Here is a 53,222-nt window from a genome sequence, read left to right as displayed (position 1 = left end):
CTTGAGAGATTACTACAAGCAACTATATGCCAATAAAGTGGACAACCTGGAAGAAATGGACAAATTCTTAGAAAAGCACAACCTTCTGAGACTGAACCTGGAAGAAATAGAAAATATAAACAGACCAATCACAAGCACTGAAATTGAGACTGTGATTAAAAATCTTCCAACAAACAAAAGTCCAGGACCAGATGGCTTCACAGATGAAATCTGTCAAACATTTAGAGAAGAGCTAACACCTATCCTTCTCAAGCTCTTCCAAAATATAGCAGAGGGAGGAACACTCCCAAACTCATTCTATGAGGCCACCATCACCCTGATACCAAAACCAAAGATGTCACAAAAACGGAAAACTACAGGCCAATATCACTGATGAACATAGATGCAAAAATCCTCAACAAAATCTAGCAAACAGAATCCAACAGCACATTAAAAGGATCATACACCATGATCAAGTGGGGTTTATATCAGCAATGCAAGGATTCTTCACTATATGCAAAGCAATCAGTGTGATACACCATATTAACAAATTGAAGAATAAAAAACATGTGATAATCTCAATAGATGCAGAAAAAGCTTTTGACAAAATTCAACACCCATTTATGATAAAAACCCTCCAGAAAGTAGGCATAGAGGGAACTTACCTGAACATAATAAAAGCCATATATGACAAACCCACAGCCAACATCATTCTCAATGGTGAAAACCAGAAACCATTTCCTCTAAGATCAGGAACATGACAAGTTTACCCACACTCACCACTATTATTCAACATAGTTTTGGAAGTTTTAGCCACAGCAATCAGAGAAGAAAAAGAAATATAAGGAATCAAAATTGGAAAAGAAGAAGTAAAACTGTCACTGTTTGCAGATGACATGATACTATACATAGAGAATCCTAAAGATGCTACCAGAAAACTACTAGAGCTAATCAATGAATTTGGTAAAGTAGCAGGATACAAAATTAATGTACAGAAATCTCTTGCATTCCTATACACTAATGATGAAAATTCTGAAAGAGAAATTAAGGAAACAATCCCATTTACCATTGCAACAAAAAGAATAAAATACCTAGGAATAAACCTATCTAAGGAGACAAAAGACCTGTATGCAGAAAACTATAAGACACTGAGGAAAGAAATTAAAGATGATACAAACAGATGGAGAAATATACCATGTTCTTGGAATTGAAGAATCAATATTGTGAAAATGACTCTACTACCCAAAGCAACCTACAGATTCAATGCCATCTCTATCAAATTACCAATGGCATTTTTCACATAACTGAAACAAAAAATTCCACAATTTTTATGGAAACACAAAAGACCCCGAATACCCAAAACAATCTTGAGAAAGAAAAACAGAGCTGGAGGAATCAGGCTCCCTGACCTCAGACTATACTATAAAACTACAGTAATCAAGACAGTACGGTACTGGCACAGAAACAGAAATATAGCTCAGTGGAACAGGATAGAAAGCCCAGAGATAAACCCACGGACATATGGTCACCTTATATATATATATATATATATTTTTTTTTGGTCACCTTATCTTTGATAAAAGAGGCAAGACTATACAATGGAGAAAAGACAGCCTCTTTTTTTCCTCTTCTTCTTTTGGTGCTGGGAAAATTGGACAGCTACATGTAAAAGAATGAAATTAGAACACTCCCTAACACCATACACAAAAATAAACTCAAAATAGATTAAAGACCTAAATGTAAGGCCAGGCAGTGTAAAACTCTTAGAGGAAAACATAAGCAGAACACCCTATGACATAAATCACAGCAAAATCCTTTTTGACCCACCTCCTAGAGAAATGGAAATAAAAACAAAAATAAACAAATGCGACCTGATGAAACTTCAAAGCTTTTGCACAGCAAAGAAACCATAAACAAGATGAAAAGACAGCCCTCAAAATGGGAGAAAATTTTTGGTAACAAAGCAACTGACAAAGGATTAATCTCCAAAATATACAAGCAGCTCATGCAGCTCAATATCAAAAAAACAAACAACCCAATTGAAAAATGGGCAGAAGACCTAAATAGGTATTTCTCCAATGAAGATATACAGATTGCCAACAAACACATGAAAGGATGCTCAACATCACTAATCATTAGAGAAATGCAAATCAAAAGCACAATGAAGTATCACCTCACACCAGTCAGAATGGCCATGATCAAAAAATCTACAAACAGTAAATGCTGGAGAGGGTGTGGAGAAAAGGGAACCCTCTTGCACTGTTGGTGGGAATGTAAATTGATACAGCCACTATGGAGAACAGTATGGAGGTTCCTTAAAAAACTAAAAATTGAACTACCATATGATGCAGCAATCCCACTCCTGGGCGTTTACTCTTAGAAAACCATAATTCAAAAAGAGTCACGTACCACTATGTTCATTGCAGCACTGTTTACAATAGCCAGGTCATGGAAGCAACCTAAGTGTCCATTGACAGATGAATGGATAAAGAAGATGTGGCACATATATACAATGGAATATTACTCAGCCATAAAAAGAAATGAAATTGAGTTATTTGTAGTGAGATGGATGGACATAGAGACTGTCATACAGAGTGAAGTAAGTCAAAAAGAGAAAAATAAATACCGTATACTAACACATATATATGGAATCTAAAAAAAAAAAAAAGAAAAAATTGGTTCTGAAGAACCTAAGGGCAGGACAGGAATAAAGACGCAGATGTAGAGAATGGACTTGAGGATACGGGGAGGGGGAAGGGTAAGCTGGGACGAAGTGAGAGAGTGGCATGGACTTTTATATACTACCAAATGTAAAATAGATAGCTAGTGGGAAGCAGCTGCATAGCACAGGGAGATCGGCTCGGTGCTTTGTGACCACCTAGAGGGGTGGGATAGGGAGGGTGGGAGGGAGATGCAAGAGGGAGGGGATATGGGGATATATGTATATGCATAGCTGATTCACTTTGTTATAAAGCAGAAACTAACACCATTGTAAAGCAATTATACTCCAATAAAGATGTTAAAAAATTTTTATTTATTTTTGGCTGCATTGGGTCTTCCTTGCTGCGTGCAAGCTTTCTCTCTTTGGGGCGAGCGCGAGCTACTCTTTGTTGCGGTACACAGGATTCTCATTGCGGTGGCTTCTCTTGTTGCAGAGCACAGGCTCTAGACGCACGGGCTTCAGTAGTTGTGGTACATGGGCTTAGTTGCTCCATGGCATGTGGGATCTTCCCGGACCAGGGCTTGAACCCGTGTCGCCTGCATTGGCAGGCGGATTCTTAACCACTGCACCACCAGGGAAGCCCACTATACTTCTTTTTAAAAAGGTAACATTACAACTTCATACGAATATAAAAATGAATAGATGTTAAAGATTTAATTTAACTCATTAATGAGGAAATTGGTGAGGTATTACAAGTTTAAGGGAAAATTAAAAAAAAAGAAATTTGCAAATCAGGAATATTGAAATAAATGTGCAAATCGAAGTAATACTGGGCTCAGGGGTGGCGGGTGGGAAGGAAGAAAAGTTAATTGACTCTCTACCAAGCAGAACTTACACATTTATAGACAATAATTAGTGTGCATTGTTATCAGTTACAACTTACAGAACTGTAAAGTAACTCAAGAATAATGAAAGAGTAGAATCAGATACTTGGAAAGGTGTGATCTAAATAATACATATTCTTTTACATTGAAGCATAATTTTTTCCCTACAATGCACTTGACTGGCTTAATAGTGGGAAAGAGGCAGGGCAGATTTGCGAACTGCTTTAGGCTTAAAAACTGTGCAACTGTTAGTTGTTCAGATGTCGTGAGTGGGAAGGAGAGGTCAAAGGTCATTGATTACCCGTGTGGCGTTTGCCATAGTGTTTAGTGGTTGCTTCATGTGGGCCAGGATAATAACCTGCAGGGTGTTGGGGGCAATGAAGGGAAAAGTGAGGAAATATTTTAAGAAGGGATCATTTTAGAAACTCAAGCTTTGTGATGGTAAAGGGGTCTTTTGATGGTGAGGGGGAGGGTTGCCATACACTGCATTATCACTAGACCCCCCTTTTAAGGTCACATCAAATAATCATGCAACCTAAGTGAAAATGGTGTGCTTGCTCTGCGTGGAAGCTCCTGGCTAAGTCCTTTGGTTTCCTCTTTTGGGATTAGAGTATATTGCCTTTTTTGGTGCACTTGATCAGGAATCATTTGTGGACCTACAGAAAAGCTTCAAGAGGGAATTTAGGAAAGTCCTAAAGGGAACCATGGGAGACATTGCTCAGTACTTTTCTTTTTCCCCAGCGTGAATTTGATAAGAGAATATTCTGACTAAGGAAAAAAAAGTGGGAGGAGGAACTGAAGAAATATTACCCTTTCTTCTAAAAGTTTGTGGGAAAAGGCAATTATATGACCAGGAATCTTTTTCATATTTAAAACATGAAGAACACTAGGTTCTTTGTTTATAGCTATATTACTGTTTGCTTAGCTTAAGGTCCTTTGAAACTCAGTTTTGTATCCAAGATCTGCTCTAAACTAGTCAACTTGCTGTTCTGGTTTCCCAACATTTCAACATTTCACCTTAAATTAATATATCTTTTCTGTTTACCCTATGTATGAATATGAGGTACTACATATTTTTGTTCCGTGTTTAAGGAAGGAAGGAAGGGAGGGAGGGAGCAAGGACAGTAGTGGAGGAAGAAGGGAAGAAAGAGAGAGAGAGAAAAAAAGGAAAAGTTGGGGGGAACCCTGATTCTCATTGCAGTTTGATCACTAGCTTGTTACAGTAGAGTTAGTCTGGTCACTATTGTAGATCTAGGATCTCCTTTTCTTGTTTTGAGCACTGGGAAGTAGTAAAACGCCCCAACCACAACTTTCCTTAAACTTCATTATTTTTGCATTTATACCATCAATCAATCAATATTATTCAGTGCCTCATACGTACCAAGTCATATACTGGAGGCTGGGGATATGGTAGTGAATTACGGCATCCTTGCCCTGTTTAGAGTTTTGCTCTCATGGGAGATACTAAAAAATAAGCACACATAAGTAAAATAAAGTTTAATACAGGATGCTAAGTAAAAGAGACCTTTTTTTGTTACTCGTATATTGATGACTTAGGAGCTAAATCTGAGGTTAAAAAATGTGTTGAGTGCTTCAGATTCTAAAGACAACAGCAAAGAACTGGGGACAAACATCCCATCGAGGCTTGGCCAGCTCCCCTTTCTTCATTTCCATTCAGTCTCTCTTAGAGGGGAGTAGAGAGGGATGGAGAGAGAAAGAGAGAAGCAGCTCTCTAAAGTGAGAGTGCTTGGCATTTTCTCCTCTTCTACTTGGTGGAGTTGAGGAGGTGTCTCCTAAAAGTCAAGTGAGTGTTTGTTAACTCCAAAAGCTAAGTGAGAGAAGCTGCAAGAAAGCCACCCATAGAGGTTGGGGGTATCTGCAAGAAAGTGAGACTGCATCTTATTTTCTATTGGATCATCAGCTTATGCATGTACTTGCTGATCAGCCTCTATGCCATTTTAACATAGAGGAAAAAAACCCTGAAAACAAATGACAGAACAGAGAGAGGAAGTGGCCTATCCTTGAAACTTTGCACGGCAAGGATATGAGAGTTCTGCAGTTCAAGTAGACACTGTAAACTGTAGATGGACTCGAGCTGACCTTCTCTTACCTCACCTGGTGAGTAGGTTTTGACACTAAGAGCTTTGTGGTGTACCACTAGGGCAGCTGCTGTGGGAAGGTTGGAAGACATGAGGCAGGGTGAGACTGTCTAAGTGAAGGATCTCTCTGGGTTTTCTGAAGAATCAGCAGTTGGAGGCTTGCTGCAAGAGGAACATGAAAGGCCGTGGGGGTCTTACCCACAGAAGGCTCAGTGACCAAGAGAGAACCACTGACAGGCACCTGGTTATATAAGATCTTGGCTATTTTTCCTATTTTTTCCCTTTTCATCCCCAGTTCCAGAAGCCCTAATATTGGTAGGAATGGAGAGGAATTGAGAAGGAACATGCTGAGAAAGAGAATGAGACTGAGGTTTAAAAATGAACTAGACTAATTTTTAATAACTGAAAGTGACTGAACATCTTTGAGAGCTGCCTGAGTTATTGTTAAGAGGCAGGAGAGGAAAATTGAACTGTGCAAGGTTGAAGCCAGTGATTGGAAAAAAATAAAACTATTTCATGCTCATTCCTCCATAGATTTCGAACTATAAATAAACTGATTACAAATAAGTGGGATAATTTTATTTGGTATTAGTGCTGTGAAGAGAATAGAGTAATAAGTAGAAAGTAATTATGAAGATGGGAGTGGATAGGAGGCTACTTTAGCTGTGGTGGTCTAGGAAGCCTCTTTGGGTTGAGAATTTCCATGATGAGAGAGAGCCACTCATTCCAAACTCTGGGGCAAAAGTGTAAAATGACCCAAGGTAAGATCAAGAAAAATGGTCGGTATGGCTGAAGTTTAGTTAGTTAGGCAGGCAGTGATAGAAGATACTTCTGGTAAAACGGGCAGAAAGCCAAGTAACAGAAGGCCTTGTAGGCCATGGTAAAATATTTTGATGGCAATTTTGCTTTCCTCAAAAAATTTTCAAACAGTTTCTTGGCCCTACCCTCTTTGTAGAAGACTCTAAATTTGTTAATATAATTTTATTTAATGGGTCACACATATTATATAATTCTAAATACTTCTGGTCTCAGAGGTGAGAAACTATTGAGATATCTTACATTTGTTCTCTTATGACCACAATGCTACTCCTATATCAAGCTAGTTATACAAAATTCATTTATGCTATTTGATTTTTCATCTCACTCAACTCTACATTCCTGAGGATTAAATTCTTGCCCATCACGGGGGTGCACATACTTAAGTAGTTATAACGGACTTCTAGATTCTAGATGATATATCTGTTTGCTCTAAGACTGAAATGATGGGTCCAAGTGTTGTTGTAAATAATTCATATTAATCATGCCCAAAGAAAGAAGAACAAACTATTAATTTACTAGCAAATAGAAAATGTGTGGAAAATTATGAAAGCATGGCAGCTAAAAGTTCTGCTCTTTGATATTTATGATTTAACTCCCAGAAGAGTAAACCTTTCCTCTTGGACTTAGCTATAAACTCCAGAGATGGAAATCTCTGGCCGGAGCAGTGCGTGTTGTCTCTCATTAGAGCCAGTTCTTCCATAACCACGTTAAAGAATGCATAGACTGCAAGGGACGTGTGCTCAGCCCTGTAGCAGCAATGTTCCTGACTTCTTCTTTAATATGAATTACACCATCTCTCAGTATAATCCTTAAACTTCTATCTCCTACACTTGTGCAAATAGTCACTCTGAATCCAATATGATACCTTTTAGTTAATCCTGGAACATTAAGTATTGCAGCTGTTTCATGGAAGAAACTGAGAGAAAAATTTCTGTTCAGTATGGAAATAACTCTATAAAGCTCATGACAAATGAAGACTTGTGAATAGTATATCAGTTATTGCAGTCATCATTATAGCAGTATATTTCCTTGGGTTCTTATGGGAAATGACTTTCTTTGGCACATTCTTGGGAATTATTTCCTGTGTTCCGTTAGCTCCATGGGACGATGTCCTAAAATGACGGATGCAGTTCTATTGTTTTGTTAGAATGCTCTATAACTGCTCTTAGGGCATATTATATTCTCTTTGACTATTATCTGAGAATATGATTCATGGTTTAGTATTAATGTTTTCCCAAAAAAACCACTTAATGAACAAGAAGGAAGCTTGTTCTGGTGGAAAGAGTAATAAACAGCAGAGCAGGTAATCCTTGTTCTAGTTGGTGATTCCACTGCTAAGTATATGACCTGTGGCAAGTTACTTTAGCTGCAGTGTCTGTTTCTTTATCTGTAACTTATTTAAAAAATCTTCTTTAGTTTATGTTTTCTATTATTGTAAGATTTTTCAGCATTTAGTAAATATTAACTCTGTAACTAAAAATCCTGTTGGGGAGACAAAATTGAAGTACAGAAATTATGGAAAATATATAATCAATTACTGACATGTATGTTAATAAGGGATATTGGTTGCAAGCAACAGAAGTCCACTGACTAAGCAAAAACTGAAGTTGTTTCAAAAGCTTTTGGAGACTCTCACAATCAGTTGGAGGCTAGGTAGGAGACCAGGCTTGGGAATGGGGAGGATTTCAGGTAGCTCTGAAGAGCAAAGAAGCAGGAAGTACAGTCTTGTCAGGATGCTGCTGTTATGTTGACACCCTGTATATGATTATCAACCATTTGTTTTGTTCTTGCCTCACTTGTTCATAGTGTAGGATGAAAGCATTCAATGGGCTGATGTGCCCTCCCACAGGCGGTATTTAGAGATGGGAGCCTGACAGGCCCCAACAGTTATTCTCCAACTGTGATAATACACAAAGAAGAGAAATCATTTCCTAAAAGGATGTTAGAGTGCTATTAGGAAGTAGAATGGCTAATGACAAATGTCCCCTATGTATTAAATTGCAGAGGCTAGAGAAACTAGTTCAGTTTACACTGGTGTGACTGAGAGACTTTGTGAAAAAGGCTGGATAAATAGAAGTTGAGATGAAGGCCATGAAGGGAGATTAAAAATTCTTCACCAAAGAAAGCAACAAACAAACAAACAAAACAAAGAAAAACGTATAAAAACCACCAAAATTCAGTCTGTGAGACTTTCAGTATTGTTTCTAGTCAACTACATTGCATCTTTTAGTTCTCAGAGGGGCTTTATGGTTGGTCACTCATGGGAAACAGAACAGTGTAACTGTTTGCATAGTCTATTCTCTAAACCTAGCAAAACTGTATCTTCACATCAGAGATCACTCTCACTCATTTTCCAAAGCTATCCTAAAAATGCGTAGTTAAATTCCCCAGGGCACTGAGGAATTTATGGTTCCTCAGTCTCCTCATCCATTCAGAGGATATGTCATCCCCTACATTATTAAAACAATAAGCACAAAAGTATATTTAAAAAGAGCTAATACAAGAGGTAAGAAATCATACACATTTGTTGTGGTTATCACTTATTATTCTGTAACATTTTCTTCTCCCTTTTTACGAAGACTTTGTTGATTAATTGGAATAGGGTGGTTTATATCATAATATTGCTTGTCGTTTCCGGTGACAGAAGCATACATACTCTTTCCACAAGACTCCATCGTTGTGCATGGCAGCAGCCATCCCTTGGTTAACCAGTCTCAAAGACTATTAATGACCAATAGGACTACACCTAAGACTTCTGTGGCTAAGGTGTTTAAGTTAAATTTTAACTCTCCTTTGATCGTAATATGGTTAGATCTTATTTCATTTTTCACAGAGAAAAATGAAATTTTTTATGGTAGCAACATGAGAACAAGTGAAGACCCCGCTCGTCTCTGTCTCCTAAAACCTATTTCAAATATAACATTTTCATGGCTATAAACTTGGAGATTCCTCTGTGCTGAGCACGCAATTAGGGACTCAATAAGTATCAGTTGATTTAATTCAAATTTACACCTGGAAACCGATAGAGAAGTGCTTCTTCCTGTTGGCTGTCATGAAATTACATTACGGTTGTTTGTGATAGTCCCTTAAAGCAGAGCTCTCACTTTTCCCCAGAAATAGTCAGAAAAGCAAATAACTCTCTAGATAACATGGGTAAACATGAATAAAATATATTCACAGTATCCTACCTTGATGATGGATGTGCAAATCTGTCTGCTCTTAGATGTTCAAGAAAGAGAAAAAAAAAACCCTTGTAATTTCCTTATCAAAACTGGTGAAAGTAAACAAGCACCCATGTAAATTGGAAAAAGTCTGTAAGTCTGGAATATTTAAAAAAATATCTTTTATGTATTAGCTTGTTGTTCTTGGTGGCAAAAGGAGAGCAGTGATTATTGACTTTTCCTTGTTTAATTTCGTTTTTCTTGCTGAAAGTGATAATTGACAGTTGACACAAGTGGATGAGAAAACAGCGAAAGTGCATTTTCCCCCAATTAGATGTGAAGAATATGTGCTGTTTGTGGTAAATTTCTGCCCATAAGGCTGGCTAGGATGCCAGTAGTTAGTGGGCTGCTATGGTTAACACTGGTGCACAGAAGGAACAGAAATGTGAAGACAGACCCAGTCTGTGAGAGGTGTGTTGTCAGGGCCAAGCCAGCAGCTGGCTTTGTAGACACCTCACAGAACCCTGTGAGGGGGCTTTATTTTGGTGAATTTATCACAGTAAGTGATTTGGCCCTGACTTGTCTAGGCTTGAAGCCCTGAAGCTTTAGTCAGCTCATGAAATGGATGCATTTCTCAGTGATGGTTTCATGTAAACCACATTTACAAGGTTGATACCCAAAACTTAGTGCCAATTTATTAATTTTTAATGAGAAGTACAGTTGTCACAATAGTCAGAAAACCATAGTCTGTGATCGGTTCATTCTCTTTCTGTAGATAATTGAACATGAGATGTAAAATTATAACCTGAAACTTACTTGATGAATGTGAAATCAGAACTAAGGGAATTGGTTAGATAAACATTTCTTAGCTGTTAATGCATTCAGGACACAGTCAACTTAACTGACCTGAGAGCTTTTCTTCTCTCTTTTATACCTCTTGTTATCAGTCATTGTGTCCTAAGCTTAACCATTTAAGGTTCATATTCCCTCATTTCCCAGTCTCAGGGAAAAACTAATCCTTCATGTACTGACTTCAGGGGAATTTTACTTTAAACTTTTACTGTAACTGGTTATCATTTATAAAGTATAAATTAAGATTGCAAGTGCAGTTTTAAAAATGTGTATATGGGCAGCACATAGAAATCACAAGTATTCTCAGAATACCTGAGAGTTTAACAAAGTTGAGTAATACTGAACTTCTGAGAAAATGAGTTGACTGTTATCCACTGTTAAAGAAAGCTAGGAAGGGATTTGTCCAATTGCAGACTAGAGGAGAAACAGCAGATCTGAAGGACAGAAAAAATTCTGGTTTCTAAAGAAGTGTTCTGTGGTGAGAATACCTTGTCATGCCTTTTCATGACCTGGACAAAATAGCCATTACACCGTCCATGTAACTCTCCTTGGAGTCTACCTCCCCACCCCCCCGTCCTGCCATATACATTATTTTGGCCTCAAAACTGTTAGGAAAGTCATGTTTAATATGCAGTTTCAAACCTTTTATCCCACACTCACCTTAATTTTCCCTTACCTGTTCAGTAAGGTCTGGTATGAAGACAAAGAAAGTAAAGGAAAGAACTTGAGGATTGCTCAATGTCCATTTCCACATTTCCCATCCCCGGATTCAGAGATCCTTGTGGGACAGAATCCCCTGAAGAGGTCTGTAGTCTAGGCCATCACTAGCACTTGGGTACACAAGTATCATTTTGAGGGGTGATCTAGAATAGACCTGAACCCAATTGCTCATTTGTATTACAAACAAAAACAATGTCCATTCCTTCCATTTCAAAAAGCACATTTTGAAAGGATTTTGTCCTTTTGTCCTGACTTTGCTGGTTCCCAGACCACTGTGTTTTTGTAAATGGGATTTCCTAAAGATGTTCAAGGTAAAACGGTTGATTAAAGAGGAGACTCTGTTTGAGGGGAGGCAACGATGGTCTAGTTGGAAGGAGAATTCTTGCCTCAGGTAAGGAGGAGGGAATGAGTTTATATTTCTGCGAAGAGAAGCAAGAAGGAGGGAACCTGCTTGTTGGGAGGGAAAGTTTTCCAATAGCAGCGGGAAGGGCACATATTTTGAAGTCACACAGCCTTACGTTTGAATCCCGTCTTATCCCTTACCAATAGAGTAATGGTGGACAAGTTACCCAGCTTTTCTGCTTTAGTCTCATCAGTATAATGAGGGAAGAAGACATCTAGGTTACAGAATTTATTATGACATCAAACGAGATCACATGAACAAAGTGCCTAGACCACTGTGGTGTTCAAATGCTAGTTTCCTTCTTCTTCTTAACCCATGATGTTTAATTGTAACCACGTAAAAAAAGAGGACTTCTGGGATAATAACCTTTTCGTTCTAGTTGATTGAAAGTTTCTCTTCCCTTAATGTGATTGCCCTGGTAAAACCTAGAGAAGAGCTCTTTCACGCCTTGTCTGCAGACATCCCTGCCGGCAATCTCTTTCCCTGATTCGTTTAGTGTACTTACCCTCGCTATGATCACCCATAAGAGAGGAGATTGGTTCAATTTGGCAATGAGGAGGATATTTCACTGTCCCTCAGTGGCAGTAATGACCCTTCTGCCCTTGGGGAGAGAGATAATAGGGGCTACTGAGTTGTTTGAAAGTTTCATCTATATAGTTTTGTCCTTTTCCACTTTTGCCCATTTGATCTAAAGCTTCTTTTTTTCTTTCTTTTTTAATACTTGATGACATCCAAGGCTGGGGTCTGGAGGTGGTTCATTTCATATACTGTTATATTCTCATTTGTTTTTTGGATCTTTCAAGATGGGTCCAGTTATCGTAGCTTTTTCATTTTTTTTTAGAATTAAGCAACTTGTGGACCCTTTGGTTCTTAGACTTCTTCACCTTCTGTGTGTACTCTAAACACCATAAATGCGATATTATAGTGAATCAACATTTTCACCAAGGAGAACCAAATCTAATCTCACTAAAATTGTTATTCAAATGTGAGAGCCAACACTATGATTACCTGCGGGCCCGGGGCATGAAATGAGAATAGGAAAACAAGAGTATAAAATAAGGCAGATTGTTTTCCAACAGGAATATAGACATATAATTAAAATGGTTTTCAACTTGCAGACACAGCCTAGATTTGACTATATCCGGGTTGGCAAGGGACACAACGAATGCCTTGTTTCTTTGACGAACAATGAAAACATTTCATTAAAAAAGTACATTTTCAACAGTGATGTCCTAGACTGCAAATCCAATCACCTAAACAGAAGATATTTGGACAGAATATGGTTACTAGGTACCTATAAAGAAATCTAATTTGGAAAATGCTGATTACTTGATTTTCTACAGTTACTAAGGAGACCTCAAAGAATATATGTTTGTAGTTGAATTTAAGTTGTAGAAAATTCTGGTAAAGTTTTTCAAGTTGTTTTTAATACATCGAGTGAATCAGAGGTGAGAAATGTTCTAAATCAATAACCAGCATTCGAATGTGACTTTTATGTAATTTCTCAAGAGGAGATCTAGGAGACCGAAGGCATTGTAACTTCTAGTCAAGCCCAGACAACTTGCCACCTTGTTCTCTTAAGAGATGGGCTGAACACATGGGAATGACAAAAGGCTACCCGCTTGGGAGTCTATTGATTTTCACATGTTATTTTCCCTTCTGCTTGCTTCTCCCACTAATTTCTCATTCCCTGCTATTTCTTTCACTGCCAGCATGGCAGAGAAAAAGAAAATGTGGTTATTGGTACACACTGGTGGGTATTGTACATATTGGAACTTTGAGTAAGATTTTCTATTTCCATTTACAATGCAAGAGTGCATACAGAGCAAGGGCGTTCTTCTACAGTCCTAATGGTCTCTGGCCAGAAAATGACTGATATCCAGGTGAATTTTGAAATTGTTGTTTAGAATGACCTTTAAATGTGTTGCTTTACAGGTAATTAGAACTTAAATTAGATTTCAGAAAGCCAGCAAAGCGAGGTGGTAAAGGAATAAGCTCTGGAACAGAATCTTGATTCTACATCTTATTAGTTATGTAACTCCGGGTAAACTACTTAACTTCTTTGTGCCTTAGTTTCTTCATTTGTATAATGAAGCTAATCCTAATATCTACCAGGTAGGCTTGTTGTGGATCAAATATATTGATATATAAAGCATTTAGAACATGCTTGGATCATGATAAATACAGTTTAAGTGTTTGCTATCACAGGTCCACAATTCCTTATTTGCAATTCTAAAATTGAAAACCTGAAAAAAATTGGCGCATATTGTAGCGAACTCATTAAGTGGTTAAGATCTGACTGAAAATTATCTGTGGCTATTTATAGGCTCACTTTACCCCACTTTGTGTAAATACAGTTGTCACTTGGTATCTGCAGGGTATTGGTTTCAGGCCCCCCTGCAGATACCAAAATTCCTAGATGCTTAAGTCTCTAATATAAAATGGTGTAGTACTGGCATATAACCTACACATATCCTCCCATATACTTAAAATCGTCTCTAGATTACTCATAGTACCTAACACAATGTAAATGCTATGTAAATAGTTACCAGCCTGTGGCAAATTCAAGTTTATTTTTTGGAACTTTCTGGAATTTTCTTTTTTTACGAATATTTTTAGTCCATGGTTGGTTGAATCCCCAGATGCAGAACCCGTGGATATGGAGGGCCTATGTATTAATGACTGAGGAATTATTAATATGTTTGATTAAAAGCAACTGCCAGCCTCCCCTAAGGTTGTTACATAAGATAGTCATGACTTTCTAAAATCCAAGACATTCTGAATTCCAAAAGACATCACGTCCCAAGGGTTTTGCAGCGGGATAGTGGATCTGTGTTGCTACTATTTCAAGTGATAGGATAGTAGATCCAATCTTGTTTTTTATTTGTTGGAAACAAAACAAATGATTTGAAAATGTGGAAGCTTTCTTTTTTAAAAAATTTTATTTTATTGAAGTATAGTTGATTTACAATGTTGTGTTAATATCTGCTGTACAGCAAGGTGATTCAGTTATACATACATATACATTCTTTTTCATATTCTTTTGCATTATGGTTTATCACAGGATATTGAATATAGTTCCCTGTGCTATACAGTAGGACCTTGTTGTTTATCCATTCTATATATAATAGTTTGCATCTGCTAACCCCAAACTCTCAATCCATCTCTCCCCCACCCCCCCTCCCCCTTGGCAACCACAAGTCTGTCCTCTATGTCTGAGTCTGTTTCTGTTTCATAGATAAGTTCATTTGTGTCGTATTTTAGATTGAAAATGTGGAAGTTTTCATAGCAAGATAGAGTTACATAACACATAACACAGTGATCCGCCAAGATTGGAGAATGGATGTTCTGGTTAATCAGATGTTTTGATTAGTACAGAGTTGACATATATATATATATATATATTTATATATATATATATATGTATATATACGTGATATACATGGATTACAAATTTTTAAAGAGTTTGTATTAGGTATTGTCAACCCAAAAACTTCCTTCAATAAGTGCAGCCTATATTTATTGAGTACTTTCTTTGTCCCAAATACTGTGCTAAACAATTTACATGAATTTTTATTTAATCTTCTCAACAGCCCTATAAAGCAAGTTTGATCACCATCTCACTTTAGACATAAATTAAGAGGTCACCTAGGTGGTTAGTGAGACTCTAACCTAAGTCTTGGCACTCTAAAATCTGTGCCCTTATCTATGAATTGATTATTCTTTGATGATTCAAAATTTGTGACCCATGACATTATTGTGTTTCAAAGGCATCGTTAGGAACACTAATAATAATAATAATAGCATTTATTATGCCTTTACTGTATCCAGTTGTGCTAAAAGTAGAATCATAACTCAGCTGTGAACAAGTGTCAGTTAAAAGGGTCGATTCAAAACATCTCAACAAACTGTTTCACTATATTTATTCAGTCATATGATTCATTACTCAGTGGTTTATCATTCAGGATAAAAGATGAATAAAACACAGGTCTTGCTTTTTAAGAGATTATAATCCCAGGTTAAGTGGTTGCTCTGAAGGTTAATAGATATACTTAACTTTTTATTTCAATTTAGAGTTAATAATGAGCTAGTTCACATAAAATATAGAAAACTTACAACCATAAAGGTCTATTATTCCCCAATCTTTATGCAATAATTTTCATATGTGTTACATCTATATGTATTATAAATCCCACACAAAAATTTTGTAATTTTTGACCTAAACACCTAGCTATATTTTAATATATATAATTTTAAAGCGATTAAGTCGGGAAATAATATTTTACATTAGCTCATGTATTTACGTTTACATCCAAGTATTTTTATTCCTTCTTGAAGATCTGAGTTTTCATTTTCCTTTAGCCTGAAGAATTTTATTTAGCATTTCAGCAGATCTGTTAGGTGACAAATTTTCTTAGTTTTCTTTTTTCTTTTTTTTTTTTTTGTGAGTTTAATTTTTATTTATTTATTTATTTATTTATGGCTGTGTTGGGTCTTCGTTTCTGTGCGAGGGCTTTCTCTAATTGTGGCAAGCAGGGGCCACTCCTCATCGCGGTGCGCGGGCCTCTCATTATCGCGGCCTCTCTTGTTGCAGAGCACAGGCTCCAGACGCGCAGGCCTAGCAATTGTGGCTCACGGGCCTAGTTGCTCCACGGCATGTGGGATCCTCCCAGACCAGGGCTCAAACCTGTGTCCCCTGCATTGGCAGGCAGATTCTCAACCACTGCGCCACCAGGGAAGCCCCTTAGTTTTCTTTTATTTTAAAACATTATTTCACCTTCATTTTTGCAAGATGTATTTGCTGCATATGAAATCCTGGATTGACACAGTTTTTTCTTTCAACACCCTGAAGATATTGTTTCATGAATTTCTGGCCTCCATAGTTTCAGTTGAAAAGACTGTGATCATTTGAACCATTTTCTCCTGTGTAATTGTGTCATTTTTTTCTGACTGCTTGCAAAATTTTATCTTTTTCTTTGATTTTCAGCAGTTAGATGATGATGTGTCTACACATAGCTCCTTTATATTTATCATGTTCTGGGTTCACCAAGCTTCTATGTTTATGTGTTTCACCAAATTTGGGAAAATTTTGGCTATTTCTTCAAATACTTATTCTGCCATAATTCTTTTCATCCGGGCCTCCAATTACACATGTTAGATCTTTTGACATTGAGTTCTCTGAGGCTCTATTAATTTTCTTCTAATTTTTTTGGTTTATTTTTCAGATTGGATATTTTCTATTGTATTCTCAAGCTCACTGACTGTTTTCTCTGTCACCTCTATTTTGTTTTCAAGCCTATCCAAGGATTTTTTTTAATTTCAGAGATTTCATTTTTCAGTTTTAGAATTCATTAGTTTCTTTTGCATAATTTCTATGTCTTTACTGAGCTTCCCTAACTTTCCATTCATTACCAGAATATTTTTCTTTACCACACTGAGTATAGTTATAATAGTTGCTCTAAACATCCTTGACTGTGTTAAAATTAAATACAAAATGGAGCCCAGACTTGAAAACTCCCTGAGCAGACAAAACCACTTAAACCACGTAAGTGTAACTTAATTTAGCTTATTTTGCAAAACAAGTGAAACTTAACTTGGACTGCATCTTGTAAATGCTTCTGATAATCATAAAAGAAACTTAAGTTGTCTTCCTAAAAATGGTATCAGGTAATCCCTTTTAACCAATCCCCTGCAATCCGGAAACCCCCATTATAATAATCAACCATTTTCACTTTATAAACTGTCCTGTAATGTCATCTGCCTGAGCTTCATATTAGTTTTAAATCTGAAAGCTCCCAGTTCACAAACTGTTCTTATATGCACAATAAACTCTTAATAAATACTATATTTTGGTTTGGTGGTTTTAATTTTCTTATTTCTAGATTTTTGACATCTAGTAATTTCAATTTCTGGATCATCCAGGGTTGATATTTATATTGTCTTTTCTCTTGAGAATGGGTAAAATTTTCCTGTTTTTTTAAAAAAATATATGTTTAGGGGGTAGAGCCCAAGATGGCTGCATGCACGTAGTACCCTTGTGAACCCAGCGGGGATAGTTCTTGTTATCTCCTTGAAGCCCACGTCTGGCCCTCCCTCGTGTGCTTATGATGTGAGCTGTTGTAGCGGGGGAGACGAGAGCAATGGCAGGGAGCCTCACTTGGGTGGCAGGCAGGAGCCTATGGGGCCAGGTGCCACTGGCCTGCAGAAGCTTCTCTCTGGGTGTTCCTAGATTGTTCCATGTAAGGGTCACCCTCCCGCCCCACAAAGTGGTTGATCATTGGAATGAGAAGAGCGCCATATTTGGGGTATATGACAACATCGGGATCCTGGGAAACTTTGAAAAGCACCCCAAAGAACTGATCAAGGGCCCCATATGTCTTCGAGGCTGGAAGGGGAATGAATTGCAGCGTTGTATCTGAAAGAAGAGAATGGTTGGAAATCGGATGTTCATTGATGACCTGCACAACCTGAACAAACGCATCACCTATCTCTACAAACGCTTTAACCGGCATGTACAAGTACTGGTAGAAGAGAAAGCTGGGAACTGTGGAAGAGTCATATCTCTCACCCAAGAGAAGGGGAAAGTACTTTTCCTTATGAGGAAAGGGATTTGTATGCTCTCAAGAATAAAATGGGACTTCTTTGTAAAAAAAAAAAAAAAAAAAAAAAAAAAAAAATATATATATATATATATATATATTTAGAAAATTTAGATTATATCGTGGACATTGTCAGTGTTATGTTGTGGATTCTGTTATAGTCTTCCAAAAATTCTGACTTTTTTGTTCATTTTGGTAGGTAATAAACTTAGTTGGACTCAAACTTTAAACTCCGTCTCTTGTGTGGAAACTAAAATCACAGTTAAGTTCTATCATCTTTATCTGAATTTTTCTGACACATGTATGATTTGGGAGCCAGCTAAAGATTAAAAGTATATATTGAGATGTAATTTACAATTTTGTATAGCATAAGTGTACAGTTTGATAAATTTTAGTAAACCTAAGCATTTGTGCAACATCATCACAATTCCACTTTAGAACATTTCCATCACTCCCAAAAGTTTATTCCTGCCCATTTCTAGTCAGTCTCCATTCTTACCTTTAGCCCTAGGCAACCACTGATCTGCTTTCTATCTCTATAGCTTTGCCTTCTCTAGAAATTTCATATAAATGGAATCATACATTATGTAAACATTTGTGTCTGTCTTTTTCACTTAGCATAATATTTATGAGGTCATTTGTGTTGTTGCAAGTTTCAGTAGTTTGTTCTTTTTTATTGCTGAATAATATTTCATCGCATGGATATACCATATTGTGTGCATCCATTCACCAGTTAATGGACATTTGTATTGTTTACAGTTTTTGGCTCTTTTGAATATTGCTGCTATGAACATTCATGTACAAGTCTTTGTGTGGACATGTTTTTTATTACTTATGGATAGATACATGGGGTGGAATTTCTGGGACATATGATAAATTTACACATCCAAGAAACTGCCAAGCTGTTTTTGTCTTTTCACACTCTCTCCAGCAGCATAAAAGTATTTTAGTGTCTCCACATCTTCAGTGATACTTGCTATTGTTAAGTCTTTCTGATTTCAGTCATTCTAGCAGATGTAGTGGTAGCTCATTGTAGTTTAATTTGCCTTTCCCTAATGACTAATAATGTTGAACATCTTTTCATGTGCCATCAAATCTTTTACTCATTTAAAAAATTGAGTTGTATGTCTTCTTATTCTAGAGTTTTAATTGTTCTTTATATTTTGGGGGTATGAGTCCTTTATCAGATATATGTTTTGTAAATATTTTCTCCCAGTCTGTGCTTTGTCTTTTTATTTCCTTAAACAGTGTCTTTTGAAGAATAAAGTTTAAAAGATACTGATAAAATTCAATTTATCATATTTTTCTTATTGATTGTGCTTTGGTATCGTATCTAAAAAATCTTTACCTAACCCAGGGTCACAAAGATCTTCTTCTACATGTTCTCTAAAAGTTTTATATCTTATATTTAGTATTATGATCCATTTTGATTTAATCTTTATATGTGATGTAAGATGTGTCTAAGTTTATTTTTATTTTATTTTTTAACATCTTTATTGGAGTATAATTGCTTTACAATGTTGTGTTAGTTTCTGCTGTATAACAAAGTGAATCAGCTATATGTATACATATATCCCCATATCCCCTCCCTCTTGCGTCTCCCTCCCACCCTCCCTATCCCACCCTTCTAGGTGGTAACAAAACACTGAGCTGATCTCCCTGTGCTATGTGGCTGCTTCCCACTAGCTATCTATTTTACATTTGGTAGTGTATATATGTCCATGCCACTCTCTCACTTCGTCCCAGCTTACCCTTCCCCACACCCGATGTCCTCAAGTCCATTCTCTATGTCTGCATCTTTTAAGTTTATTTTTAACGTGGATATTTTTTCTGTTTTTTTGAAAACATTATTTCTTTCCCATCAAATTATCTTGGTGTCTTTGTCAAAAATCAGTTGGCCGTAAATGTGAGTTCATTTCTGGACTGCCTGTTCTGTTCTATTGATCTGTATGTCTGTCCTTATGCCAAAATCTCATTGTCCAGATTATTGTAGCTTTATAGTATGATTTGAAATCAGGTAGTGTAACTTCTCTAGCTTTTTTCTTCTTGTTTGAAATTGTTTTAGCTACTCTAGATATTTGCATCTCTATATAAATTTTAGAATCACTTGTTAACTTTTTTTGGGGGGGCTGCGTTGGGTCTTTGTTGCTGCACGTGGGCTTTCTCTAGTTGCTGCAGGTGGGGTCTACTCTTCGTTGTGGTGCGCGTGCTTCTCATTGTGGTGGCTTCTCTTGTTGCAGAGCATGGGCTCTAGGTGCATGGGCTTCAGTAGTTCCAGCACGCGGGCTCAGTAGTTGTGGTGCACAGGCTTAGTTGCTCTGCAGCACATGGGATCTTCCCGGACCAGGGATCAAACCCGTGTCCCCTGTATTGGCAGGTGGATTCTTAACCACTGCGCCACCAGGGAAGTCCCCACTTGTTAACTTTTACAAAATAAAACTACTGGGATTTTGATCTTTATTTTGTTGGTTCTGTACCGGTACCGGTAGAAGAGAATATTAGCTCAAACTTGAATTTGTAGCTCAATTTATTATTAAATTTATTTGTAAGTATCCTATTATTTTGAATGTTATTGTGATTGAAATTGTTTTCTTAATTTTATTTTTGGATCGTTTTGCTAGTATAGAGAAATACAATTGAGTTTGTATCTTGTGACCTTGGTAAACTTGTTTATTAGTTCTAGTAATTTCTAAAACATATTCCTTAGGGTTTTCTACACAAAAGATTTTATTGTCTGCAAATAAAGACTTACTTCTTACTTTTTGACCTGTGTGCTAATAGTTTCTTTTTCTTGCCTTGCTATGTTGGAGGTCATAGCTAGTTCAATGTTGAGTAGGAGTAATAAGAGAGGACAGGACATCCTTGTAATGTTGTTGATATTAGGAGGAAAGCTCTCAGACTGTCACCATTAAGTAGATGTTAACTGTAGGTTTTTTATAGATGCCAGTTATTATGAGGTGGAAATTCTTATCTATTGATAGTTTTTAGAGTTTTTATCATGAATGTGTGTTGGATTTTGTCAAATTCAACTAGAGATTTGAGCAGAGTTTACACAGAAAATTTAGAGCTTCGTGCTCTTCTTCTTCCTGAGATCCCCTAGCACTTACCAACAGCTATGATCATTTTGAACTCTCCTCTGGTTCTATAGCCTAAAAATCCTACAGTTTTCTCTTGGAGTTTTAGCTAACCTACATATGGCATGAATGTATCCTCTTACTCTACAAATTATAAAAATGGGAAATTCACCCCATTGCTATCCCTCTTCCAAGTTTAAATTGCCTCCAGAATTGGTTTACTTTTGTTTGTTCTCCAATGCCTATAGTTAGTTATGGTGTTTTGTCCTGTATTGGCAATTTTTATCTCTGGGTGGATTGATCTGGTTGGAGTTTACTCACCAGACTGAAAGTAGATCTCTCATTGATTGAATTTTATGTATTAAATGAACTTTGCATACCTTGAATATATCCCACTTGGTTTGTTGACCATTATAATATCTATTTTGTGAAATGTTTCATATGTCCTTGAAAAGAATATGTATTCTGTTGTGTTGGAAGTACTGTTCTTTATAGGTCAATTAGGTCAAGTTTGCTAATACTTTGTGATTTTTTTTCTGTGTGGGTGTCTTTCTGATTTCATATTTTGCTGGATTCAATTTATTACTATTTTATTTAGGGTTTTTGCACCTACGTTCATAAGATATATTGGCTTATAATTTTCCTTCCTTGTAATATCCTTGACAGATTTTGGTGTCAGGTTACATTGGCCACATAGAAGAACATGGAAGTGTTCCCTCTTTTTCTTTTCTTCAGAAAAATTATTGTTATTATTATTTTTTAGTATTTGCAGTAGTTCACCAGCGGATCCATCTGGACTTGGATTTTTCTTTATGGGAAAGTTTTTCATTACAGATTCAGCTTCTTTAACAGATATGCAACTATTCTAATTTTACATATATATATTCAAATATAAGTTAAGGGAAGGTGTGTTTTTCAACAGTTTTTTTCATTTCGTCTCAGTTCTCAAATTCTGTGACATACATTGTTTATAATATCCTCCTATTATATTTTGAATGACTGTAAAATCTTTAGCAACGTTCACTTCTTAAATTTCTCATAATGGTAATTTGTATTTTCTTTTCTTATATTTTTTTCTGTTTTGTCTTCCTAGAAGTTAATCCATTTTATCACTTTAAAAAAATTTCTCTGTATGTTTGTTTCTGTTTTTATTGATTCTGTTCTCATCTTTATTATTTTCTTTCTTTAACATCCTACTTTTGAGGTAGAAACATAGATAACTGGTTTTTAACTTTTCCTCTTTTCTAATATATACACTTAAGCCTTTAACTTTCCCCACAAGTTTTGATATATTTTTATTATCGTTCAATTAAAATATTTTCTATTGTCAATCATTATTTTTTAACTTATGAGTTACTTAGAGTTATATTGTTTAATTTCTGAAGAATTGGAGGGTTTTCTAGTTATCTTTCTTTGTAATTTCTAGCTTAATTACATATTAAAGAATTTATTCTCTTTGACTCAATTCTTTCAAATTTATTTGAGATAATATGCTTTATTTTGATAAACGACTCATACACACCTGAAAAGAATGTGAATTCTATTGTGTTGGATGGAGTTTTCTATGTAGTTCAATCAGGTCAATTGTGGTAACTGTGCTGTTCAATTCTTCTGTATATCCTTACCGATATCTCTGTCTGCATTGATTGTTACCAAAATTTTGTTAATATCTCCAACCATAATTGTGTATTAACTATTTATCCATTTAGCTCTGTCCAGTTTAGCTCTTAAAGCAGTACATATGTAAAGCAATATGTATTGCTTTACATATTTTGACGTTCTGTTACTAGGTGCATACAAATATAGATTATTATAAAACACTTTGAATTGACTGTTTTTTAAAATCATATTTTCACATCTCTCTTTATTTCTAGTTATTAATTTTTGCCTTAAAGTTTTCTTTATATTATCTATCTATAGTTACAAACCCTCTCTTTTGGTTAGTGTTTGCATATAATCTCTTTTTCCATACATTTCTTTCAACTTTTTTCTAACATTTAAGGTCTTGTAAGCAGTATATAGATTAAAAAAAAAACCTATTTGAATAATTTTGTCCTTCAATTGAAGGATATAGTCAGATATTCGATATAATTACTATTGTATTTGTGTTTAAATTTACTATATTAGGCTTGATTTTATTTTATTTCTCCTTGTGTTTGTTTCTTCCTTTTTCTTTTTTCCTAACTTACTTTGAATTAGTAAGTATATTTTATTATTCTCTTTCTACTTCTATGCCTGATAGTAATGCATCTAAAATATTCCTATGTGGTTAATATAGAGATTACATCATTTATTCTTGAATTATTACTATCTACATTAAATTAGAATCTACCTTGAATTAATGTTTTTGCTCCTTTCTGGACAAAGTAAGGATCTCATAAACATTCTCATTCCATTAACTCTCACTTTTTATGCTGTTGTTGTTTTATGTCTTAGTTTCCATATATTTTAAATCACACAAGTTACTTTAAAAAAATCAACTAATATTAATTTAAATTTACTTACATTTTGAACTTTTGGTGCTTTTCCTTAATTCCTATATCACAAGATTTCCAGCTGGATCATTTTCCTTCTAACTGAAGAACTCTTGCTAGTATGTCTTTTAGCATATATTTTACACATATATTTACATTGAATTCTCTCAGTTTTGTTTTTGTTTTCCAATTTTAACTTAATTTGTAACAGCTTTATTGATATGTAATTTACATACCATAAAATGCATCCTTTTAAAGTATGACAATTCAGTGTTTTTTAAATTACATTTATAGAGTTGTAAATATACTGTCTAATTTTATGTTTACAGAGTTGTAAATATTGTCTAATTTTAGAATATTTTCATCACTCCTGAAGAAGCCCTGTACCCATTATCAGTCCATATTCCATTTTCTCCCTAGCCCTTGGCAGCTGATAATCTACTTTCTGTCTCTATAAGTTTGCCTATTTTGGACATTTCATATAAATAGAATCACAAAAATATCACCTTTGTGTGGCTTCTTTCACTTTGCATAATATTTTCAAGGTTTATCTATATGAGCATGTATAAGTACTTCATTCTTTCTTATGGCCAAGTGCTAGTCTATTGTATGGATATACCACATTCAATATTTTTAAAATAATTTTTATTGGAGTATAGTTTATTTACAAGTTATGTTAGTTTCAGGTGTACAGCAAAGTGAATCAAGTTATACATATACATATATCTACTCTTTTTTAGATTCTTTTCCCATATAGGTCCCACATTTAATACTGATTCATCACTTGATGGACATTTGGGTTGTTTCTGCTTTTTGGCTATTATAAATAATGCTGCTCTGAACATTCATATACACATTTTGCTATGGACATATGTTTTCAATTCTCTTGGGTACATACTTAGGAGTGGAATTGCTGGGTCATGTATTAATACTATGTTTGACTTTTTGAAGAACTGTCAAACATTTTCCCTAAAGTGGCTGGAAGATTTTATAATCCCATCAGAAATGTATGAGGGTTCCAATTTCTCCACAAACTCACCAACACTTGTTATTGTCTTTTTATTTTAGCAATTTTAATGGCTTGGAGCTGGTTTCTCATTGTAGTTTTGTATTTGACTAATGATTTTGAACATTGGGTGCTTATTGGGTATTTGTATGTTTCTTTTGGAGAAATACCTTTTGAAATCCTTTGCCAGTTTTAAAATTGAGGTATTTGTCTTTTTATTGCTGAGTTGTAAGAGTTCTTTATATATTCTTTATATATATCAAATACATGATTGGTTGATATTTTCTTCCATTCTTTGAGGTTTTTTTTTCTTTTTCATTTTCTTGGTGGTGTCTTTTGAAGTGCAGATGTTTTAATTTGATGAAATCCAATTTATTTTTTTTCTTTTTGTAACTTTTTTGTCACTTGTGCTTTTGGTGGCATGCCTAAGAAACCATTGCTAAATCTAGGTCTTGAAGATTTATGTTTTCTTCTAAAAGTTTTATGACTTTAGCTTTACTTTTAGGGCTACAATCCCTTTTGAGTTAATTTTGTATATGGTTCAACTTTATTCTTTTGCACGTGCATTTGAGGTTGTCCCAGTGCCACTTTTAAAAAGATTGTTCTTTTCCCATTGAATTGTCCCCATTGAATTTTCTTTCTGACTTTTCATGTGGATGTTTCCTAGTTATTCTCTTTCAGTTTACTAATCTTTACTTTGCCTTATCTGCTATTAAACTCATGTATTGGATTATTAATTTCAATTATTATCTCTTTCATTTATACAATTTCTGCTTGATATTATTTAGTAGATAACTGTTTTCTTGAAAATTTTCCATCCTTTTCTCTGTTTTAAAGAATACATTATCTAATGATAACTTCAATATCTGCATCATCTTTAGTTCTATTTCTATTCTCAAATTTTTCCTATTTTTTGTTATATGTTCCAATTTCTTGTTTTCTCTAGTAATATTTGATGGAATATTGATATCCTGAATGAAAAATTACAGGGGTCCTAGGTGATGATGTCTTTCCCCAAGATAATTTAATTTCATTTTGACAGGAAGAGAGAGATATGGCAGATCATCTTGATCTAGTTGAAGGTGGATTCTCTACTCTGATTGGATTGGTTTTGTCCTAATTTGTCTTCATTCTCAGGACACAGTCCTTATTTCTAGGGTATACCTTTTCTATGGTCTCAAGTGCAATCATGAGGGTGTTTCCTACATTCCCTCTACTTTTTGAGCCCTGAATTATGTTCTACGTGTCCTCAGTACTACCATACTGCCAAGATCTTTGCTTAGCTATCTGGCATACTACTAATTTTGGCTAGGTTTCTGGGAGTCTTGCTTTGTGTATGTGCGGTTTCAGAGCTGGAAAACTCTTTACAGGGAAGTTGCATGCAGAATTTCAGGTACACTTTTTATGTGCTTTCTCGTTTTCCTCAAGTCTTAACCGCATTGGCTACCCTCAACTCTGAATTCTGTCTCTTCAGCCCAGTGAGAGTGTTACAAGCAAGGTTTGTCTTTGTGTTTAGCCTCTGTTTCTCTGCTGCCAATCTGCAGGTGTCTTGAGGAAAAACGTAGTGCGGAGGCTCACCTCAGTGTGCTTGCCTTCTCTCCAGGACTGCTGCTTCTCAAGTTCTGCCTGCCATCAGTATTTTCTAATGTGTCAAACTGTTGTTTCATGCATTGTATGATTAATTTTGGCAAGAGAATTATTCTGATATATACTTTTCTATAATAGCTGGAAGCAGAGTTTTCCCAGCTTTCTTTGGAAAAATATACATGGAAAATTCCTACTTTTTACTGTAATATAGTTCTGTCATATCAGCAAGTAATATTCTTTAAAAAATCAGATACTTTCCTGGTGTTATAATTCAGGATTTTATTTGTGATTGAAAGCCTTGGCATTAAATAAATCCTAAGGAGAGTGCCCTAAAATTATATATCAGTGCTACAACATTTACACAGAGATATGATAATTCAAAATTTATAAAAGCAGGCTGGGGTTCTTTGTGTTATATATAAGAGACCTCAACATATGTGATGTGTAATATGTTAAAGAAAACCTTTTTATACCAATATTTTGATCCATAGTTAATATGTCAATTATCCTTAGCATTTAATTTACTGTATTTTTGTTTGTCTTAGAGTGTAAAACATATTTCAAGAATGACAATTTGAGTGGCCCAAGTCTCTTTAAAATGTTTCTAATAAAATTTGAGCTACTTGCTATATTTTCTCCCAATAACCTTTTTTTGAGAATTAACAGAATCCTTCTATTGATCTGAGTTCTACCGAGAAATATTACAGTACATATAAACATATTTATTGATATTGCTTTTGATGACTATCAAGATGTTTCTTCTGCTGAATATTATTTTTAAAGTAATGATTGACAAAATATTTTTCTCTCTCTTTATCCTTGCCTAAGTTTTTGCAAACTGTAAGTATATCTACTAAGTATCAGAATAGGAACTAATCATTTCTGCCTACTCACTGTCATTGATACTTTGACAATTATCAAAAATCTTGACATTTTATTATAATCCACATGAATGATGAACATTTCCTTTAAAACAGAATCTTCAGCTTGACTTGGAGAATTGCGGAAATAGCTGTGACATTTAAAAAATTGTATTCAAGTAATATTTGTAATGGGGAAATTTATGACTTCAGGATAAGCAAAGGAGATTACTGTCTATATATTCAATGCAATGTTAGAGCCTTTGGGGATTATCCGAACCTTTAGGGATATGCAACTTTGTCTCTAACTAAGCTATTTTACAGCTCTGTACAGAGTGAAGTTAAGTTGTAGAAAATGTATAACAATGCAAATAATTCTTGTCTGTAGACATGCGAAAAAAACTCTGTCTAATGGAAGGAAAACATTTTTCCTCCTGTGGGAAAGCCAGTTTTGCAAATTCATCTCAGTATTACAGACTCAAAAGTATGTCTTCTTTGAGGTCCCCTTTTGAACCCATTGAAATGGGTCCCTCATTTAATTAATGTGTTAAATAACATCTTTGACATGGGTTAATTTTATATTTATATGAGAGACATTTTATCTTCTTTTGAAAATTATCATCTACCCTAATGCTCCCTTGGGCTTGTCATTTATGGAACCTCTTAAGGGAGAGATGAATTCATGTGTGGATGGAATTTAGGCAGATTTGAATGGGCGTAATGATGGTCAATGAAAGTGTGAAAGACAAGAGCTTACTTCTTTCTCCAGGCTTGAGATATAAACCCACTCAACATAGGAAATCGGTCTTTAAGGTTACAGAGATTTCTGAGGGTTTTGTTGTTGTTGTAGTTTGTTTACTTTAGTAGTGCCTATACAAAATCTATTTTTGCATCAGATCTGTTACATACACTGCAATTATTTTTAATATGATTTTTGGTTGTACTCTTTATTTCAAAGTCTGGTTTACTTCTTTACTTCAAAGATTGGTTCAGTAACTAAAACTGCCCACACTTCTAATAATAACTACCAATAAAGAGGAACATGAATTATTATATATTTACAAATCATTCAGATGTAGGACAGTCTCTTACGCCACTTACAAAATAAAATCTTGTTCATTTCTCTACCCCTTCACCGGCAACGGAAACGCAAGGAGTGATTTCCCCATCATTACTACTACACTAGTTGTCCAGGATTTCATCTCTCCTATCTTGGGTTCGAGAGGGCCTAAAATATTATAATCAGGAGGATTTCCTCCATGGGTAATTCAAACAGTAAAATCCTACACCCCAGAAGGCATCATCACTGCTCAAAATCAGTAGGTGAACCACTGGGTTCTAAAGTCCTTTCTTGTTGCTAAAGAGAGGATCAACTGGAGTAGTGTGACATTCTCACTCGTGAAGGCTCCTGCTTTCTCAGCTTCCATTCACCATCTGAGCACTTGAATAGTGCTCTTGGCAGTGGTCCTTAATTAGGCCTACCTACTTGTTTCTTCCCAGGTAGCAAGCTCTCTTCTTGGGCTCCAAAGCTCCCAGGGTCCTTCTGGTACCCCTTTTCATTTACTCACCTCTTTCCAACTTCCTTTGTGCCAGGGATGGGGGAAGGTGGAGGGAAATCTATTCCTCTCTATTCAGACTTCCTTCACAGGCACTTTTTCTTTCCTCAAATTTAGTTCTCCTGTTTTTTTTTTTCTCAATAAATTTTGATGGCTCATTACCCTTAGAGGCTGAATCATTAACAATCAAAATATTAGTTCTCTTTCTTAATATTCAAACCCTGCCTCTAGGCAAGGGAAAATATTTGCATTCCATTATTCTCTGCGTGAAAGGAAAGAAAGAAAAATTAAATAGTTTGTTTGTATATTATAATAGTCATAAAATTGGAGTCTTGCCACAGAAAAATATTTGATTGGGATGCATTTAGGAGGTGGAAAATAGATATTAGAGCTGACAAGCTCCCTTCATTATGCTTTTTCTTAGGTTCAGAATACAGAAGAAATACTGTACCAGTCTACAAACCCTTTAGAAACCACTTGAGATTTGATGTCTGTTTTGGAGTTGAAAATTTTTTAGATTTTAGAGTGGTAACATAAACTCATATGAATTTATTATGTAACTTCTTCCAGAGGGGCCTGGGGCAGCACTGATTACTCAGAAATTTTTTTTTTTGCCACCAACATATGAATATTCACACTCTGTAGAATGTAGTCTTTAAATGGTCTCCTGTCAATTCAGAACAGCTTCTCCTACTAAAAAATTTCAGATCAGATTATGTTTTGATGCCAAACAAATTAAAAAATTACTTCAGATTTATCAGAGCTTTCTGGATTTTGCAATTTTGAATAAAAGATTTTGGCTTGTATTTCTTCAATTTTAAGGTGCCATCAATTTAAAATGCACTATCCATTTAATGATAGTTTTGAAAGCCAAAAAATAAATGCTCTATTTACTATTATTTCATGTGTTTTTACTTTTCTTTTTTGCTATCTTAGTTATATATCCCTAATTTTATTGTATTGTGGGTAGTGAACATGGTGTGCATAATATTAGTTTTTTGGTTTTGTGTGTGTGTGTTTGTTGAAACTTCCTTTGTCGGTAGCTTGTGGTTATTTATCATTAATTTCTTATTTATATTAGAAAAGAATGTTTATTCTCTGAGCGTGTGTGTATATGTATTCATATAGATGTATACATATATACACATACACTGATGTATATATATGTATGTGTATGTATATAAGTGTATAAGTAGATACACATGTATATATTTATATTTATTAGCAAATGTTAAGTTACATTATTCAGACATTGTCCATACTTATTTTGAATCTGCTTAATCTATTGCTATCTGAAACAGGCATCTTAAAAATTCCTACTATTCTTATAAATCTGTTAGTTTCTCTTTCAAGTTCTGAATGTGTTTTCTTCATTCTGATACATGTTATGTTGATTGAGGTTATATATTTTATGGCTTTTGTATGAATGACGTCATTCCCTCATTTCTTAATGACTTTTGCCTTCAATTCTTTTTTTTTTAATCAGGCACTATCAGGTTTCTTTTTATTATAACTAGCCTGGTATTTTTTTGTTGCTGTTTATAGAACTTGATTAGTTTAAATCTATTTTTGAGAATTTAATCCATTCATATTTATTATAATTACTGATATGTTTAGAATTATTTCTGCTCTCATATATTGAATTTTCAATTTATTATGATTCTTGTTTCTTTTTCCCCCCTATTTCTTCTTATGTTACATTAAATAAGGGGTTTCCCATTTTTTTCTTCCTGTTACATTTTCTTCCCCAAACTGAGAAATAAGGCAAAAGGGAATGAAGCTTATCCTTTCATGTCATACTAGGGGATACCAAGGACCATCCATAGATTATTTAATAATATAGAGGAGTGTACCAGTGCTTAACTTTGCTCTTTACTATTTGATTAGAGTCTAGACACTTTGAAGACTTGTTAATTTGTAGACATCCTTCCATTAGAAATGATAACTCTACCCATTTTTTTTTGTCCTGTAGGACACTTTGTATTGCTAAACTTTACTTTTCAAAAGGTAAAATTATGACTCACATAAAAATGGTTACACATCAAAGATTTTATTCAACTTATTTATTAATGAGGGACCCAAGAAGATATCAAAACAAGTTCAAAAAACATTTAAGGAGATGTGTATTTATACCTTTTTAATAAAACGTTGTTAGAATAAAATTTCTGGGTTATATATAAAACTGGTTAATGTTCTACAGTGCAACAAACCATACCTTTGAGCTTATGTTTTCTAACAAAAGAAATTATTTACCTTTCCACTTGGGGGGAAAAAAAATGGGTTAATATGTAAATTCACTGATCTGGAACCTTTAATCAATAATAGTGAGTCAAACAAAGTATATTTCTCTAGATTAGGGCTTGATAAACTACAGCCTGCCAGGCAAATCCAGCTCACTATGAGCCAAATTCAGCCATTAGTTTATGTATTGGGGGGGCGGTATCTGTGGCTGCTTTAGTGTGACAACAAAACGGTTGAGTAGTTGTGACAGACACCCTGTGGCTTGCAAGATCAGGAATATATACTCTTCAGTACCTTACAGAAAAAAATTGCGGAACTCTGTCTTAAATAATCCTTGGGTAGATCTTTGGTCTTTAATAACATTGAAAGATGTGCTGCCTTATTTCCAAGTTCTGAATAATTTTTTTAAATTAATTAATTAATTTATTTATTTATTTTTGGCTGTGTTGGGTCTTCGTTTCTGTGTGAAGGCTTTCTCCAGTTGCGGCGAGCGGAGGCCACTCTTCATCGCGGTGCGCGGGCCTCTCACTATCACGGCCTCTCTTGTTGCGGAGCACAGGCTCCAGACGCGCAGGCTCAGTAGTTGTGGCTCACGGGCCCAGTTGCTCCGCGGCATGTGGGATCTTCCCAGACCAGGGCTCGAACCCGTGTCCCCTGCATTGGCAGGCGGATTCTCAACCACTGCACCACCAGGGAAGCCCAATAATTTTTCTTAATATTGCCTAAAGTAAAAATTTTTTCTAACATTTTTTTGATTACATACAAATAAACAGTTTATAAATCTTTGATGTGTGTTCTTTCTGTATTTCTATGAAAGTCATGTTTTTAACTTTTTTTAAATAAATTTATTCATTTTTTTAAAATTTTTGGCTGCATTGGGTCTTCACTGTTGCACACGGGTTTTCTCTAGTTGCTGAGAGCGGGGGCTACTCTTTGCTGTGGTGCGCGGGCTTCTTATTGCTGTGGCTTCTCTTGTTGTGGAGCATTGGCTCTAGGCATGCGGGCTTCAGTAGTTGTGGCACACGGGCTTAGGTGCATGTGGGATCTTCCCAGACCAGGGCTCGAACCCGTGACGCCTGCATTGGCAGGCGGATTCTTAACCACTGCACCCCCAGGAAAGCCCTGTTTTTAACTTTTTGATGTTGACCCTGATCATGTTGGTTTCCACAGTATTTCTCCATTATAAAGTCTTCATTTTCCACTTTGTAATTGTTAGGTAGTTTGGAGGAAGATACTAGATTATACCAATATCCTGTTCTTCATCAAACCCAGGAGCCTTAGTATCCATTGACTACCCCCACCTGAATCAATTACCACTACGATTGTTGCCATAGGGTAATTTTCTATTTCTGTTTTTCAGCATCTGTTAACAAGAATTCTCCTAAGAAAGAGTTTTCCTCTTATCGCCCCTTTTATGTATGTGTATATGTATCAACTCAGAGATTTCTGTTTTATTCACTGGTTTTCAATCAATTCCTATCGTTATTTTAATGCTCAAATTGTTTAAGATTTGGCCAGTATGAGCTTCTTCAAAGCTGGCACTTAGGACTTTTGACATGCCCAGTTATTCTTCTGATCTGTAACTAGACACGTTATCCATTGTGCAACTGGCCCACACCCTGCCCAGTTATTCTTTAAGTACCTTCTTATATTCTGGCCCACCAAGATATTCCAGAGTCATCTTGTACTTTTCTTGCCCCCATCCTGGAATCAGTTTTTTCCCCAAGGACCTTGAGTTTCTTTAGAGGAAGACGGAATCTTGAAACTAAAATCTGGGCACTCACTTATGCTCATTGTTAGTTACTAGAGTGTCATTGCTTCTAGACTCTCTCAATAGAAGGTACAAAATATACACGTGTGTATAAACATGTACACACATATTATGATATATACATATCTATGTCTACATGTACACACATATAATGATATATACATATCTATGTCTATTTATATATCTATCCATAGAAGTATATAAAACAAACATGAGTTCACATTGATATCTCCAATTCCAATTTAACAGCTCAGGCCTCTTTCTAGCCTTCCTCCTTTTCATATTTGTAACTCACTTCTCCAACACTGAAAAATCTAACTCCCATTGTCTTTAATATAGTTACTTCTTTTCTCAGTCCTTCTGTATATAACTGATCTCCTGACCACAGGAGCCATATGTTTGGCCTTTAGCTCCATCATCAGCTCTTCCTCACTCCCCTTTCCATCCTCCCCCATCATGCCTACTTGGCCCTTGTCTCCACTGCCACCTCCTTGAATCTGTTGCTTGCTGCATGGCCCAACCACCTCTTCAGCTCCAGGCCCACTACTGCCTCCTGTGCCTTCTGCCATGCTACCATCACCAAAGAAAGAGAAGTGGAAGAAAGGAAACCAATTAGGTAGAGGAAGAAGAGGAGAAATAGAGAATTTTCTTCTTATCCTTCATGGTCTGAAATTTAACTCTGATGTTTCTAGACCTGGATTTTTTCTTATTGAATTGTTTTTCTGGTAGCATTTGATGAACTCTTTTGACAAAAGAACCCTGTCACTTAGTTCTTAGAAATTCTTTGCCTCTATTTCTCCAACCATAGCTCTTCCTTTTTGTCTTTCTTCTCCTCTTAGGGAAATTTTTTATCAGATATTAGAATTTCTGAATCTATTTTCCTTGTCTCTTAAAATTTTCTTCAGAGTTTACATCTCATTACCTCTGTATTACGTTCTGGAAGAATTCCTCAGCAATATATTCCAGCTCACCAATTTATTCTGCAGTAGATCCAATATGTTATTTAGTCTATTTATTAAGTTGTATATATTAATGAGTGTATTTTTCATTTTAAAAACCTTTAACTGATTATTTTATTACTATTTATTCTTGTTTCATAACCACTTGTTTTTATGTATTTTATTGAATTTTCTGTTTTATTTCTCCTATAGTATTAAGTATTCTTTGAAATCCTTTCTGTTAACTCATCTCCTTAGGTCAAAGTTCTTTCTTGTGAGTTTAAAGACTGAGCTTGTTGACAATCTTTCATGGTGTTGCCATGGGATTAATAAATCTTATTTGGACATTCATCTTCTGTGACAGAATTCTTCTGCATATATGCCAAGCAGTGGCAGTCTCCTATGTGGTGTCCAAATTGACTTCCAGTGGGGATGATGTGTAAGTCTCCTGATACTGCATGACATGGCTATAGCAAGGGCAGTATTTTCTTTCAGGATGGCTGTCTTGACTTCTTAGCTCAGCAGCTGTGACATGCTCCAGATATAAAGGCCCCAAAGATTTCCTGCCTATAATGACTTCCAATTGTGATGGCTTCCCACACAATGGATGCCTCTTAAACTTATGCCTGTGATTTTGGCTCACTGCTATGGTTGCCAGTCTTTCTTTCAGTGACACCTCACAGTTTCATGCCCTCCAAGAGTTCCCTTTCTTAATAAGAATCTATTTCTTTCTTTTCTCTCTTCCTTCCTTCCTTTCCTCTTCTTTCCTTTTTACCTTTCTTCCTCCCTCCCTTTCTGCCTCCCTTCTCCCTCCCCACTTCTTCTCCTCCTCCTCCTTCATCTCCTTCTTCTCTCCTTCTCCTTCTTCTTCTTCTCCTCTCTCTCTCTCTCTTTCTCTTATTCTCTGGGTTTGTTTGTTAGTCTGCATCTTAGGCCAGAATCTATAAATGAAGTTTAATACCTTTATGTTAATGAATGTATGTAAACAGTGACATTTTATGTCTTTTGCTTCATAAAGTCTGAGTATAACACTTCTTCGTATTCAGAGTCTAAAGGCTTTTCTGAATCATTCTCATCAATGGGCACTCATATGTAGCACCATATGGAAAAGACACTTCCTAGGATAGTAACTTCTTTAGTATACTTAGGATTGATACACTGATACTATAACATGGAAGAGCACTGGGATTTTGTCTGTATTTCCTGTTTGATTAAACTCGTATTTTCTTTTTATCTTTAATTGACTTAAGTTTTTCTGGAAGTTAAATAGCTTCTCTTGAAAGCCAGTCAAAGATTTTTGACAGATAGCTATTTGGGGGCCTGACTGTGGTTCTTTCTAAGGATGTATTGTTTGCACCAATATCTCCTTGCTTTGAAAATTTGATGATCTATTGAAAAGATTTGACAATTTCCAACACCTTTAACTGCATTACTTGACTTCTGCCAGGTATCTTTACCTTCTCCTATCACAATACTGTTTCATTTCAGTGGTGTTTCATAATGTAATCATTTTGAAAGCAAGTTAAGTGAGTATTTGAAATCTGAATTTAAGTCTATGTGTAACAGTGTAGTGTGTGACATCATTGCAAGAAACAGAATCACAACTCAATGACAAACTCCTTTACTTGGATGTTTGTCTATGTACGGACAATAGCATCACAACTTATTCATCAAAGTTTCTTGGTACACAAAGTATGAAAAAGGTATGCTTTAGTCAAAAAAATACGGTATTTTTGTTAAATATCTAATATACTGAATTAGAGAATAGAAACAAATAGGATATAATAGTCATAGGGTAAGAGGAAGCAACCAAATTTGTGTCTATGTCAGATAGGTCTCCTCTGATGACATGGAAGAGGAAAGTTAATTCCAAATAGCTTAAGAAAAAGAATATATTGACTCATGTAACAGAAAATCTAGGGGTTTGATACAGGACTTAAATAATATCATGACCTGGTTTTGCCATACTGTATCTCTTCATTCTGCTATCCCCTGTGTTTTCTTCATTCTCAGGCTGGCTCTAAGCGTAACTCCTCCAATGTTCAAGTCCAGAGGAAATGGGAGAAAGTGTCTTCTCTGGCAATTTCCACATAAATCCTGGGAGCCACTGTAATGGGACCAATTTGGATCATATGGTCCCTGACCTAATCTCCTGGGGGATCTTTTGCTCTGATTGACTAGGGATCAGAATGGCATGCCACCCAAAATGCACAGACTGAGACTTGGAGGGTAGATAAATAGTTGCCAAGGAAAACTGTGCAATTTAACTTAAAGCAGCATGAGATGGATATTGGGTAGTTAAGAACAACAACAAAATGTCTTACAGATATGGTTGGATATCGAAGACAGAGAAAATAGAAGAATAGGTTAAAAACTCCCACTTGTAGCAAGTAAAGGTGGCTGTGAGTTTCTATTTGATTACAGAATTTATCAAATTATAAAAATTTTTAAAGGTCTCTAGTATTCTGTCATCAATCTTACATATTATTTCTCTTCTTATGTATAGACTAAAGAAAATTTATTTAGGATCCAACTAAAAAAAGAAAGAAAGGAAATATAAATATATAGGAGTCAACTAGAAAAAGTAAATGTTTCATTAATTGATCCAAGTACACTTAAGACTCTATTTATTATGATGACCTGGAAAACTTTAATTGCATTGCTCCACTTGGCTCTGGTGTGTAGGTAAATAGTAGTAAAAAATTCTGTTTGCTAGCAAACTAGAGGTAAACCAAACTATATTGTTTGCTGTTCCCATAAATCCTGGATACTGTGCTCTGCTTCTGGTCAGAACTCAATTATTCTTGTTTACTGACCTACCCAGTAGTATAAATATATGTAAAATATGATTGCAGTATGGTATTCTAGCTTCAAAACTGATTTATTACACCTTCCTCTGAGAGCTTAACACAGATAAAAATAGAACAGCAAGAAAATAAGCAGCTACTGCCTTTCATAACCAACAACACTCTTTGCCTTTCCCTTTCACTCTGCCTCCTACACCCACACTGATGGAACCAGATAAACACATAGAGCTGAATTGTTCTCCCTTTGGGTCATAACATCATAACTATGCTTGAATGTTATCTGTCTTTCAGCTTTACTAAGGCTTTTGCGATAATAAATGTAAGTTGTGGTCTGTCTTAAGGGTATTTGCATTATGAAAGGAAATTCTTGAGGACTGTAAAGAAGCCCTAGGATCAGTAACTGGAATTGTGGGAAGAGAGGTTCTTTTGGGGGGAATGCCCTGTCCCCACATTTTTGGTGGAGCAGCAAACATAAACCAGTTGTTTTTCATAGTATTTCTGGTTATAGATTTAAGCTAGCTGTCTGCAAGTGCATCCACTTCTGGGCATGTGTGTGTGAGTGACCTAAAGATACTAGAACCCTTCCCTCTTCCAGTTCATGAGAGAGTGAATAAATAAAGACTTGGCAGCCATCTCACAGAGGCTGCTGACACCTGCTCCGGACAAATCCCAGGGTAATGTGCTTTCTATCTTCATTGCGTGTTCTGCGCGAAGGACTAAACTGTTTATCCTCCATCCAGCTAAAGAGATTATATTTCATGGCCAGCTGGTTCCCTTTGAGGCTGACTTTGGCTCCTTAAATATGATACTTGTCTAGATAAATGTTTAAGTTATTTAACAAAGGACATAAAAATCACTTTTTCTTGGTAGCTTTTTTTCACTTTTCATTAGTCTAATAGAGATTATTCATGTTTGCTGACAAATTTCGTTTTGTTCCCCCTCCCCCAAGAACAGTATTAAAAAGACTAATATTTTATTACTGTAGAAAGAATGCTTTCTACTTTATCATTATTCATAGCATTGTCCTCCTGAGGCTGTGAATATGATCATAATAGGTCTAGAGTTATTGGCTTTCATTTAATATAAATATTCTCAACTAATTTTGTGGGGAGGATTTTTTCCTTTTGGGGTATTTCCCTTTGGTGGTATGTAGTAATTTCCACACTCACCTCTCCCACTAGACTTGTGTGCTTGGACTAAAAAACTTAAGTCATAATAAAAAAAATGTTAAGAAGTATACCTGCTTCTAAAGATCCACAGACATTTTCCAAACCCTGCAGTGAATACCCATAATGTCTATTGCAGCGCGTTGTACACAATTTGCATTCTGTCTTCCTTGTTATTTGAGTGAAAAAGATGTAAATAGTTTGAATTATCTGTGTTACTATCCCCAAATCAGAAGTGGATCATAATATCAACACTTTTCATAAATCTTCTGTTATGGGTTATTTTGATGTTTATGCTGCTCATTTTCACGGAGCCCTAACCTGTCAGTGTGGGCTGGATCCTCATGAATGCAGCGGACTCAGATGTGACAAAGATTCAGGCTGTTTCATTACAGCCAGTTTGCCTGGTTTCACATAAAAAAGGGAGCCTAGAAGTGTAAGTCCCTGAAGATCAGAAAGCAGCCACCATGAACTAAGCTAAATGAGACACCTTTGATTTTTTTGGGCATGACTGAGAAACCAAAGGTGCAACAGCTGTGTAGGGAGAATGCATAGCAGAATGGAGTCATGTTATCTAGGTTTAAGAACCAGATCTTCCCAATTACTAACGTGTACTTTTGGATAAATTACTTAACATCTCTAAGCCTTAGTTTCCTTACTTGTAAAATGGAGATAATAATAGTATCTAACTCATAGGGTTGATGTGAGGATTAAATGAAATCATACTACTAAGAGGACATGGAACAGAGCCTGGCACCAAATAAATACTCAGTGAATGTGAGCTGTTAAGTCCTGTCTGCCACAACTACTCCTTGACTCTGAACTACTAAAGCTCTTGGAATCTGCAATGCCCATTTTGGCACTTGATCATGCATTAATTCATCTATCACCATCTACTGAGTGACTTTAATCCCCCTTAGATTGCTGAATATGGCTCACAGTGTTTAAGATAGCAGATGGTCTATTTTAGTGCTGTTCACATTAAACTGATCTCTGATAAATATTTACTCAAAGTTCTAGGTCAATACTAAAAAAGCTAAAGGAATGTGGTACCCTATTAATGGAGAAAAAGTACCTAGCTTAGAGAAGCCTGCTTTATTCCTCATTGCTAGACTATTGGGTTTCATTATGGGAATCTACACCCTGAGAATGACACTGATAACAAGAAGCAAGTAGGGAAGAGTCTAGAAACCTTACATTATATGAGGAATGGTTGAAAGGAATGGATGGTGCAGTGGATGAGAATGTCTCTTTTCTTGATGTTAGGTGCTATTGGAGAGGTTTGCCGTTTTTAGATTTTCATTTATAGTCAAGTTTTAATATGAGTTCCTGAGGTTGAATTGGGGGTAGTTACCATCAAGAGTCACCCATTTTAGAAGCCCTTACTCTTGAAGCGACTATGGCTTTGTTTCTAAGTCAGTTTTATTGTCCTTGCCATTTATTTTTTCCCCAAATAGTTCTCCCTAGAGGTTCCTAAGTCTTTATGAGCGTCTTGAGGGAGTGCCTACCAGTTTGCCAGAGGGCTCCAGCATTGTTGAATCCTGAGTCAAACTCTCACTATGCCTTGTCCCCTAGTGTTAGTAGGCTCTAGAGCAGTGGAATAGAAACAGGTAGAAAATGGGAACTAACAAAACTGTAGATAGCCGAGGGGGGTTCAGAGGGAACTGGGTTGGACAGAGTGGATTCAGAGCTCTGTCTCAGAGCATGCACTTGGTTTGAAGATCAACTCTACAACTGTGCTGCTAACCCTACCCTCAATTTTAGACTGCCCTATACTTTGAGGATTCACTCTCTGTCTCTCTCTCAAGTGATTTTGCTATTCAATTTATTTTAAATTACCAGTGCAAAAGACCACGGTGTTTTCTATAAAATAAAAGATTTGCCATATTTATACTATATTTGGTTTGGAGACTGAGTGTATAAATATGTGGATCAAAACTATCAGTGAAAGCACCAAAAACTGCTTTTTCTCATGATCCGATGTTTGGGATTACTGAATTTTGCACTTAGAAACCAATTACTTTGATTTTATGTTCATTTTTGTTTCTAAAATTGGAGATAAGTGCAATTTCAGACTGTTATTTGCAAGTATTTCCCCATGTGGATTTTCCTGCCCTTGCAAGCTTTCTACTATCCTGACTGCCTTTTACTATAATGGTGGCTCAGCTGTGTGTTTTGGATGTTTTGCTAACAATTCAAACTTGCTGTTTTCCCATCACAGTTATATTCTCCATTACTTTTCATTCTGTTTTGTTTTTTAGCAATAGCTGCAATTCATGTAATTGTAGGACATTTGTTTGATATAAACTCTTAGTCCTATCTGGAAATATTTAAAACACTGTGTTCTTTGGGAGCACATGGGGAATAATATTTTAACACATAGCTTTTATTTTCACTGAGCTGACATTAAGCCAAGGTAATTTTGTTCCATGTTGTGTAATGTTCTCACTTGTGATTATTCCTGCAGGTTTCTCATTTTCTTTTTTTAATCACAACAACTAAAGGGCAAGAAACAGCTGCTGGAGTTACGGTTGTCAGACATTTTAGGTAGTTTTTCCCTTTGCATCAAGCAGTTCTGTTGAGAATACTAAACTGTGTATATGTTGAGATTGCCACCCGCTGGTGAAGTAGAGAATTTCCATTTTAATGAGTAATTTAGGAAAACTTATTTGTTTTCTCTTTCTAGAGTATGAATTTATATTTTTAGGTTTAAAAAAATATATTTTAAACTTTACTAGAAGAATAAAGAATTTTATTATTATGGAACACTTTAAAGCTCTACTGGAAAAATTTTAAAAAATCATCATTTTGAAACCATTTAAATATCTTTATTTACATCTCTCATAGCCCCTACAAAGGGGAGAAGAGAAAACAAAAATCTCAGAATTAAATATGCCTAAGTGTTATCAGTGGTTGCTGTTGAGTACTAAGATTAAGAGGGATTAAAATAATTTTTGTTGCTTCTTTACACTTTTATTTAGTAACATTTTTTTTTCCTACAGAAAGCTTGTATTGCTTTAAAAGAAAATATAAATCTGAAGAGGAAAAATAACTCTATGTGTGTATATAAATCGAAATGTAAGTCTTATAACAGCACTTTATAGAGTGTTAAAAAAAAAAAGTACTACCCTAAATCAATGCCACATTTAACTAAAAAGATACAAAAGGAACAAAAGCCTGGAGATTGAACTGCAGCTTTCATCACTCCACTAGCACACATTTTAAATTCAAATGCATACATAAGAATTTATTATGAGATGAAGATGCCATTTCAAATTCATGTGCAAGGATGCTTGGTTACCTTACATCATTTACCAAATACATTCCAGATGTGAAAAATTAAAAATATACAATGAAATAAATTTTTAAATTAAAAACATAAATTAATATTTAGGCTAAGCAAAAAAGCAAAAGAAAAAATTATAAAGGAAAATATTGGAAACTTCTGTGTATAAATACAGAAAAGCAAATGATAAACTGGGAAAAATATTTATAGCGTATAGAACTGACAAAATAAATAAGACTTTAAAAAAAAGGCCTATGCGCATTTGAAAAGAAAATTAACCTCATTACTAATCAAAGAACTATACATGTTTTTAAAACTGAAAAATTTAGCTATAAAATGGCCAAGATTTAAAAAATGTTGTAGTACTCAGTATTTTCTGATAAATGTTTCCCTTTCTGATAAAGCTTTCAAATATCTGGCATGTTAAAAGTGTGTTGCTAGGTACATGAAAGATGATACAGACAAAAGTATTCCATATTATAAAACTATTCTGCTATTTAAAATTATTCCTTAAAAGGATATTTAATAACACGGAAAAATGCTCATATAGAATTTAGATTACAAATAGGGTTTAAGTAATAACACAATTTTATCTATATCTATCTCTCCAGAAGGATGTTATTCCAAAGTTTTAATAGTGATTATCTATACCTCCAGAATTGTTGGTGATAATTTCCTTCTTCATTCACTTCTGTATTTTAAAATTTTTTTAAAACAAAAAAATTGCAAATGTATAAAATATTAAAATTCCTTTAAAATTAGGGTACAAAATAATACATGTAGTTTTATTACTATTTTAATAAAGATAAAAATATGTTATATGTACATATGTATATTCATAATTCATACATGTAGATTAAAATTATTTGAGAGTGTAACCATACAATTATTTGTATGGTTATTGCTATGATTATATTTCCTAGTTAAAGGTGATTATTGTCTTCATCATTCATTTTGTAATAATTTTACTACTGATAAACAAAAATGTACATTTCATATATATATATGCACATATATATGTAATCTTTAGGAAGATATTTATTGGTGTGGAAAAATATTCATGAAAACTTTAGTTAAAAAGATGAAAAACTATGTGCAGTATAGTAGTTTGTTCCCAAATTGATCGAAGTAGAAGCCTATATCTATTTTATTCATACATGTATATGAATAGATTTTTGAAAACTTGGAAGGGCATGTCCTAAAGTTTTAATCGTGATTATCTATAGTACAATGGATATAGCTGATAGTTTCCTTCTTCATTCATTTCTAATTTTTTAACTAGAAACAGTAAAGTATTATATATACATACATATCAAATATGTACATTGATTTGTTTTCTTTAAGTATGTGCAGTTTATTTTGTATTGATTTTACCTCAGTAGAGCTGTTAAAAATATATAGTAAAAAACTGTGCTGTACAATAAAAAATACATACAACTCTTATCTTTTCTTTCTAAAAAGAAAATTTAATATTTAAAAAATTCAGAGTGTTCACATTTTACTAGCTCAATGTTTATTCCATCCATTTATAGTTGTATAGAATACCCAAGACATTTAAAAATATCTCTTCACTGGCATTTGGCATGGTAATGAATCAACTTTTTAAACCAGTTTGCACAAATTTGGATCTGCACATTCTTTTCTAAGGTGGGAGTGTGTGGGAAGGTGGGTAGAATATTTCCACTTACCAAGATATGTTAGTCCCTAAAAGGAAATTAACATCATGTGCAAGGAGCTGACTACTTTGTGGAAACATTCAACTATTATTTCATCAAAAGAAGGTAGCTTCTTATGATTAACAAACTTAAACAAACAAGCAAACATGATATGACTTTTCAGAGGGAAACCACTTACCCAGATATTAGAATATCTTATTAACACAAACTTGGCTTCAGCAGTAATTTTATTGATTATGTGAACTGTTAAATAGTCCATCTGCAATGCAAACGTAACTTTAAAATTAAAAACGTCACATCAATTTATTTTCCTCAAGCAACTTCAGAACTAAATTAAACCCTTGATTTGATGCAGCCATCCTTTTCTGATAAAGCTTTCAAATATCCGGCATCCTAAAAGTGTGTTGCTAGGTACATGAAAGATGATACAGACAAAGGAAAACACTGTCTCAATCATTTTTTAATAAAGGAAAATATACAGCTCTCCTGTGTAGCTGCACACTACCTGACTGGAAGACAATACCAATATATGTCCAGAGGTACGATGATGTATCTGCTAGTCTCGCTGAGCTGTACGGAGACCTTTTGCACAGATGCTCCTGTGTGACAGCTGGCTGTGTAGTCTGTTCTGCCTTACCTGCAAGGCTCTCACTCTAAAACCCTAGCAGCTAATTTTAAAATAGTAAAGCATGGCACAGGCCTAAAGAATGAATGAAAATACTCATCCCTGAGGCATGTCATGAGTTGATTATAATAAAAATTGCTTAATTATTTATTAGCAGTTGCTTTATAAATTACTCACTCTGGTTTTGCTGAAGGGTATAAACTGTGAGATGGGAGAGAAGAGCTAGAGAAATAAAATTGTCAGGGGACACCGTGGTTAAGGGTTTCAGAGACCACACAGATGCCTTTTGACTTTATCCTGTAAGTACTGTGGAAACAGAAATCTTTTAACAGGGAATTGAAAGGTCAGATTTGTATTTTCTCTGTGTGATGGAAGATGGATTGCAGGGGGACAGGAAAAAAGGCAGTTAGTAGTTAAGGTGAAAGACCATGAAAGCCTGAAGTGAAAGGTTGCAGCACAGGTGAAGAAGAGTGGAGGAAGCACCAAAATATTTAAAAGGTAAAGCATGTAGGAAAAACATTTAGAAGGATTTGGTTGTTGAGTGAATATGGGGGCCAGAGGTAAAGCAGAGGAAAGAACTGAGTTTTCATCTTTATATAACTGGGTAGATAGTAACATTCTTAACTGATATTGAAATGACAGGTGCTGATGTCGATTAGATGGGGAAACTAAGTGGCTGGTTGAGCTACTTTCCTAATGGATACATGCAGTCACTCAGAAATTTTACAAGAGCAAATTGTATGGACAGACATACAATAAACAATGACAGTAAAATTACAGACAAAGCCCTCTGACTAAATCACAGAAAGCCAGGAAAACATAAGAACCTTTTTATGATGCTGCTGTCACAGATGTGGACAAAGATGGAACAATTAAATTGCATTAACTGTATTTGTTATGTTGCAATGGTAATGATTTTGCTTGCCATAATAATGAGCTCTGTTATAATAGGCATTCGCCTTGCATCTCACCTATTCATTCATTAGAATGAAGTTTTATTTTTTTCCCTTTTACAAAGTAAATACACAATAAGATCAAATAAATTTTGATGATTGCCAACAGATGGTGAGGGGCTCAAACTCAGACCATCTGATCTTTCGCTTTTCAATTCTTTCCGGCTGTTCTTTCTACTTAATTACCTTCCCCTCACTTCCTAATCCCTTCCATGTAATTTTACACCAAGATGGGGTCTAGCACTCTCTATTAATTTTCCACAGTCTATACTGCTTTCTGATAAGATATTTGGTCTTTGTAGCTGTGTTGCTAATGTATCTAAACAGTCTGGTTTTAGCAGAACCTTTCAATCCTACTTGAACCATGTCTTTGCTCAATTTATTAATTCAATTTAATGTTGAGAATTTAAAACTTACTCTTACAGTTTGATCTCATTTCACATCTGACACCAGATGGATCAACCACCAGTAATTTTATGTAATCAAAGAACTATTTTAATTGACCTGTCTTTTAAATCCTTCTCATGTGAGACATTTATTTTTTTCAGTCACCGAAACAGCCTTACTAGAGTGATATATGTGTTTCAGTGAGAAATTTCCTTTATTACATGAGTGCGTCTATGCATCTTTTATGAATGAAGGAGAGAAAGTATTGCTGTAATAGGTATTTTAATGACATTTTAGGGAAGCGCGTAAAGGGTAGGAATTTATGGAAGCTCAGAAGGCACCTCCTAAGGTAGTTTACTGTAGACTATGTATATTTATATAATCCATGTCTAGATAGAACCTTTCTTTTCTTTTGACAGGTACGTTTGAATGTCCAGTTCAACATAAGGAGGCTGTTGTATAGTTCTGTTCAATAGTCCCTAATAGCACTGCTTTACTGAGGTGAACTAATAGAATTCTGTTGATTGAAATTCCTGAATTATAAATGTGTTCTTGTGTTTCTGTCATATTTAGCAGTAGTTTGTTTAACCAAATTCTTGTACTTTGGATACAGAAATTGCACACCAAAAACTACATATTGTTAAGCATTTGTAATAAAATAAGGCTTAGTTTTAAAGATATCATCTATGTTTTTTGAGTATCATTTAAAAATAATCAGTTTTCTTCTGATAATGGAAATATTAAATGTTCATTTACATTTTTTTGAAAAATTCAGAAAGAGAAAGGAAAGAAACCTGACAATACTCATGTCTCATTAAGCGTGATGGCTATTAAGATGTTTACATATATCCTTTCTGGATTTTTTATGCATGTCTTTATAAAATGAAAAATTGTAAACAAACTTGGACTTATATAATGATTTATGTAGATAGTCACTACTTTTTAAAAAAATATTTATTTATTTATTTGGTTGCACCAGGTCTTAGTTGCGGCAGGCGGGCTCCTTAGTTGCAGCTCGCCAGCTCCTTAGTTGCAGCTTGCGGGCTCCTTAGTTGTGGCATGTGAACTCTTAGTTGCAACATGCATGTGGGGTCTAGTTCCCTGACCAGGGATCGAACCCGGCTCCCCTTACATTGAGAGTGCGGAGTCTTAACCACTGCGCCACCAGGGAAGTCCCACTACTTTTAACTTACGTGAATTTTAGTCTGCGTGTGTGAGAGAGAGAACAATTTAAATAGATTTTTAAAATTTCCTGTTCATTTTGTTCATGAGTGTATGCCCTGGAATAAGCATGAGATAGGGGATAGGAATTTGCTATTTCCTCAATCATTCTCAATTTCTCTGTCTCTTATAGTATGTGCATCTTGCTACACTGACTATGATTCTAATGGTAAAAATATATATTTCCCTACAATGTGGTCAAAACTTAAGCCAACTGCTTTGATGCTCAATCACAGAAACAATTATCTATTCTGATACTAAAAAGAAAAACTGTGTTGAAGTTATAGTATTTGGTGTCCAAACTGGAGATTTTCAAGGGTAGTCCTAACCACATGAGATTTTTTTATCATGTGCTGACTTAAAACCTATCTCCTGTATGAGATGCAACTTCACTGTAATATACTTGTTTTAGTATATGGTTATTAATTTTTTCTCATATCATTAAGTATTCTTTGAGAACATTTAAAATAACTGCAATGCAATCCATTATATGGACGTGCCATATCTACTTTAACCAATCCACTACTTTTTAGATATTTGATTACTTTCCAATGTTTTGCTGTAAATAAGGCTATGATGACTGTTGCACCCAAGATATGATGTGACGGCCAGTCATTATTTTTGCACATGTACCTACTGCTGTTGTAGTGTCTTTCCTTCAGGCATTTTTAACACTTTCATGCTGGTGAGATATAGAAGCTAGGGGAATGTGACTTTACAATAGCCAATTGGAGATTGCCTCCAACGGAAGAGGGGGCAATAAAACATACATTTTAAATACAATCTTTGGTATTGTTTGGAAACTTCTTGCCATGACACCTCCTGTTCAGAGGGTTGGATTAGCGCTTTGTCACGTGAGCCAGTTCAAAGAGTGTATTTGCTGTGGCTTTTTTGAGAGCTGCAGTGTTCCAGTTCTTTCTGTTGGCTTCATTCTGCAGATGAAGAATGACATGGCATTTCTCAAAGACTTCTGTGATTCATGTGCTTGTCCTTCAGACTGGCATAGCTGTCCTTCAAAGCTTAGGTTGCTCTGAACAGCTGCATTGAAGGATAGCTGTGCGTTGCTCTGACTTGGACAGTAGAAAGAAAACCAGGGTCTCACAGCTTTATGAGAAACTCTTCATGTAGACTCTCCTTGTCCAAAAATCTTCAGAAAAATAAAAGATTCATTTCCTAGGATACATTCCTAGATGTAGAATAATGACTTGTCAAAAGTGTAAACATTTTTAAGGCTTTCGATACATACTGATAAACTGCTCTCCAGAAATTTTGTACCAATTTATATATGAGACTATATATGTCATAGTCATATCATGTCACTATATATATCACTGTATATATCATGTCAACTATATGTGAGGCTGATCTTTTGGCTAAAACATTATTATTTTCAAAAGAAGCCTAGCCATAGACCAGGTGAGGTTTTACTTTGTATTTCTTTAATTGCTAGAGGAATTGAACAGTCTTTTTGCATGTTTAATGACCTTTAGTCTTTTATTTTTTAACTCACATTCTTTGTCCCCTCTCCCACAAGGTTTTTGGTGCAAGCATTTTTAAATAAAAACTAATGTGTAAGAACACTTTGTATTAAAAATAATACTCAAACCACATGAAATAAGATACATATTTTTCAAGAGAAAGAAGTGATAGGACGAGGGTGAGAAGGATAGATAGGCAACATACATTCGAGTAGAATGGCCTTTCATGCGCTCACCCCCTTTAAAAATTGCCCCACCCATGGCTTCTGGTGCCTAGGCGGTCACCTGTTATACCACATGACTTTAACGATCATAGTTGATGGGATGTCTACTCAAAGGTCACGAGTTAATAGGCTGCCAAGGGATATATGAACTGCACTGGAATGTCTCCCTAAGGAATTAGAATAGCAAGTTAAAAAAAAAAAGATTGCCAATTAATAGCAGATCTGAAAGGACAAACATGCAGAATATGAATGAGCCAGATTAGTGGTGGAGCTGTAGAGAAAAGAGTCACAAATTCCTGCTCCTGAGATCTCTAAAGCTACCTTAAACAGCCACGTTCCAGCTCCAGTTTCAGCAGAGCTGTTTACCTTTCCTGCTCTTATTCCTCTATGCATCACCCTGTCTCTTAAACTTCCTTGAGTGGACCTCTATTATTTACATTTAAGTGAACCTGAAGAAACAGAATGATTCTGAGGAAAAGTACCTATGATACAGATTTAAAACTATCTTATTTACTACAACTCTATACATATCCCAGCAGAGTTTTTTTAATAGTCAATAATTCTTTCATTTAACAATTTGTTCAACATAAAATCATTGAGCATGCAGTCTATATTAGGTATTGGGCTAGGTGGTAAAGGAGGTACAGAGATGAATCAGACAATCTCTGTCATCTAGAAGCATATAGTTCAATCACACTTTTCTACATAGCATGGTCTTTCATTACTGCAGATTGTCAGATCAATGGTGACCAACTAGTTGCTAGGCAACTTGAAATACGGGAATACAGAACTGATGCACCTTCATTATGATATGAATTCTTCTTTGAAATGTTTGTCAAGAATTGTGAAGGGTCTGAAATTTTCTCTCCTTTAAGCCTACTATGTGAGCCTGCCACGGTTTAATAGATGCTGGCAGAAGACGTGTGACTTCTGGGTCAGAGACAAAGGACTTTATTACTCATGGCAAGGCAAGCAACATGACTTTTATGTTTACTTCTGGTCCTCTTGCCCCCAAGTCCCATGGGGGCATGCAGGGCAACTCGATGAATGTGTCACAACTGAGGAACACCAAGCATAGGGAACCCAAATCTTTTAAGCAAACCTGCCTGACATTTGGCCTGTAGGGAAACATCTTTATTATACTGGATAGTAACTTGCCCTCCACTCTGGAGGGAGACACTACCTCTGTCTTCCAAGGCTGTTCACTATCACTATATAAACATCCTTGAAAAGATAGTCCAAAACAAAGATAGTCAGTGCTTTTGCTTGCAAGACATTTTGCAGAAACACCATAAACCCTTAGAGAATTGTATTCCAACAATGTTCTTTCTCTGGATACTTTCTAAAACCATTCAAATGTTTGATTCTTATTTCTATTAACTCTAAGTATCTACTTAGAATAAGTAAGATTGTCCCATATTCCCCCATTTTTACCGTATTCTTTTTACTAGGTGTATTAATCAAAACTGTATTTTTTGTTTGTTTGTTTTACATAACAGAAACCAATTTTCTCTAACTTAAGCAAAAAAGAAAGTTTGTGGAAGGATACTGGATTATTTCATAATTCAAAGAACAACCCCAAACTAGTACAGTTCTGGGACCTCATCAGCAGAAGTTCATAGTTGTCTCTAGAGTATTGTCATTAGCATGCCTCAACTTCAGTGGCTGTCAGTCTCTGTCATTCTCCACTCCAAGTTTTAAATTCTCAGAGGAGAGGAGTGGAATGGCCCACCTTGGCTAAGGCTCTGCCTCTATCTTTTAAATTATGTCCAAGGGGGAGGGGCCATAAAAGCACACAGACCTAGTAAATCTTGGCTGTTCCCAAATTAGGAGAGAGTTTCTTGGCAGCTTTGGAAGCCTTCCAATTGCTTTCTGCTATATCTGGATTTGTTTTGATTGATATTCCACTGCTCCTAGAGAAATACAGTTATTGTTTTGTGCATTATTCTATTTTTTGAATCAATTAAATACAGTTTTGCTTTATGTGTCATTTTCTTGGCCATCTTCTGCCATTTCTCAGTTTTGGGGGGGAGTCATTATGTGAACTGATCTAAGCCAGTTTAGTGATTCAAGAGTTTGGGGTAAATATAGGTAGCCTCTGGTGGTTGAAAATAGATTGGACTATTTGTCTTTTCTTGACAATCTTGCTATTAAGTGTTATGTTATAAGCAGAGTAAGGCTTAGCCCAAATTTTGTTAATATTAAATATTTATTAGCTAGTCAAAATATCTTCAAGACCATTTTGTCAACAATGAAAATTTATTTTTAACATCCTTTATGCTAATTAACATATCCTCTGGTGTAGATTTCAATAATGCTATTTGAAATACCAGAGTAAACACCTCTAAAGCTGTGGATTTTCATAATTAGGGTATTTCCAGGATTACAAAATCAGTCCTGGAATGTGGGATATATGCACATGTATACATGAGACCTCCTATGGAATTATTTTTAAAATAAATTACCAGACAGACAATATAATAGGTCAAAATATAGGCATTTAGTCAGGTACTCATGCTAATTTCCAAACTCCTTTATAGTTAACATTCCTCCTGACTGGATTAATTGGGTTTGCAATAAGTAAGCACATTTATAATGCTGCAACTGTTCCCAAATTAACTGCTCATGTGTTCAATGAGCCATTACATGTTCTCATTTAAAGCAGCTTAGAGAGCCCATGATTTTAGAGCTGTGGTCCTAATAATTTTGGGGAGAGGGGCACAGAATCATCCAAGAATATGTCAATAATATGATGACAGCAATAAACCAATGGTGCCCAAACTTTGAGAGTACATGAGAATCACCTCACTACTCATTGAAAATACCAGATGCCTTGGCTCCACCCCCAGCAATTCTGATTAGGTAGATATTATGTGTGGTTTGGAAAAACTTTGAGAAGTATTGCACACTTCCTTCCTAGAAAAAGGCACATATTCACATACTTCCAACTTTACCAGTGATTTTACTGTGGCTTTAGTCTAGTACAATTTTTCTCATGACTGGATGCATATTACCATCACCAAGGGAGTTTCAAAACAATATTTCAGACCAATTAAATCATAATACAAGTGGTAAAGGGTGACTAAACTGTCTGCATGTTTTTTTCCCCAACCTAGAATGGAGACTAGAGATTTTCCCCAACGTATCAATTTATTTTACTGAATTAGACTCACTTGACAGATACCTAGCAGAAATGATAATAAAAAGAGCTCAGTTACCCTATAAATCTTACAAAATACACAGTTTAATTTGTGTATTGGTGAGAAGGCACATCATTTTTGGCATTGATTTGTCTTTTTCTCTTCAAAGGTTCAAAGGATTTAGTGGACTTTGTACTCTGTTTGATAGATAGCCTTCCCAAGCTTGAGAGAAGAAAAGCACGGCTCTTTTTTATAATTTATGATGGCAAGGTGAGTGTTTATTGTAATATTTTAGTTGAAGAAAATCTAAGAAAACATATGGCACCTCAGATTGACCATAAGTTCACTATATTTTAATAGCACGCCCAGCAATAACTAAAGTAAATATCTGTTGTGAATAATCCAGAAAAATGGTTAAATGGACAATTTTCTAGATGTTATCTGAAGAAGGTCTTTTTACCTTTTTTTGATTAGGAACATATCATGATGAGCAAAGTAGTAGATGGAAACTTTAGTTACATCGATAAAGTTTTTGAAATTATTTTAGACTTCTGTATTATAAAGGAAAGGAGGCCTATAATCAGTGATAGAAAAACCATGTTGGAAATAACTATAATCAAAGCTTCTTCTATGTTTCTTTGAAGTGGATCCACTTATAATATTACTCATATAGACATTCAAAGCACTGGCAATAATAGGTGATTTAATGATGTTTAAAACCCTTGAGTAAATTTATATAGGCCAAGAAATTTCCCTGAGGACAAGAATTTAATAATTATGATCATCTCTTGTGCTGATAACTCTTGAGTTAGAATTTCCACTGCCAGAGACAAAGTTTTAGAAAATCGAATTGTGAAAATTAAGTGTCAGAAGTTTGGATAATTCAACGTGTATGAGTTATAGCTGATTTGTGTAGAAAAGCTGGCTTCGGAGTGAACAAAAGGACCATTTCTATGTTCAGAAACTTTCTCTCAAAAATTGGAAGAACCTAATGGCATAGGGCAGAGACCATTTAAATGCAAATTTGTTCTATTTGTCAGAAATTTTACTTTTTTTCTTTTTTTAGCTGTCAGGGTGAAATTATTATTGTTTTTTGTTGTTGTTGTTGTAAAAAATTGAAAAGATTTTCAAGCTTTTAATAAAAGTACTTTAAAAAATTGGATTGTGGAGAAGTATTCACCAAAAATTGTGAGGGTTTGTAAGTTTGCTGGAATCTATTTGTGGTAGAAAAAATAGAAGTGTGGTAGTTGAATTGTAGATGTGTTGCCATTTTAGGCCACTGCTGTCAGAGAAGATAGTACCTGTAGAAAGGTGATTACTTTTCTTAGCAATGTAGTTAAAGGTTTTCAGGGAAGGATTTGGTTCAAGATGGTGGAGTAGAAGGAGGTGCATTCACTCCCTCTTGCGAGAGCACCAGAATCACAACGAACTGCTGAACAATCATCAACAGGAAGATACTGGAACTCACCAAAAAAGATACCCCACATCCAAAGACAAAGGAGAAGCCACAGTGAGATGGTAGGAGGGGTGCAATCACAATCAAATCAAATCCCATAAATGCTGGGTGGGTGACTCACAAACTGGAGAACACTTATACCACAGAAGTCCACCCACTGGAGTGAAGGTTCTGAGCCCCACGTCAGGCTTCCCAACCTGGGGGTCTGGCAACAGGGGGAGGAATTCCTAGAGAATCAGACGTTGAAGGCTAGTGGGATTTGACTGCAGGACTTCGACAGGACTGGGGGAAACAGAGACTCCACTCTTGGAGGGCACACACAAAGTAGTGTGTGCCTCAGGACCCAGGGGAAGGAGCAGTGACCCCATAGGAGACTGAACCAGACCTACCTGCTAGTGTTGGAGAGTCTCCTGCAGAGGTGGGGGCTGGCTGTGTCTCACCGTGAGAACAAGGACACTGGCAGCAGAAGTTCTGGGAAGTACTCCTTGGCGTGAGCCCTCCCGGAGTTCACCATTAGCCCCGCCAAAGAGCCCAGGTAGGTTCCAGTGTTGGGTGGCCTCAGGCCAAACAAGCAACAGGGAGGGAACCCAACCCCACCCATCAGCAAAGAAGGGGATTAAAGTTTTACTGAGCTCTGCCCACCAGAGCAACAGCCAGCTCTACCCACCACCAGTCCCTCCCATCAGGAAACTTGCACAAGCCTCTTAGATAGCCTCATCCACCAGAGGGCAGACAGCAGAAGCAAGAAGAACTACAATCCTGCAGCCTGTGGAACAAAACCCACGTTCACAGAAAGATAGACAAGATGAAAAAGCAGAGGACTATGTACCAGATGAGGGAACAAGATAAAACCCCAGAAAAACGACTAAATGAAGTGGAGATAGGCAACCTTCCAGAAAAAGAATTCAGAATAATGATAGTGAAGATGATCTAGGACCTCGGAAAAAGAATGGAGGCAAAGATCGAGAAGATGCAAGAAATGTTTAACAAAGACCTAGAAGAATTAAAGAACAAACAAACAGAGATGAACAATACAATAACTGAAATGAAAAATACCCTAGAAGGAATCAATAGCAGAATAACTGAGGCAGAAGAACGGATAAGTGACCTGGAAGACA

General features: G+C 35.6%; 1 pseudogene; it reads left to right on the top strand.

Moving 5' to 3' along the window:
- Positions 1 to 17,709: 17,709 nt before the first annotated feature.
- Positions 17,710 to 29,216, top strand: LOC103017918 (39S ribosomal protein L51, mitochondrial-like; annotated as a pseudogene).
- Positions 29,217 to 53,222: the final 24,006 nt, after the last annotated feature.

This window comes from Balaenoptera acutorostrata, chromosome 7 (assembly GCF_949987535.1).
Source record: "Balaenoptera acutorostrata chromosome 7, mBalAcu1.1, whole genome shotgun sequence".
NCBI lineage: Eukaryota > Metazoa > Chordata > Mammalia > Artiodactyla > Balaenopteridae > Balaenoptera > Balaenoptera acutorostrata.
Note: the sequence above shows the minus strand (reverse complement) of the source record. Positions and strands in the feature narration are given on the sequence as shown.